This window comes from Phalacrocorax aristotelis, chromosome 1 (genome assembly GCF_949628215.1).
Source record: "Phalacrocorax aristotelis chromosome 1, bGulAri2.1, whole genome shotgun sequence".
In the NCBI taxonomy this organism is placed as follows: domain Eukaryota; kingdom Metazoa; phylum Chordata; class Aves; order Suliformes; family Phalacrocoracidae; genus Phalacrocorax; species Phalacrocorax aristotelis.
This window is the reverse complement of record NC_134276.1, coordinates 177227444-177299532: the sequence shown is the minus strand read 5'-3', so window position 1 is coordinate 177299532 and position 72089 is coordinate 177227444.

Here is a 72089-nt window from a genome sequence, read left to right as displayed (position 1 = left end):
GCATGTTCCTCCAGTGCTACCTGACCTATAGAATTGCATTTCTTCTTTTCATTAGTGGCTAAAAGAATAATTAGGATAGCAGAAGGGCATTTGCAGCATTAACAGGACATTCCATTATTTTTAATCACAGGAGCAAACAGAAGATGGACCCAGGGTGAGGAAGGCTCTACTGGAAATACTTTTCACAGGAGCCAAGATGCCTCTTCCTCAGAAGGAGATTTCAATTTGCAGAAAAGAACACACACATAGAGGACAATGGTCTGATACGTATCTGAGCTGGATGGGACTGCAAATACATTCCTCTACTATCTATAGTCTGTGTTGTATAAGACTTAATGAGCTTCATCTCAAAGCCCTTGAGAGAAAAGATGTGTCTGTCCATGGCCCCAAGCACTACTTCTTAGCTCTCATCAGAATTCAAACACCATCTTTCTCAATATGCCATGGCCCAAATATAGACCTAGTATGTGACAAGGACCTGAGATCAACGAAAAAAAAAAGAAGGGCAGGCATTTTAATGCTTTTTTTAACTCTGCCTCTTTAGTCTTGGATTCTGTTTCACATTCCTTACTACAACAACAACAATAATAATACTGAGTGTAGTGGGAATCATACATGTGTGGGTCACTGAGTAGCCCAGGCCTGCATACAGAATAATGCTCTTCAGAAGAAGGGACATTGAAAATACAGGTTTCTGAAAGGTTAACAGCTGCTCGGTTGTCCCCGCTTGTATTTGTGGAATAACAGAAAATAAAACTTGTTTTTAAAAAAGAGAAAGAACATAATGCAAGAAAAAATAAATAACAGTCAAAATAGGTCTGTCTTACAAAGGTTTCTAAGTGAGACCATTTTGTCCTATGGTCTGAGGAACAGCATTTACACTTCTCAGCCAGGAGCACTTCTCTTTACTACAAAGAAGATAGTTTTGTTATCCCAGAAGTTTTTGATTCATCTTTCCTGGATTTGAAACTTGTATATAAAACAACTGTGGTAACTCTGACAGGTATGACACAAAAACCTTCAGTTAATATCTATATTCCCAAGAGTTTGCCAAGAAATATATATCTATTTCTACTCAGAGAGTTCCACCTTCCTGAGTATTTCCAACCATGCAGCTATTGAACAAAGACACACATACATTTTTGACATGGCAGCAACCAAATTGATTTATTACGCATAACTGCAAATCTTTACGGTTGAAATACCTTCATCCAAGTTAATTGTCTTTGGCTTCCTTTATGATTTAGGGAGAAAAACAGGTATTTATTTCATCCATACTGTTGACCTATTTTATTTTTATTCTAGGATGAGTCACAACTTAGAAATGTCTATTTCCCTCCACCAACTACAAAAGGAGCACAAGATATATATGGGCCCATGGCAGCACCCTAACCATCCTATTAGCATATTATTATCCTCTCATGGTGTTTTCCTATACTCCTTTTTCAAAGGCTGCAGAACACCTGTCTTTTTTATTATTTATTAGTCCTCCAAGTGTTTTGTTGTCCACCTACTGAAACTAAGATTTTAAATGTTTTTCTTCCAAGACAGATGAAAAAATATTAAAGAGCACAGAGTAAGAGCTGATTTCTACAGAGCTCCATTAGAAATCCTCCCATGTGATGATGAATCTTCATTGCCAATGGCATTTGGAGACCTATCTGTCAGCCAGTTGTTAATACATTGCAAGTGTGTCATGTTGATTTTGTGTCACTTTTTTTTTTTAATCGAAATGTCAGACAGCACTAAGTCAAAACCAATAAAGGATTATATTACATTGGCACTAATACTTTTGTCAATAGATATCAAATTAGTTTGGCAAAATCTATTTTCCATAAACTGTTTTAATAGAAATGGATTATATTATGGTCCTATCATAGTTTAAGGATTTGAATCCTCTATCATCATTTTATATTTTTTTCCTGGAGAAGTTATAACAGGAACAGCTTGGGTCATTGTCATAAACAGGTTAGAATAAATGACAACCCGCAGTGGATCTGGAGTTCATTTAAGAATCTCTGAGATTAGAGCTTTTGACCTACTTGATTATCTCTCACACACTGCACTCACTTGATCTCACAGCATTTTGCTAGGTATTGAATTCCTTTTCTATCAGGGAGGTTGCTGCTGGTCTGCAAAGGTTAGGAAGAAAATCAAGCAGGTTCCCACCATGCTGCTGCTCACATTTACCACTACCAGAGATTATTGGCCAAGGTCCCTGCATGTCACCCAGCATTTGCCTCCATGCACCTATCCCATCTCAGGATCGTTCCCCATTTCCAGGATCTTTACCACCTCCTTTCTAGGGCCCCTTCTCTCCAAGATCATTTTTTTCTGGGAACCCTTCTTTTTACCACTGCTTCTTCTTTGCAGCGTCCTAAAACTGGGGTTTTTCTCCAGTCTAAATAGTCTATGTGTCTAATAGTCTAGGCACAATGTGTGACCAGCCCCAAAACTAGCTGGTTCTATTTTGTGCCTCTTTATTAACTGGATGATTTGGGACATGCCACTTTTGTTTAGTCCAAGTATCATCAGAACTTACAACTAGCCTGTACCAGTTGCAGTGGCCAAGTAACAGACTTCTGCCTGAGAGTTGAAAAGTTCAATTTTGGACACAGACACACATATTTGATTACCTGCCACACATCAGTGTTCACAGTGTAAGCCATTTTTTTTTCACTTATGACATTCTTGTTTTGTTTTTTTTTTTCAATAAATATTGGTCCTGACTACTTTCAGGCTTCTAACACTTGTCTACTCTTTCATTACATTAATTAATTAATATTAGTGGCCCAGACAGATCTTCAGTCAGTTATTTAGGAATGCTAGATATCTGTATTTTCACGTACAAATGAACCCAAATATAGTAACCTTGGTTCAACACCCTTTTTAGTAAATTTTGGAGTAGAAAATACTGCATAGCTGTGAAGTAATATGAAATTTTCTTCCCCCCACTCCACACCTTAAAAACAGAGCAGAAGCATTTGGTGACTGTTTCTCCTTTTTCCTATTATTTTTCAAATTCCAAATTCCAGCATTCCGCCATTGTTAAGTTTCTATAATATTTAAGATTGCTGTCTATTAGTGAGTATCCTTCATGATCTTCCTGTAGGAACAGTTTACAGTTCATAGCTTCTGATTGTAAGTGCTACTCTACATTTGTTCATTTTATCATTTCTTTCAGCACAGCTGACAATGACCACAAGCAGAGGTTATCTCTTTTCGCATTACTACCACATTTGCTGGTCACTGTTACTGGCTGTGGGAGTACTGAATAGGCCAAGAATCTGTTCTTTCTAAAACATCTCTTTACCTGCCAGAAGAGTTTAACCTTACCTACAGACTCCTGTGCTAACCTTCCATATTCAACTTCCACTCTCCCTTGTTACCATCCTCCATTCCCTCACCCAGAAAAAGACAATTTAATGCTCAGATTTCTAATACTGTGGAGGGTGGATCCTGGGAGCACAACCACACAGTCTTTGCAGAGAAAGAGACAGAAGGATCTCCTGTTAGACCTGTTCAAAACCACAACCCCCCTCACTGTAACCTTGCTGGAGAGCAAAGAAACAGTCTTAGCACAGAAGTCCCCAAGACCCACTACTGCCAAAACCAGAACTTGCAGCTACACGTTAGCAAAACTCTCCTGTTGCTACTCATTATTCACATCATAGCTTTGATTGTGAGTCCGAATCTCACCTGCATGTTTTTAGCAATAACTGGAAGGCATTTGTACCATCAGTAGACTCTCTTTATTATCACAAATCTTCAAGGAAAAATGTTATGAAGTGGTGGATAATTGCCAATGCTGTCGGACCTTGAATGGGTCTGACACAGTGACATGAGGAGGTCCTACCTGCATGTCTTGGGTTTTCTTCAGTTATCCAGGGAAAGCACCCCACTTGCCCATGCTCTCCTCATTGTTACAGCAGGTTTCACTCATGTGACATGGTCTGAGCTTGATTTATTTTCCTCGTGCAGCTGCAGCGATCAAACCCTAGACAGCACCAGGTGCACCTGGTATATCTACCTTTTTCCCAGCTCGACCCTCCTTTTCATTCTTGTACCTCCTTTTCTCTGCCCAAGCCTCTTTCCAAATAAACAACCTGCCTCAATTATGTTTTCCCCACTGGTCTCAACTTTGCTACCTCCATATCCACATTAAGTATTTCTGATATTACTGTTACCTGGATGATCCCTGAAATGTATCACTGTTTCAGTTAACCAGGAACCGTTTGGCCTTGGAAGTTTCTACTCCCCTCCAGTTATCTGTCGAGTCTGGCCATCTCATATAACTCCTCCTTGGCAACCTATAAAATCCAGCCAGTGCTTATGGGACAATCTTCTCTTAGCTTCTCACACAGGCATCCAGCACATTCAGCAATTTCTCACATCTGGTAGTTTTTCACTGAACATCTCATTCTGTTAGTTGACCTTCAGGCCAGCACCTAGTCAGTGGCCTAGACATGGGACTGTAACCCTAAGAAAAGACAAAATTAAAAAGAAAATAACTTTTTTTTTCAGAAACAAGGCAATAAAAGCTATGTTAATAAGCATTTAACTCTTGCTAAACAACTGAGAGTTAAGACACTGCCACAGGGCAGTGATGGCCTACAGAGGTAGATCTCACCTACTCTGGTTGCATCATAGGCACAATACCTTATATAAGTACCTTGGTTGATAGAAAAATAAAACTGAAGCCTAATGAGACTCCAAAGACTTATATGTGACTGGCTTTGCGCCTCAGTAGCAACTGGGCAAACAGAACAGATGGATTGGTTTGGGAAGAAGTTATGAGACCCACAGTGATAGTAAAGGAAAGAGGATTTAGTAGCAAGGTGCAATACAAAATAAGGTTGCATATAGAATGATTATGTAAAGAACCAAAATTATATTTTGCTTACTGAAAACTTAAAAATACTTATGTGAGGAATGAAGGTTTTAAACTAAATTACACTATTTCTCTACCTGATCATTATAGGATTGGAAATCTCAGAGGATTTTCAGAGTAGACTCCAAGGATAATTTACTTTCAACAGAGATACTAGGTATTAAATACTTACGAATAAGCGTTACAATGTCCCTAGAGCCTTTGCTGTGAATCAGCTGAAAACTTTGTCTTATAAAACAAAAATTAGCTTTGAAAAAACAAGAAAAGATTCTTCTTTTTTAAGCAGGAAAACATTCTATAATTAAAATTATTTCATTTCTGAAAGGATATTTACTTTATGTATGACCATTAGCACCACACAAATCAATCTCAGAAAAGTCAAGCAAAGCAGATAAAGCCAGGTATGTACAGAGCAGAGGAAGGAAGCTCTGTGAAAGACAAAAGGCTGAAAAAATATTTACACGTTTACAATAGTTAAGTGATGGGTAGCTAAGTGATGTTGCTAATTTCATGTGATCTTACAAAAGTCTTTTACATAACATAGACCTGGTCTATCAGACAATCCTAAACTGGACACCCAGCAGCCAGTCAGCTCCTGAGGTTTGCTTAGGTGTATAGACTGTAATGGGAGCTTGCTCATGTGTAGGCACCTAGACATAGTTACTGATGTTTAGATGTGTTAGGGAGGACTTCTTGTTGCCTACATACAACCACTGGAAATGAAGTGGGATATTGGACACTAGGAAACCTTCACAGTCCTGTGCGGGCAGCTGAAAACCATGTGGGATACCTGAGGACATCTCAGCACAAGATACCTTATGCTAGGACAACTGAATCCTACCTCTGCTATCCCAAACTGTTTGTTTAGGTACTGATTTGTAATAAACAAGATAAAGTTGCATTACCTAGAAGTAAAATCTAAGTGCCTTTGGCCTTAATTGCATAACAAATCTAGGGACATAATTTCAGATTTTGTCTCCCCTCAAATTAAATCTTAAGTCAAACACTGTCACATTTCCATATCAGAGGAAAAAATCAAGAGGAAATTAGTCCTGTGAGTCAAAAAAAAGGAAAAGATCAGCTACATGCAGGGCAAGGATCTAACAGTGTAGGCTATTGTGCAATTTGATAAAGCAGGAGTTCATTATCAATTACAATCTATTTATTAGTGAAACAGACAGGAAAATCATGAAGGGAAAGCCGTAACAGAGATATTTTTCTCCTTAGCAGAATCCTGAATGTGCTTTTCACTGGCGGAAGGTTATAGTTAACTGGTAGCTAATAACTTGTAATATCAGTAGGGACAGATGTTTTCTAAAATGTAAATAAAATTCATCTGAGAAGGCATCATCAACAGGAATTTGTCTTTCCTGAATTAAGCATATTTCTGATTTTGCTTTCTGTAATTATGCTATTTGCTATTAACTGCCCCAGCATTAAGGCAGAATTCACCATATGCATGTCAGTTTCCTATGAAACAACATAAAAGCCTTTCTTTAAAAAATAATTTATTTCATTTGGCAGCTTGATGTATAATAGTAGGGAAAAATATTGTTGACTTTGAATTTTAATTCTTTGGGTTTCCTCTTCTCTCTCCTTGGTAATAACTCTTTGATGTCCAGTGGAAAAAGAGTTATATTTAAATAAATTCCACAGCAGAATTTATTTTGTCATTTATAGTAAATTTAACAACTTTTTTCCTCAAGGGGTTCACCCTTTGAGCTAATCTCACATCTTTTAATTTCTTTCCTTATTCTTTATTTGGCCCCAGAAGTACAATTTGTTGCAGGTTTTTTTGCTGGGAAATACTTCACAGCTGGCCCTCTAACTGATGCAGAATTGATTTAGAAATTTTTATTAACATTTGTGCAATTCTAGGTTTTTCTTTTGCAGTAATAACAACAAAAAGACCATTTAATGGAGGCAGCGTGAAATCTCTGGTTGCTTTATCTGTTCGTCTCAGAAAAAAAGTCTTACTGATATCAGATAAGGATGTGAAATCTTTGTAATCATGAGTCATCTCTTGAGATAAAAGCATATTACTTAGGCTTCGTGGTTAGGTACAAACAGTAAAGACCTCCATTTTATCAGGTGCAGGCAGGTGGCTCATCAAAAAAGCAAACCAGTTGTGCCAATAGGTTTAGGAGTGACTTTCAGGCTGAATCTGTATCCCACTTGTGAGTACTGGCCAGAACCCAGTGAACTCTGACCAGGGAAGGGGAAAGCCTTGAGTCCACGTTGCCCAGCAGAACCAGTGCACGCAGACCTGCCATATCAACAGTCCTAAAACCTTGGGCTTGTCCAGCAGCCTCCTGCTACCCTGTCTGAAAGGATTAATGTCACCATCTGCAAAGGATGCAGGTTTAGAGTTCAAAGAATGAAACTTTGTGAGAGGATCACTCTGGAGAGTTGAGTTATTAGTGTCTCTGTTGAAGAAGCTACTCCTCAACCAACATCATATTTCCTTATTAACTGAACTGTTTACTCCTCTGCCCCAAAGCAAGTCTTCCTTTATTTAATGACCATGTAGAACTAGCTGTCCAGACTACATCTGAGGAAACTATACTGTGAATATTTGGGCTACTGCCTTTGATCCTTATTTCTTTTCATGTCCCTGCCAGTCATTTCTTCTCAATGTACTTCTCTGCTTCCTTGGCCTTCAAACATTCAAATGTTTTTCATGAGAATATGATCCATTCTTTTTCTACTTCTTGATTAGCCATTCAGTTTGAGGCGCTCTTACCTGTGCAGAAATACTTATTTCAGGATTGTTTAATGGAATTTTGGTGGCAGTGTTAGATTCTGCTGATTATTTATACAATTGAAAGATGGATGGTTTCATAGAGTGTTGCCATCATACACAGGTTTAAAACGTCTGCAGCTATCTTTGGGATCTACTGCCACTCTCATCCATGCTCTGGCAGGAAAACAAACTATCGAATTCATCTTCCTGATTCTTGCTTCTGCTGCTGCCACTATAGCAAATAAAAATTAATAGCTTCAAAATCCCTGGGCCTGGTTTAGTCTAACATTACCATTAAATTATCATGCTTTGCTGTTAGCTTTTTAATTTTTACCTCTGGGGATTTTATGTTATTATGACATTCATTCTGTTCCCATATATGAATAAATCATCCATGTCAGTCCTCTCAACACAGATGTCATACCTCCATGTCACTTTAAGTGCAAGCCCCTAAGAGAAAAAAAATAAGGTCACCTTTATCAGAACTGCCTGGCTCAACCCTTTTACAGAAAAGGAACAAAATGCTAGGAAGAATTTAAACTTCAGTCCTATCAGCTCATGCTGTAACCTGTGTCACAGGTCAAAGGACTGTGTTGCCCCCAGAGAAGCTGTATGGAGGCAGTCAGGAAAGACATTATTAGAGAGCTAATTCACCATCATCATCAAACGTAGGACTACTCTGGCCCTGGTCTACTGCAGACTGCCTTGCACTGTGGATCAACACAGGTAAGAGCCTAAGGTTTACCTATCTGGGAACAGAAATAAATCACATCCTGGAAGAGACCCTAGCACACTATGTGTGTGTTCACTGGATTTGTATCACGCTAAATCTCTTTTCTCAAGTTGGCAATGCTGAGAGCATAAATGGCACATGCAGGATACCAAACTTGGATTGCAATTTTTTAGCACAGTATGATTATTGCTTCATATGAGTTAGCACCCTCTCCTTTGTGTGGGGTAATTTGTATTCCACCAGTAGTAAACTGGCACATTCCTCTGCTGGAACTATTTTAAGGTACACCATACGTTTTTTACAAGGTCATGCCTACATAATTTGCAAAATGTTCATATTTTTATCTCAAAAAGTGATTTGTTATTCACTTGGATGAAAATATTTTTAGTTTCACTGCATTGTGGCAATGGATAAGCTGTACTGTTTTATTCTTTTTTTTCAAAGTAAGATAGCACTTTGCTTTATGAGCTGAATGGAAGTGTATTATTTGCCAAATTTGTGAAATATAATGCAGGCTGCTAACTGTGTCCTGTTTACCACAGATAATAACAGAGGGATCAGTCCACTTTCTGCTGAAGTACTGATACATAACAACCTGCTTCTGGGTTAATAATGGATAATCATGACAAACACATACCCAACAGAGATCTTCTGCATAGTAGCTAAGTCTACCCCTAACTGGAAAAGCAGTCTCAGGAGCATGGTATGTTCCCAGTTTGCTTCCTTCCTGTCCAAATGAAGGATTTGCAAGATGTTGCATAGTGCTAGAGGTTGACCTAGGAGCTTCTTCTAACACCAGTGTGCCACATACTTTGGATACTGCGCTTGAGCCACGTCTGGAACTGTGCTTCCATCTCACTGTTTGGATGGCAATCTTTTCATGATGGTTGATTTTCGGATAGTCTCAGAAGACTATTTGCATGTGGCCACTTTTCATGGATACCTGCTAAACTATAGTTTGATAGTTTACCACAAGATCTTCACTGAAATGAAATTGTAGGCTTTCAGTGACAGCTGAATATAGCTCCAGACATAGTAACTCAAAAAAAGATCTAGGAGAGCTATAACTGAAGCAAAGAACTGCACAGAAGAGGGTTAAAAGAGTGATTCAGCCTATAGGATATCTTCCATCTGAGAGGAGCTCAAGTAAGTTGATAATTTGGTTTAAAAAAAAAGAATAAGGAAACATAGGGAAAGATACATGATAAGACTATCAGAGCATCAATGCTATGGAGATGGTGAACAGGGAGCATCTGCTCACTGTTTCTCACAACACTAGGAAACATCCAGTCAAAGGAAGAAACAGTAGACTTAGAGCAACAAGAGGAAGTTGTTTTTCACATGGCATGACTAAATGAGTTTTTTGTCCCATGGTATGACTAAATGCTGGAACTTGTTGCCAGACAGTACCATGGAGGCCATTTAAAAAAATCCAGATGTGAGAATCTACTGATGTTTATTAAACACAAGGATGTGGCGCTTAACTTCATCACAGTAAGATCCTCACCCATGAACTGCTGGAAGCAGGGAAGGTATATACAAGGACATAAGGATTTCTCATGTTCCATCCCCGTTCTTGAAGTCTTTCCTAAGCACCTGCTTGTGGACATTGTTGAAGAGAGGACATTGAGTGAGATGGACCTAAGTTCTGATCCAATATAAAGTTACTTTGTCATTCAATGTGTACGTAAATCAATAATTGTAGTTAGATCATCTCCATCCATATAGCAGTCAGGATATTGTTTCTGATGGCTCAAGTTAGTAACCTACAGAAGTAATACTCAGCCAATATAGGACCTGGTATATCTGAAGAAGAAACATGACATGAAGTTGGGCTTGGCAGCCATCTGAACTGCTACTCTATCAAGTGAATAAACCATATCCTGCACTAATGGGGAAAAGCCTCTTCACAATTTTAATCATTTTCTCAGCATGAAAATTACCTGAAATATACATCTTCCACAAGTGTACAAATTTTTTCAGTTCATATTTGAAGCAGTGCTGGCAACAACCATTGACAAACTGGAGCAAGTTCTGTGGAGGGTCACCAAGGTAGTCAGGGCTAGAAGCTGCCCTTTGAGGAGACTCTGAGGGATCAGGACTTGCTCAGCTTGGAGAAGTGATGACTTCAGAGGGGTCTACTAGAAGCTGCCCAGCACTTCATGGGAGGTTAGTGAGAAGATGGAGCCAGGCTCTTACTGACGTGTTTGGTGAGGGAACAAGAGACAGTATTCATAAACTGAAACAGGGGAGGGTCCAACTGGATGTAAGGAAAAAAATTTTCCCATGAGCAAAGTCAAACAGTGGAGCGGATTGCCCAGAGAGCAACCTACAGTGGAGCAGCCTGTGGCATCCCCATTCTTGAAATTTTTTAAGACCCACCTGGAAAAAGTACTGAGCCACATAGTCTGAATTCAATGTTGACCCTACTTTGCATAGGTAGTTGAACACGTGTTCACCCAGTTCCGGTCCAAAGTTTTTCCATTCCAGGAGACCAAATGCCAAAAAGTACTGTAACTTTTATTGCTACACTATAATGTTTTCTTTAACAAAAAAGAATTTTCGTTAAAGAAAAAAAATGGTTATGAAATGTGTATTTAAATTACAAGAATACAGAAGCTGAAATGCAAAAAGTTTTTTAGGAAGCCTTAATACAGCTTAAGAGGTTCAGAAACGTCAAGTTCTAAAAGTTTCATATCTACAGTACTTCCACCTATTTAGGCTCAAATCTCATCACCACTAATTTACACAGATGACATTTCAAATGTAAGACCATATTGTAGATGAACTTGGCCTGCTGACTTTAGAGGGTTACAGCTGAGTTTCTTAAAGTATATATAGATTTTTTCTGAAGTGCTGCAGTGAATTAATACCCTCTACTGATCTCATTCTCAGATCCCTAATTTACAGTCTTCTGGAGAGAGCTAACTCCCTAACTTAACTGATACAAATATATAACTACAAATGAATTATTGTACAGAATTTATCGCATGTTACTTTGGGTTAGAGTAGATGACTTCACAGCTCTCATTTATTCACCATTACAGGCTTACAGCTTTTCTAAGGGACAGATCCTAAGCCTAATCCAAAGACCAATCAAACAAGCTGGTCATCTGCTAGATCCTGATTCCCCGTAGTCAGACAGACTGGCAACCCACTTGAAGTGCACCATATGTCTTAACCAGATTATAATCATGAATTTGTTTTTCATTAAAAAACCAAAACATGGAAGCAATGATGGAGGGAAAAGGACATGGACAATGGTAGCTCCAATTCTCTTGTAATGCCTAAACTAGTGCACTCAAGAACAATTGTGGTTCCATATAATAGACATTCTTTCATCATGTATTTGTTGCTTATTTGGAGTACTTGAAACTTATCTCTGCCTGCTTCATTTCCTTTAAAAGCGTGAGTTTATGAAGGTTGTTTAAGTACCCCCCAAAACATAGTATAAAACCTAAGTCCTCCCACTCTCCGGTCCATTTAGTCATAAATCACATTTGTGGGCTGTGAATTCAGTGCACAAGCTGATTAGTGTGGTATTAATGAGGTGTTTAGGTATTACTTGTGTTGCAAAATATGTGATTACTGAAATTCTGTAACAAGCTAAAGGAATTGTCTGAACTGCAAAGAATCAGCTAGTTTAGCCAGCATGATGGATGTACGGAGTCTAATGAAAGAAATACCCACTGTACATTTGCATTAGAGACTATGCATCAGTCAGAACCGGGCTGCCTCATCATGAAAACAAATTTGACAGTGTTCTCTTTGCATTGCTACTGACACACATAACAACAGAATAACTTTTCTGATTGAGATAGAAGGAGAGGAATGAAATCACTTGATACTGGGATGCAATGCTCTCTCCAAATTGCATATCAGGAACAGAGAGCACTAGGGTACCAGCAGCTACCCATCTGTATCCTTAGTTATTTATTGAGCAGTAGTATAAATAAGAATTTTAATCAAAAGAAACAACCAGTTCTCAGTGGTAATACTGTGACAAAGAAATTCTTGCTGGAAGCTCTCTTCATCCAAATATCTGAGTGATGCCTTGAAAAAGGATCCTGAAGGGAAGTTGGAGGACAGAGTTATCATCTCAGGTCAGAACTGACAGGCATTTCATTACAGTTTTTCTTCCTCTCTTTTTTCTTTTTTTTTTTAATTTAATCACTTATTTCTCCCCCTCCCTCCCCACCCCCCACCCCCCTTTTCTTTTTGTTTTCTTTTTGTTTTCTCTTCTTTTCTGTTTTCTGTGTTTCCAATTCTGCAATCAATTACCTAGCCTGTGTTTCATTGGGATAAATGTCATTTGTCTCTCAAAGTTTGTTCAATAATTAGCCTGGTCTCAATATGAACTGACCAGTAAGTAACACTCTTGTTCTGACAGAAAAGGAGAATCTGATCCTAGTGTAGTCTGTTGTATTTTCAGGCTACGTCTAGATGAACAGGTCATAGCAGAAATGGCTTCAGTATTGTTCCCTCATCATCTCAATCTATTTAATGTTGCTTTGCTGCTCTGGAACTTGGTTTGATTTCAGTCAAAACCCAGGAGAGAAAATGTACAGGCATTGCGTAGCGCAACTCTTTCAGAAGCTGCTGCATACAGCACATGGGAAGAAGCCATGGGGAGATCCTGAGACTCTGCAGATCATCTGGGCAGCATGAACCCACCAGCTGGTCATGGGCTAAAGTGCCTACATCCATGTTGGGTTTTGATATTCTCAAGTTTTTCATGAAGCTGCCAGAACCAGACAGTCCTGCAGACAGAGAGACCCAGAAAGCCACAGGACTCTACAAAAGTAAGCACGAAAGATATGCGTGTTGAAGGACACACATTTGAAAGTGACTATGAAGAGTCACAGCTGTAGTTATTCCTGACTTGTTACACTAGTCAGTTTTGTCTGTGTGAGGCTGAAGCTGTGATAGTAGTAAATATTAATAACATTAATGTCTTTTGACCACATTGTATTGGTTTTGTCTGGGATAGAGTTAATTTTCTTCACAGTCTCTTGTATGGTGCAAAGTTTTGGATTTGTGACCAAATCAGTGTTGATAACAGAGGGATGTTTTGGTTAGTGCTGAGCAGTGCTTACACAGATTCAAGGCCTTTTCTGCTTCTCACCCCACCCCACCAGCAAGTAGGCTGGGGTGCACAAGAACTTGGGAGGGGACACAGCTGGGACAGCTGATCCCAACTGACCAAAGAGATATTCCACACCATGTAATATTGGGCTTAGCAAGAAAAGGTGGGGGAAAGAAGGAGGAAGGGGTGACATTTGGTGTTACGGCATCTGTTTTCCCAAGTGACCATTGGGTGTGATGGAGCCCAACTTTCCTGGAGATGGCTGAACACCTGCCTGCCAAAGGGGAGTAGTGAATTAATGCCTTGGTTTACTTTTCTTGTGTGTGCAGCTTTTGCTTTCCTATGAGTTCTCTCAGTTTTATTCTTGTGTTTCTCCTCTCCATCCCACTGGATGTGAGCGAGTAACAGGCTGTGTGGGGTTGAGCTGCCTACTGGGGCTAAACCACAAGAGACATCTACTTCTGGCCTTTTCCGGTTCTTCACAGCACTACAGGGAGACAAATCTGGGCCAGGTAGAAGTTATCATCTTCATCGGGAAGAATCTAATTAACATTACCAGGGAACAAGAAGCATTTTGAAACACCCAGAAATATATTAAAAAAATACTACCAGTAAAAGCTTTCATCATCATTAAAATTATCTATTTGAGAAGATATTAGGACTGAAAATTTTATTTCCTTTCAAGGATCATACATAAATTGTCAACATTTTTCATTTATCCTTAAATTTATCCTCCATCTCAAATTTTTTTCTTATTGCAAAGGTATTATTCATACAGGGAAAGAAGGCCTGTTATTGTAGGGTTAAGTCACATTTTCTGCCTGTTTTAACACATGTTATATTCCCAAATGCCTGGTGACAACACACATAATTACTTTTTAATTTTTTTCAAGCACCTCTCATCTGTGAGTACAGAATAGCCTAAAACACATCCTTTCATAAATATTACATGGAAGAGCTCCTGACTACTAAGATAAAAAGCTACTTATTTCAGCACACCCCACTGAAAAGAGAAGTTGTCATTTTTATAATAGAACCCAAAGCCTGTTTATTTGTTTCAGCTGGTGCCTGTATGGATCAAAGATGTCAGTGGTAATCTGGGATTCATGGGGTTGCACTGGAAGTATTTGACAAAATCTGCTATGGTGATCGCATATGAAAGTGTAGTAGTAGATTTTCCAGGACACTCTATGCAATGCAGCTCACATGCAGACTATACTTTACATGAGCATGGATCCACACTGCCACAGATGAGCACGTGGAGGTGAGAGCTACCAGCCTCTGTCCCCCTGTCTGAGTCTGCAACTTAGAAGGAAAGAGAAGTCAAAAGCCAGTTTAAAGATGAGATCTGCACTTGTGCAACTGATCTTGCAGCCTCCAGTTCTGACTCAGCAGTCCTGCCACAGACTGCCTGCTTGTGTTAAATATTCCGGGGCCTCAGGTACCAGCTGTTTCACCAGTTTTTATTCCCTTCCTGCATTCCTTCAACCTGGCCAGCTCTGCTTTCCCCTCCTGGCCCTGCAGGATCTTGCTGCGAGGACTGAGCCAGGGACAGCGTGGCTGCACTCAGAAGGTCCCTGTGCTCCTCTGCCCTCTCAGAAACTATACGTAGTGTGCATCATCTTCATGGGATTTCCCAGTTAGCAACCCAGGCTCAGGTGTCAAATTTTTAGGAAACAAACCCAAGGTCTTTTTTTCTTTTTATTTTCCCCCTTATTCTGTGATATACAATCATGAGAGGAAAGCAGCTTCACGACATGCAAATTCTAATCTCCAGATGCCTATGATTCAAACCCAGAGGAAAATACATCTGCTCAAGGCCTTGTAGTTTTGGGGATTCTCTTTGAAAAAATTTCAAATACATTACCTTAGAGCATATTTGTACTTCCTCCCCCATGCCCCCACAATGTAAACTTAAAAGAAAGAAAGCAAGAAAAAAATATTAAACCACCTAGCCTTTTCTCCATACCATTTTCACTTGTCTTCTGAGTAGCCAAATGTACTGCAGAGTTACACACCTTTTGAACAGCTTTTCTTCTGTTCAGGTTTATTTATTTTGTTTTGCTCTGCCATAGGCCATTCTGTCATCCTTAATTTCAGAAAATAACTCTCTTATTCCTCTAGATCAAAGCAGAGACACTCCTTGGAAAAGCTGGTGCACTGGTTGTCTTTGTGATCTGTCCTTGTGGTCTGGAGCTGGCAGCATCTGCAGCGACTATGCCTCTAGCTTTCAAGTCCACAAAGCCAGCCTCATCCCGAAGGGCCTGATGCCAATCTCTCCATCCTATAGGAGGTCTGATGGGTCTGTGCCATCGACAGTCTTAGTGTGCCTGAAACAAAGTTTGTCAGCAAGTACTGATGTACCAGCTGTATGGGTCCTTGCAAAGAGCTGTAGCTCATTAGCAGCAGCCCTGTGGGGAGAGCAGCCAAATACCTGACTCATTTTGCAGCCTGTCGTGCACAGACCAGCAGGATTAGAACAGCAGCTCTTCAGTACCACTCAAAGCTATCTGAACTTCTCAGACCTGATCTAAACACCAGGAAGGGAGTACAAATCTCCATGCCGATGCCAGCAGGATGGGGATTAGACCTCTTCTGTCTATTAAAGCATTCTGGGAAATACAGTCTTTATAAATAAGCTTTACCATAGATGGTGATTTCAACTGAAGATAGGTTTCAGTGTTGTTGGACATATAAAGATTTATTAAATGCAAAATGATTTATCTGACAAGCACAGAGATGGGAGTGTGGAGCAACTTCTTAGTATGCTATGATATTCTCAGAGGAAGCATACCATTCTGTAGTCATATGATGCGGAAACATCTGTTGAGCAAAACCAGAGATAGCATTCAGCAAATTATATAGCTAGCTTAGGTTATGGAAATTAAAACCAGTGCATGAGAAATTGTTGTAATGTTCTCTTGATGTGAAGCCAACAAGTACCTACTTGTACATGCTACATGTACATTCTCTGGCTGGAAGTGTGATTCTTTACCCAACTCAGCCCTTCCAGGCAAATGTAGCTACACTTGAGGGTAACGCTGAAGATTGGGATTTGAAAAGTCAGATCCCTCACCACACTACTTTTGGCTACCAGAAGTGACTAGGCATAGGAAAAAGGAAATGATGGATGAGTTGACACTTGTACACTCAACAAAGAAGATAAAAGATGAAATTCTGGCTGATCTCAGCAAAAAAAAATTATCTGCAGTGTGACCCTCACCATGTCCTTCTGCTTGGGCAATCATTTATACCCAATAACATTTTAGGAGCTGATTCTTATACTAATTTCATTGAATGAATCTCAACTGCCTCTGACAGAAGCAAGATTTGAAGTATTTGCTCTTATTCCTGAAGAGGCAGATAGTACCACTAACTGGCTCAGCAGAGGACTCTGCTTGGCATGTAGTTCTACTGTATTTGGTAGAAGCAAACAGATTCATCATAATCCATTCTCATTTTCATTTTTATTTTTCTGTACCATAGGGTAAACTAAATGGGGATAATGTTCCAATTCTTCTATTTCATTTCAAGGATTTTGATTGCCATGTGGAAGAGAAATGCCTGATTATTCTAAATATTTAAAGAATTTTCTACTGTGAACAACTTTGCATACCTTGCAATTAAAATTCATAATTCCTGAGTTAAGATTATTTAACTGTTTGACTAATGTTCGTGCTTTTTTCACACAAATGTTAGAACTTGCCCATATGTGTCATTTTTGCAACAGAGAAGATAGGTTCAATATCTGCATAAGTTCAACATTGGGACAATAGGAGTATTTATTGTGTACATAACCAGGTGTCAAAAATGATGCAATAAGTAATTTTTTACTGCCACCTTGTGGTGCTGCAGGCTTTTGATAACAAAAATGACATGAGAGAATCAAAGCCTTATGCAAACTAAACAAAACCAAAAGGCTATAAAATGATACTGATAATTTTTCTCTTTTTTCCTTTTTCTTTCCTCATGTCATCTGTGATGGTGCTTATTTAAGTTTTACTCCCAACTTCTGACCTTCATAATTTATCTCTTTGTTGTCATTTGTAGATAGGATCACCATACACAAGCTGCAAACTAAGAAAAATCTGTCCTGTACCCATGAACACTATAAGAACAAGCTTTTTTAAAAGATTGGAAAAGATCTCAATGTTGAGCTTTGTTTTTTATGATTGTTTTTAAACCTGGTGGCCTGTGCCAGTTCCTCAGTGCTTCTAGAAACTAAAATTTATCTTTTCATATGCTTTGTATATTTTGTATGGGTCCTTTTCTTGTTTTGCCTATGTTGAAGATACTTTTAGTTGTCAGTGCAGCAATCCTAAATGTCTGAGTAACATGACACTCACAGAAGCAGCTTCCAGTAGGCTTACTACGCACTTGAAGGTAAGCACTTGCAGACTATAATGTACTTATCTGGAATACGACAGACTTTGAAAATCTCCCTAGATGCATTAAGTGATGTTGCAAGCCTCTTCATGTTATTTGCTTGCATTCATTGCTTTTATTTTGTTCTCCTGTAGTGCTTGTGGAGAGAATCTTCCCATACCTCTACTGTGATGCCTGTCTTGAGGTTGACATTATAGAGATTTCTCAGTTTCTTGTTCCTGAAAAACATTGGGTTACACAGCTAGTGCTTCTGATGTCTGGGTTTTGTTAAATCCCTCCTTACAAGAAGAATTCCTGCTGAAGCAGTGCTTCAAGGCTGAACCTATAGAGTATGCCTTCTGGCAGGGCTCTTTTGAGAATCATGACCACACCCATAACCCCATCCAACACTGTAGCTGATCATCAATTGGCTGACAGGCCACATCCAAAGGATGGTGGTAAACAGCTCTTTTTCAAACTGGCAACCTGTCACAAGTGGAGTCCCCCAGGGATCGATATTGGGCCCAATGTTATTCAACAGCTTCATAAGTGATCTGGATAACGGCATCAAGTGTAGCCTGATGAAGTTTGCTGATGACACCAAGCTGAGTGGGGAAGCAGACACTCCAGAAGGGAGAGCTGCTCTGCAGGGAGATCTGGATAGGCTGGAAGAGAACCTTATGAAGTTCAACAAGGACAAGTGTAAGGTCTTGCACCTGAGAAAACATAATCAGGGAGTGCAGCACAGACAAAAAGGGCATCACCAGCAGAGACAAAGAAGTCATCATCCCACTCTACTCAGCGCTTGTCAGGCCACACCTGGAGTACTGTGTACAGTTCTGGTCCCCACTATACAAAAAGGATGTGGACAGGCTGGAAGGGGTCCAGAGAAGGGCCACCAAGATGATCAAAGGACTGGGAAGCCTGCCATGAGAGGATAGGCTGGGAGAACTGGGTTTGTTCAGCCTTGAGAAAAGGAGGCTCAGAGGGGATCTCATCACCATGTACCAGTACTTAAGGGGTAGCTACAAAGAAGATGGAGACTCCCTTTTTACAAGGAGTCCCATGGAGAGGACAAGGGGGAATGGACACAAGTTGTTCTGGGGGAGATTCTGATTGGACATGAGAGGGAAATTTTTCACAGTGAGAACAGTCAGCCATTGGAATAATCTCCCCAGGGAAGTGGTTGACTCATCCACATTGGTCACTTTCAGGAGTCGTCTAGATAGGGCGCTGGGCCATCTTGTCTAGACTGTGCTCTTCCTAGAAAGGTTGGAATAGATGATCCGTGAGGTTCCTTCCAACCTGTGATTCTGTGATTCTGATCAGTTCTTGAAATCGGGTAAACCAGCTACATCATGTCCCATGGCAGGAAAACGTGCTACAGGTAGGCTAACTCCTCACTTCTGTTTTTTTTCCTGTAACATCACTTAGTTTCAAAATCATTGCAAATGCATGATGGTTTTGCAGCTTGCAATGTCTGTTGAGCATGCAGTAAATGTTATCTTAAACCTTTTGGATTAAATCTATGTGAAATGGCTATGCTAACCGTGGAGGACTAGACTTGAGAAGCATGTTGATTTATTTCAGCAAACTAAATCACTCATGGAAAGAAAAAAGAGAGGGGGAGGCTGACCAGTAGAAACTGATAAAAATGACAGTCCTATTTATTTAGATGGATAGGAATGAGGCGTTAATCTGCCCCTCTTACTCTAAGAACAGTGTGAGAGTTTTGTCTCAGTTGTGGTAGCAGGAATAGGCAACAATCCAGCATAAAATTACTTCCCCCATCTCATACAAATAGACCCCCAAAGAGTCTGCTTCTCTTCAGGAACTGCTCTAGCCCCAAGGTGTGTGGAGGATGGTTTTACTGCAGCATTTAGACTGGCTCCCTGCTTGGGGATTGCATAACTCTCATCATGCCCTTTCACTTCATACTCTTCATTTACTTCTGCATAATCTATCAGTTCCTCGGGATGAGGGCTACTGCAGAGATAAAACCCCAGTGTCTCTGCTGGGAAACTTGGCACAACTGCTCAGCTCTCCTGGAAGATTTGTGCATGGCTTTTATAACATCTTTCAGTCTGTTTGCTGTCTCCTCCTTTCCCATGAGCTATCAAGGGGTCATGTCTTCCAGCAAGATGCCTGCCACATGAAGGGACAGAGTGGCTGCCTTTTTAATGTGTTCATGAGTATAAACCCACAGACATTGTCCTGATCATAGAGAATGGAAATTCTTTTATGTTTTTGTTTCCCTGTGCTTTTTCTGTTGTTCCTTCAGTACCTTTTTCTTGTTTTCACAGATTTCAGTGCTTCACCAGCTCCCTACATTTGGGAGTTAAGGGTCTGTAAGAAAAGGTCAGAGCATTTAGAGGTTGATGACCGGCCAGGAAGGACTTGAACTGTGATTTTGAGATACTTCTAGAAAGAAGTCTTTAGAAATCTTTGAATAAATGTTTTTAGATAGCATGGGACTGGAGAGGATCTAGGATAGAAGCAGAGGACATCAGTTCAAGGTAATATATCCAGTGGATTTAGAGAAGGAAGGAAAAATGGAGGTGGGGCAACTGAAGGAAAAAATGAGATGAGTTATTTTTACTAGATTTTTTTTATAACCTCTCTTCCTCTGAACATCTCACTTACAAAAGCTAGCAACTATGAGGCCACCCTATAGGTCAAAAATATCTCTCAGTGCTTCCTGTGTATAAGAAGAGCTAAAAAGTGGTATACAATAAAGGGTTTTTTTTTTGGTGGGGGGGGGGTGAGTGGGGGTTGTCTTTATTATTTTTTTTTTGAGGAGTTCCATCAGCTGGAGTAGTGTACCCTGAAGAATCTGGAGGTAAGGTTAATCAGACCTAATATCAGGAACCAGCCCAGTAGAAGATCTTCCAATTTATTTTAATTTTTGTACCGAAAAGAAGCAAAATATATACATACCAGCAGAAAACTCTATCTTTCCCCGCCCTAAAAAAAATGGATGAGCTCAAAGGTTTAAGAAACAATCTCATGTCTGAGTAGAGATCTATACTAGCATAATTTAAAGTAACATAACCCAATTATTATCACAGCTGATGATATTTCCAAAGACATGTTATCAGTTGAAAGGGAAGAAATAGTGCAAGATCTGGGAGAATTACTGTGATTGCAAATATAGAGGAAAAGTAAAGACAATAAGAGAAAAGCTCAGGAAAAGCATTTTAATCAGACACTAGGGAGCTGAAAACACTATTAAAGGAACACAGCAAATAATTACATCCATAAGACAAAAGAAAGCATCTCTAGAAGTTCAAATATGTTTGTGCTGCCAAAAAGCACTATTACAGCCTCACTCTACTGCCTCAGCTATTGGCAAATGCAGCATTACAAGTAACAACAAAGTGCCGACAGTGTGAAAAATCTGACTATGGCACTATGCAGAACACTGAAACCTTCTTCAACAAGAGGAAAAGCGTGACAGTGACCCCCCACATCTGTCTTTTTGGTTAATGGGAAAAGTGGTGGTGTGTGAACCAACACAGAAGACCATATCAGTGACTATGAAAGTGTTTGTTAAACAGAGATTTAAAAAGTGGTAGGAATGAGTTCACCACAGTTCAAGGCAGCTTTCAGTCATACACAGACAGCTCACTGGAATTTCAAAAATAACTGTTTTCACTGCAATTTCTAACCAGAAAATTTGGTGGTTTAGGAAAAATGATTAATCCATTGTGCTTCTTCAGAGCTACACACAGGGCACCAGTTAGCAGGAAGCTGAGGAAATTCATGCTGGTTTTCCTTGATCCTCTGGGCACCCAGGAGCTTGTTCCTGATGGCTGGGGTCAGCCAGACCAAGCTCCTGCTGTAGGGCTGTTGTCTGTCTGTAACCCATCCCTTATAGTACCTTGCAGCCATGTGGGTCAGGCTGTCACTACATCTCATAGTGCTGAGCAGAACTGAGCCTACACTGTTTGCATGGCTGAATGGGCTCTCCACCTCACACTTCTTTCAGAGCTGATGCTCATTTAACACTTAGCACGGGGTCCAAACTTCTGTCTTGTCTGCCTGACTTTCACTGCTCTATGACACCAGCAGTTTTCATCAAGACATAGCCAATGATAAAATTCAGTAGCTTTTACTTTTTTCTACCAAACCATCTTCACACACAGATTGAAACTGCTCTCCCTGTCCCTTTGGGTTTACTGGACCCAAGCTGTGTCGTGTAGGCGATACAGTAGTTTAATTTAGAAATATAAATCTATTGCAATAGAATTGAATTTACATGACAGTCAAATATTGTCAGAAAGGAGGAAAGCAGAGGGAAGTAGCAACATAAAGGCTATGAAAATAATTCTCTAATCTGCAAAGAAGTGGCAGAATTTGTTTGTTACCTCAGCAACATCTGACACTCAGGTAAGGAAAATAACAGCAGTGGTGGAGCCCACCTGAAACAAGAATATATTTGTATTAATTACTGTGCAGTTATGTCACAAGCTTCTGTAGAGAACTGACAACCCAAGCAGGCAAAAGGAAAGATGGATGGGAAAGAACTTTTGTTTTCTTGTGTCATCACTCTGATTATGTCAAGATATTCTAGACAAATGCAGCAATTCTAGGTGGTTTTTGCCCTAGTAAAACCTTCCTAAAAATTTCACAGAGGAACAACCCAAGAGCCAACTGGAGTTCAAGCCAGACTGCAGAACTGGAACTGCTATAGTAGCATTGACAGATAGATTTCCCCTCAACCAAACATTTGTTCTCAGCCTCTCTATTGCATTTGATATGGTCAGCCATAAAATATTGCTGTTGGGTGAGAGGGTAAAGACAACCATTCCAAGTACTGTGCCAAAATTTACTGAGGCTGTCCAACAGGGCAGCATAAAGTTTCTTTGGCTGTGAATACACATTTGTACTCAGTCCACTGTGCAAGTCCTTACCCTAATCTGTCTCAGCATGGCACCCATAAGTTAATCTTTCTACTGTTCTTGTCTTGTGTTGCCAGACTGTCTCATTCTGGTGAAAGATATACTGTACCCAGTGACATTTTGCAACAGGACTAAGTCAGTATAATATACTTAAGAATGAAACCCTCAGAGTTTAGAAAATTTTAAGTGGTACAAAACAATTTGGCACCTTTCTGCTTTACCTACAGGTGCCTCTTGCAGTATCTATAGGTGCCTCCATGGGTAGCCTTGGTTCTTTCAAGACGCAGCACTTCCCAGTGTGCACACTTGCGATGCCCTTATCTACCCCACTGGACAAAATCAAATGGTTCCTTTCCTGGGAAGAACAAGCTGGAAGCTGTGCACTGAGGTGCCATGTGGAGCATCCTGTCATTAATGGGGAAATATGGTAACAAAACATGTCGACCCTTCATACTGAAGTCCTCCAGCACTTAGGAACTTCTGCAGAAGAACATACTATTTTGGAAACAGCTAGAGTTCCACACATTCACACACATCAAGAGAGTTAAAGGCCAAGAAGGTGAAAACAGCTCTGCTCCTGCTTTTGGATTTTTCCTTGCAACAGTGCTGTTTCTGACACAGCTGTATGACCAGAAATCTGTACCTATACTGGAGTGATACAGATTTCTAGAAAACTTAGTTTCAACAGAAGTCTCCAGCAAATAATTCCACTATTATCAGTCTTCATCAACTAGAAGGTAGAAATCAAATTGCTTCAAATTGTGGAGAAAGACCCCTTTCTATTTAGTCAGGGGTGCATCCTGGGTTTGCTCTGATATGAACCATTTAGTAAATTCCTGTAAGGAGGGAACACAGATCTGCATTTGAAGGCATACATTCCACAGGTGTGGATTGGCAGTGTCTGGCAAAGCCAGACAGCTGATCCATATACTGGAAATCAATGACATTTTTAAAACAAAACAGGTTTTTTAATAGTAAGGGATATGAATTGTGTTTCCAGCGTAGCCCAATAGATATGCCCATACAATGGCAAACTGGTGCAAATCTAAGAGAACCATGAACAGGTCAGAATTGTTCTCTTCTCTCACTGGGTTATCATTTAATTGTGATTCAAATGCAAGCTCCTAATCCTCATCTTTAAAGCATCAAATACCCAGGTAATACCTCAGGCTCTGAAAGAGACCACCATTCAGAATGACATTCCTTAGTATAACTGAACTTTCTGCAATAATGGTGATAAACTCATAGTCAGGATAAACAGCTTTCTCAGTGTGAGTTTGAGACTTGGAAATGTACTCTCAGGGGCAAACTTCACAACTTTGCTATAAGCACAAGGCACTTCTTTGACTTTATTCCTTCTAAAATAAACCTACAGAAATATACACATAAAAAATGCAAAGCAAACACTCCACTAACATACTTCTCACTCCTCAAAGGACAAGAAACAGATGTATAATTACTTTTTTAGTGTCTTACTAGCAGCTGTTCCAAAACTATGATGATAAGAACAGTATACAAACCACTCCAATATATAAAGATGTGAAGCACTTTGTTCAAAGTCAGACAAGGGTTGCATAGTTTAACTGCAAAAATAGCATACGTATTCTGTACCCACTGGACCTTACCATCTTCTTCTAGTACAGACTCTTAATCATACAAGATATTCTTCTGACTAATAGAAGATCTGAGATTTCCCTGTAATCTCAAACGTACCATTTAAGAAATAGTTCTAATGAGACAGATTCTTGCTTCAAAGGATTTGGGGCCAAAGGTGATTCTGATATAACACAGGGTAAATATGTCAGTGAAAATGAAAATACATGTGTTTCCATCAGTAGGGGGTCAAGAATATCTCAAAAGCTAAAAATCTCTCCTACATTTAGAAAGCTAGATCACTTCAGCAAAAAAAAATATATATAAAATATGTGAATAATGTTGTTTGATACCACATATTGCCATGGTGCAAATAGTTAGTCTAATTTGTTTTGCTAACTCTGCTGAAATGAAGTGACAAATATATCTCCTGATATATTGACACAGGCCAATAATCAGTTGTGAATTTCACTGTGATTGTTATGCATCAGTTTATGCGCTGTTTAATTTCAGAAACATTGTAGAATGAATGAGAGTAATTTTATCCAATTAAATGATCATGAGGAATAAGGAGTGATTAAGAGTAATCTGATCTGTCTTCTCAAATGCACTGCATTTGAGTATGCATCCAGATACATAAAAATTCTGAGGTAGGAAGAAATGGTTTATATACTAATTTATTTTTACATTAGAAAGGAGACAAAATTAATTAATCTGTAATTGTATCTATGGCACCAAACATGCTTTTTCAAGGGAAACTGTATCTTTCCTTCGTAGCTTTATTGTCTTACGTGTTTTTTCAGTGCAAGTTTTGTGAGCTGTGCTGAATTATAGGTCACACATCTTAAATTTTCTGTCCCAAAACTTAGCAATTCAAGCTGACAAGAGACTGAGATTCAGATGCTTGCTTGCACCTGAGGCACAGTGCAGGAAAACAGTTGAGCATATTCTTCCGTGTATTCCCATGACAAAGCACTTAAAAGAGGTGCTTAGCTCCCTAGAGATGCATAAAGAAACTAAATTCAAGATCTTTAAGCACCTGTATGAAGTCTAGTCACTCCAGACTCCCTATCTAGTCAACGGCAAGCATGGCTTTTCTAGAGGGTCAGTTGCAGCTTCTGAGATTAAATTGCTCTCTAGAGAAACTATCGTGGTTGCTGTTGACTGCATACAGAAACTAAAATGGTTGTGCTTCACGCTTAGTCATATGAAGATGGGTCAGATGGTCTGTGCCTTTGGGCCAGACCTCAGAAAAGGATCTGACTACCTCAAATGGAAACATGCAGCAGGTGTAAGCAACCTCTGTATTGAGCAACACATAGAAGACATTGATTTAAAAATATCTAGACAGAAGTGCTAGTATTTTTTTTTTCCAAATAAGGAAAAAAGTCGTTCAACACAAAGCAGAAAACAAGCAATAACATATCTAACTGTCAAAGTGCATTAGGTGTGATATTATCTGGACTCTTTGGTAGCTCTTTTGGTGATGTTCTTCAATAGAAGTTGGGCAGCTGTGCATTTTCAAAAATTTTCCATTACCATAGATGTTTCGAAATACCTTTATAAATCTGGATGTAAACATTCTGTAGAATGTAGGCTGAAGTGAAACATGAGGTTTTCTTAGTAGAAGAAGCAGCTACCAGATATAATTTGCAAAGTTTACACATTTTAATCACTGTTCATAATGGAGTTATCTGGATTGTATTGGCTGGTATCAATCACTACAAGCTGGTGCAACAAGTGGGACAGTACCCTGTAAATAGTTTTCTACCTGGACAATACAGTATGAAGATAAAGGAGCCTGGTATGCCTCCTTCACACTTCTTGGGATGTATTCAGAGAAAGACGCTTCCCAGCTGATAAGAAATAGCTGTTTGTCAAGCTGTTTTCACTGCCAAATTTGTTTATTAGATTCACAGCACAGAGAAGGCTCTGGCCCTGTTTTTATATGCAGTCTACCTGTTCTGCTGAAAAGAATAGCTAAAAGATGAGCAGGTTCATGGTTTACATCAGTACTGTGAAACTTGCGGAAGCCTGAGATTTCTCCTTGAATAAAGGAGTTAAATGTCTGTATAGATGAAGAACACTTACAGGAGACTTAAAGCATCAGATAGGATCTTATCTGACACCTGATAACACCAGTGTGTTTCCTCACCCTTTTCAGTAACAATAGTGGTTTACATTTCTTAAATTCCCATTCTCAAGATAGGCTCTGCTCAAATGATTCATCCTTATTCTAGTATCTGGGACATTTTAGGGAAAAAAAATTAATGTTTCTTCTTAATCCATGTAAGATTATCCTAAAATCTATGTTAGGAGTCTTACCAGGTGATCCTTAAGGGTGCACCTGACAGTGGTGTAAAGCTAATACAATATCAGTGAGTCACTTTTAATAACACTGAGGTTTCTGACTTAAATCTTCATTTTCAGTAGAAGCCCAGGATAAAATAGCGTAAGCCTTCTCTCTTTTCTGTGTTATAGAGAACTGTAAGTGAAACAAGAAGCAATTTAGAGTCTACTGAGTCAAAGTAAAATTCCCTTAGCTAAAGTTCATTTTAACCTTTTGGGACATGTTCAAGAGTTTTGATACTGGTAAGATACATCTTCTATCATTTGTGGTATGAACTACTTGTGGAAACTTCTTCTCTCTGCACAGTCCTTCTTCTGTTAATGTCCTGGCATCATGACAACGTATTCCCAAATACCCTTTACATTTCCCTCTGGATTTCCTTTTTCTCTAAAAAATAGGCTCTTGCCATAGGGAGGAATTGAAACTGTAATATGAATATTCCCAAAATGAACATATATACATGTGTTGACACAGCTAGAGGGTCTTGCCTCTGATCTGCCTTCTCCATTCTGCAGATAGTCCTCTGGGGAGCTCAGGGGAGGGAGGATTGCATCCACTCTCATCCTCAACCCGTGCATGTAGCTTACTCTATCACAAAATCGCCTGTGCCTTCCTTTTCAGACAGTCAAGCATTCAGGAGCAGCATTTCAGAATGACTCAGTACATTTTCCCAGGTGGTTTCTGGCTACTTGCTTATCTCTCCTCTCTTTCTTCCTGCACACTAATCCTCTTTCCTGAGGTCATTAGTAAGTCCCATGCAGACACCTCTCTTTCAAAAGAACGCAAGCTGACTGATTTAATCTGCACCAACATTTCAAAGAACCAGCATAAAGGTGCTGCCCAGAGGTTCTGAAATATTTAATACTCAAATATGTATTTTGTGGTGAGCCTTTCGAATGAATTCCAGTAGACATTGCTCCCAGGATCAACTCAGAGACCTACAGGAGAAAATAAACTTGAGAATGAAAACATAAAAATGTGCAACTAAAGAAAGTCCTGCCTTTCTGAGTGAAAATGTCCTCACAATGCTAAAAGTTACAGCCTTGCAGAGTGCAGCACTCAGTATCTTTAAAATGTTTCTTTGCCAGTCGAGACTGAAGGGGAAAAGGAAGCACAAAGACAAAACTGCAGGACTTTATTGTCCTTGAGATATATTGCAGGAAGAGAGGATGATTATGAATCTAAGATGATTAAATACTAATGGCACAAACTTCACAAGTGATGAAACAGCCAAATAAATTACCAGCGCTTTAAACCAGACACATTTAGATTAACAGTACTTCTGTGAGACAGTTTGATAAATGTCTCGAATTTAGCAGTGCTGCATTGTCCCCATTTCAGGGACCTTTGACTTTGGTCACCTGCTTATTAATTGGACTGGTTTGCGTCTATGCATTTTTAGATGTCATCTCCATTTTCTGGATAACACTCTTTGTAAAAATACGGGGTCTTATTCTATAGCACAGGATTTCCCTGAAAGTGAGAGTTATAACTTGCTGTTTCAACATGTCAGTATCAAGAGTATTCAATTTATGAAAGCCAGATCTGCTTTGATATTTTCCAGGTTGAACACAAGTGTTTAGTTTGTCTAGACTTCAGGTCAAGCATTTTGAATTCCTCAACACTTGATTGTTCTATTATGACAAAACTGAATTCTTGTTTACTCTGAGTGGTAACACATTCCATAGAGAACACCATTGACTTCAGCACGATTACTTACAATGCAAGGCACTATTTATTTTAGCTATCCTATCCCGATGAGCAAAAATGAGTATCATTTGGCACTAAATTACAGTTGTCCTTGCAAAGCAGAAACGCTCAGAGCAAGAGGCATCGAGCCATGAGATAGTGCTCCAAGGACACCCATGCAACACACAAACACTGTCTGCTGGACAGGATTTGAAGCCCCAAACTGTACATTTGTATGCTGGGCAGACCAGGTTCATCTATGCCAAAGAGTATGGAGCAATTTGCCAACAAGAATTTTTTGTAATTTTTTCAGTATTTACCATTTACTGAATAGGTCACCAGCACTTGCTACCTCACCCTCTCTCCACAAACCAGTCTATAATTAGACAAAGTTTAGAATTTGCTCAGAAATTTCAAATTGAAAGAGAAATTTGATTGTAAATGTTGTTCAACTAATTTTGCTAGAAAATGGTTTTCAGGATTCCTCTTTCCCTACAGAGAAAGAGATCTGAGATCTGAAGCTCTACTATCAGACCTTATTAGATGCTCATTCCAGATCTCTAAAATTTTCACTGGCAGAAGTTCTAGCTCTGCCCCTAGCACATCTCATCCCAAGAACCATCACACCACAATTCTTTTTGGCATTTTTCAGAAAACATATGTTTTAGAAATTTTCTAAAAATGAAGCAACTATTTCTCTGCTTTTTAACTGATTTCACGTTATTGCCTTACTAGCCAACATACTGTTTAATAAAGGCTTCCTTTGTAAGGAAATTTATTTGATAGTGTTGTAAGAAATATTTGTAGGTTTTGCTGAGCACAAGTAAAAGCAAGATTTCTGGGGTTTTTGTTAAGAACCCTTGCAGCAATGCATCTAAATAGAACTGCTAGAATCGTTTAGCTTGTTTTCTTCTTGTTTTATATATGCAGATAATATTTCAAAGACTGAAAGCATCATGACATTCCAAATCACCACATAATACCTATGTTATAGATACTGGAGTAATGAATGGAATATTTTTCAAAGGTATTAGATAGCCTGCTGTTTGCTTTGACAACACAGTTAGCCTGAGCGTTGTATAAAAACTGAGCTTTGCTTACCATAGCCCTAATGTGAAAAAATCCAGCACATGCCTTTGAACAGTCCCTAGAATAAATCTTGTATATGAAGGGCTTCCTGAATCTGATGCCCTAGTATATAAGCAAAACTGGAACACATGCCTGTGTTGGTGACCCCTTCATCTATTCAACACCACCTCCTTCTAACCCTCTTCAAGTCTTAGTCTATACTCTGAATCAACGGTTGGGTAGATATCCCAACCAAGTGAACCTTTGATCTGCATTTTTTCTTTTTTACTGTTTCTTCAATTGAGGTTAAATAGAAAATTAAGCAGGTTCACAGAAATGTATATTATGCTTCCAATTTTGAGTTGGTTGGGGTTTTTTTTCATGTAATTGGTGATTTCAATTTCAGTTCTGACCACAACTTTGATTTTGTCTTTACACTGCTGTACTGCATGTCAATGTTTATGTATCCTGACAGATCATCCCTATCTCCATCAACTGTGGGATATTGTACTGCATAGTCTAACTAACATTTAATTTCCATGGAAAAAAACTTAGTAAAATGGTGAATCTGTGTTGCTGTCAGAAAGAAATTGATGGCCATTCATGCTTTTAGAAGAGAAAAGGGTAAAGCTAATCAGATAGCACCAGCTGCATAATTCTATCAACTGATTCTTAAACTCTGTGCCTTGAACTAAGCATCTTTATTAGATGTGAATGTTCATTCTTAATTTCAAAAATTTTAGATTTCACCACAGTTTTTCATTCTTTCTCTCAATATTTAGGTTTCTGTCTATTCTGAATATGAAGAACTTTAACATGTGAGGTTTTGATTACATTGTCTCTCCTTACTGTCAGCAGTTAAAATCTCTTCCCTGCATACATATTTTTTATCATCCTTTAAACTTTCTTGGATAAACAAGAAACAACTTATTGGAATAAGTTGGTTTACAACATTCAAAACTCTTGTAGTTCTTTGTTTTTCCTTTCAGCATTTTTTAAGCAGCTTTTTGAAGAATGAAAACAAAGTCTCCAGCACAGCATTCTGATAATGGTATGTCTAATGCTATTTTCAGACATGGCAATGTTTCTCTATTTTTCTTGATACTCCTTAAGAATTATTTTGTTCTTCTAAGTGTCACTTCAGAGTCAGCTATTTTCCTACCCTAGTGCCTAAATTCTCTTGACTCACAGCTTTCTAGGATCCAACCCCTCCTCCTGTTACCATAAGAACTATGTTTTGCTCCTAGCTGAATAACATTGCATTTGGAAGAATTCAAATGCATATTGGGAGGTTCCAAGTGGCAGTTCAGAGGCTATATTTTGTTTCAGATTGACAGCAAGATGCCTGCTGGAGCTAGTGAGCCTGAGCAGATTGCAGTGGGATAGTTCAGCTATTGCCAAGCTCCAATGTGCAGCCTGGAGTCTGAGAAACCTGCTCCAGCCTCTGAGACCTGGGATATTGTTAGCAGGCAGCTGAAAATTAGCCTGCCTACAGCTATGCAGGATATAATAGGATGAAACATGTTACTAATTGCTTAAAAGGCTAGTAACACCAATTAGGGATTTCCCAAGAACTACTGAGAAAAAGCAAGGGAATGCAATATAACACATCCCCTTTCAGTCACCTCCTGGCCATGCCCCTAGCTTGATAAGAGTGACAATATTTTCCAACACATTCCTTTTCCTCCATCACCAGACTGATTTTTGAGTTCAATCAGCAATTTCTTAGTTGCAACAACAGCAGAAATGTGTGTGGAAAACATCAAGTGACTATGCTGCAGAGCAGTAACAAAACAAACTAGGGATTGCACAATGTCAGTGTAAATACCCACAAAGGTCTGTCACCAGTCTTCTCGGGGCACATCAGTATGTAGCAGTACAGACATGGCAGAGCACAGCCCAGTGCTCTGACTCAGCTCATTTATGATGTGAACATACATTTGATGTATTTTAGAGCTAATTTAAGAGCAAAATTCTTCCTCAGATCCTTGTTGAAAGGTGGGTCTGGGTGTCCCAGGATGGGTTCAAACGCAGGTACTGATGGAAGGAAAAACTCTTCTTTAACATCTAGCTAAAGTGAATGTCCATGGCAATCACAGAATCACACAGAATCACAGAATGGTAGGGGTTGGAAGGGAACTCTGGAGATCATCTTGTCCAACCCCCCTTCTTGAGCAGGGACACCCAGAGCAGAGGGGGACAGGATTGTGTCCACTGTGAAGAAAATTGACAGTAAATTCACTACAACAAAAATTTCATCAATATCATGCGGAAAGATCTGTGAAAGTGTTTCATTTACTACTAACAGTGACTGAGATAGTGATATCCTGTACCTGTAATTAGAAAGTTTCAGTCAGGACAGGACAAGTATGGACAAGAAGATAAATCCTACAAAACTCCAGCACTTAATATTTGATCAGCCTGTACAGGTCGTTATGCTCCGCACCTGCAATATCTCTCCTCCGCTGGCAGATGAATTTACTGAACATGTGATGGATGACTATAATAAATGGAAAACTGTTACTTCCAAAATACAGCCTGTGAGGTGCAATTATCAACCTTTGCAAAAAGTTTGTGCTTCATTTACGTTACAGTAGATAATTAGACTTTTATTCCAACACGATATGGAAAATCCTGCTTAAGCAGACAGGTGTGTAGCACTCTCATGAGAGAATCATAACTGGTCTGAGATCATGCTTGAACTTCCTATTTTCCAAGGAATATTCACATCATTTTACTTGTAGTACAACATCACACTGCAAGAGGACATTTCTTCCATTCAGTCTTTCAAGTAGATTAACAACAATGTAATATTCTTTTTAACAAAATTGGAGTCTTTAAAATGTTTTTTAACTGTTTTGTACATCACTTTGTATTTCAGTAATGTGGATAACATGGCTTTAAATAATCTACTGTATTGTAAGTGCCCATTAAGCTGCATCATCAGTGTGATATGTTGTTTCTGGCACTTTAATGTTTAGGCATGTTTTACTGTTGTGTTATATTTGCTTTTTAATGGAAGCTTTCACAGAGTTACCAACTTTACTAAACAGATATTTCTTTTTATTGTCAGAGAAGACATAAATCTGAAAAAGTCTGCTATGATAAAAGGCAAATATCAAAGAGATGAACCTTGTGGTTTGACCTCTCTGTATCTTGCAGATAGTTCAATAGAACTGTAGCCACATTAACATTTTATTAAGAGATGCTGGAGTTGTTCCATAGAAATTATATTAAGCTACCTTTTGTTTAATATATTATTTACAGATTTTCCCTATTTCTCTAAAATATAATGTACAACTGTTTGATAAATAGTCTGGGTGATGAGTTTTCAAGAAATCTCTCCATTTCTTTCACATATTTGCAATCCATTATTTATATTGAAAGAATTATTATTTTACTCATATTTATCCTGTTCTCTCACTGAAAGATGGAGATTTCAAGCAGGAAATGAGATACATTTAATGAACACATTTAGCTCATAGGTCATAGTCAGGTCTTGCTGTTATTTTTACAAACAAGAAAAATATCCAGAGTTACACAATGTTTAAAATATTGTAAAAGCCCAGTTATAATTATTAGAATTCAAGAAGAGGATAAATGTGGTTTTAAAGGACTACTCTCTCTCATGGTGCCAGTTACCTATGGCTTTCTCTGGGATATGCAGAGCTAGAAACTAGGATGAAATGGATCTGGTGAAAGTTCTTGTGATTTTGCCATTGTTGTCCTCCTTGTCATATTTTTATAGGGGATATGACTTCACTGCTCATTCATCTGATCTTTAGATAAAGCTGCAATGACTTTAGAACTTTCTTATTAAATCATTGGCATCTGCTCACTGGGTGATGTCCCACATGCAGCTGATATAGAAGCTGCAGAAACTTGCAGAATCTTCTGTGAATATCAAAGAGTTATCAAAATCCACTGCTGAGTTAGGTGACCCATTAATCAATCCCAGGAAATCAGTGTATCATTTTTATTTATGGAAATAGTCTTATTTTTACCTAGTCCAGGAAACATATCTGAAACAGTGACAACTACGTTTCTTGTGGATCAATATTTTTATAAAGAAATTATAAATGTAGTAAATTTTTGTTTGAAGAGACCATATGTTAGCAAAAGTAAGAATGTATGTAGCTGAAATTTTTAGCAAGGATAGTTCCACGCAATTCCCTAGACATAGCTAGATTCTCACTGATCTGTATGCAATACTGTTTCATCTGACTTCAAATGGGAATGGCAAGCATTTCAAGTAAGGAATAAAAGGTTAGCTCACCTCCTTTATAGCTTTCATAACCATTCAGTTGGGTGACCTAAAAAAAGTTCAAGTGCAGATTATGTGGGGTAGAGCAAGAAAGGAAGAGGTAAAACATCCTAGTAGTCACAGTTACATGACACCGTCCAATAAGTCCTACAGCTGGATCCAGCTTTGAATATTATAGAATCTTCAGTAAACAAGAAAACAAATAAAAACCATTCTCTTAATCAGAATTTATGTCCCCATACAATACCTCCTACAGAACCACCAAAAGACTTTTATCACTTCTTTCCCCAGCTTTCCAAATTACTCCTGCTACATCAAGCTCATGTTCCCTTACCATAAAATTTTGCACTTAACAGCTGCAAACACTTCAAGCAAACTGAAAAACTTTTGACTAGGAAGGAACTGTACAACACGTGGTAGGTCTCAGATTTCTCTTCTACTAGTTTCTGTTACAGGCAGAATTTGCATGAGAAGAGATTTGTTTGTTTTGTGAATATCACACAAATAATTATTGCTGAAAGGCTGGCGTTTCTCACAGTTCAATGATGTCCTAGCTATTCTTCCAGCACATAGATGCAGTGAGTTTGGGAGCAGGCTGGAATCTGAACCCAGATCTGGATCTGAGGCATCTCTCTTGGCCGCATCTACAGTTACTGTCTCTCCATCAGAGGACTATGAATAATGGACAGCCATCCCCAAATCCAGCAAACTGGCACGTACAATCATTTTGAAATAATGAAGTGTTAACTGGAGTTTTTTTAAGCCTGTGCCTGCCAAAGAGGCAGATCCTCTCTGTGATTTTTCTGACCATTTGTCTCTAATCTAACCTTCTGATGCGTATATATCACTCTGACAGATCCAACACGCAATACGTGGCTTATATAAAGCACAGAGTTCAACTGACTTTGGTTACTGCCATATTTGGATAAAAATTATTTAATTTACCTTCCTGTATTTTTCAAACAACTTTGTATTTTCCCTGAACAGTATTCCGTCATCCCAGCTGGGAAGCAGGGACCTGGATGGTATGAATGGAAGTCACAAGCTCAATTAAGAGAATTCCATCTGGGAAATCATACTATTTAGGATTACAAAGCTAAATACTTCTGGTTGGCACATCCAGAACATTTTTTAATACACATGGATTGCTTACACCAGCATCTTATGGCCAGAAGCTGACAGTCCTTAATTAAGTAGAGTATCCCTCTGCCTCCAGAAGTGAATTTGCCTGAATGGTGGCTGTGAAAGATTGTTTAAGAGAAAAGTTGTTATAGTCACTTTCCAGGCAGCACAACAGAGTAGTAAAGAGACTAATTTCATTAAGACTTCTGAAACTGTGTAAGTTATTAGCCCATTTAGGAAGACTCAAATGTCCTGAAATCTAATCCCTTGCTAGAACATATGCATAGTAGAAAAATTTGTTTTCTTCCAACCATGAAGTGCCACTAAATAACACTGTATTGTCAAATCAGAGAAACTCTGGGGACAAGGTCTGGGTTTTTAGACTCCTTCTCCATAGATCTTTTTCATGAAAGTATTTATTCCCTGCACAAGCAACTGTCTACCCAAATGTCCCCTGGGCTTGCAGTGCTCACCTATAAGCTCAGATTATTTAGCCTTCTCTTCAGCATCACTCAGTAATTTCACACAAGCAATAAGGGAATTTCCCCATCCAGAAGCAACCATCATTCTCCAGGTCTTTCTGTGGCCCTTGTTGCTGTGTAAGCAAAGCCAGGCCGATACCTCATCAGAGTGGAGGCAGGAAAGAGACAACAAAGCCAGGCCAGAAAGGGATAGGAGTGCTCTGCTGTCCTCTGCACCCAGAGGAGAAAACTCAAGCCTTCTGCAAACCTTGAGGCAAAAGATTTCCCTGCAGACTGAACTGGGTGGTGATTAGTTGTTCAGTGTTCTTTCCCCCCAGCTCAGATGGCATTTTATCAATGGCTGTCTAGCAGTCCTGCATCTCTAGGTATAAAAAGGAAGTGCAAAGCACTGAAAGGAGTGAGTGATAGACATGCTGCTGCAGTGATTAATGTGCTCATCCAAACCGGAGGCTCCCCACCCAATTAATCACTCTCCAGTATTTTGGAAGTCATTAAATTCTATACCATTTTTAACGTATTTTTACCATTAGTCAGGCTTTCCACTGAAGTGTGATATCACCAATTCTGAGTTTCTTTCCTGCCTCATTTTATTTCTTCACTGCCTGCTCAAATACATTTCATTATGACTACTGCTGTGCCAGGTGGGTAATTTCATTCTCTCACTATGACCTCTCTAAGGATGCACTCTAGCAAATGCTAAATATGTGGAGGACATTTTCTCCTTCATTTCAGTTGTAGTTACTGGGAGTTACTTACTCCTGCACAAGAGGTCCAGCCCCAATGTGCTGAAGGCTACGTCCATCCAGCTGTTGCTGGGAGAGAAGGAGTTAGTGACCAGCACCTTGCTATTCTGCAAGGGCAATAGTAAGGTACTTTATGCATTAGAGGAAACAGAGGTCTATGGTTTGATCCTGAAAGAATTCCAGCAAAAAAGTATTAATGTCCTTTTCTCTATCTGACTGTGAAGGAGACCATATGAAAGAGGTAGACTGAAGGACACCACAAAACACCTTAGTGGGCAAAAGAGTTGTTATAATAAAACTTGATAACCTGACCTACTAATTTTCAGCTTTCCAGAGGACTTTAGACAGCTTTTCCCTAATATCACTTTTCCTTTTCTAAGTTTCTGCATTTGGCAAGCTTTCTACAAAAAAAAAAGTCTTCAGCTTGGTTACCCTTGTTAATGATGTCAGGCACGGCATTTTGCAATCGGAGGCTCTTTGTGCTAGAAAAGGTTTTCAGCAGATTTGATAAGAAACACCAGGCAATGAGCTCTATTTTGAGAAGGAAAATGATCGATCATTACCTCTGCACAAAGAGAAACAGAAGGTTACTTATTTAAGTGAAAGCTATGAATAAAATAGGTACAGCACTTTAGCTGAGCAACCTTCTAGAAATGGGAGAAAACAAAATACAGTACAGGGCCATAAAAAGGGGATTTAGCAGGAAGCAACCAGGGCAAACATCACCTAGTAGTGGTGACAAGGTTTCACAAGCCTTGGTCCTTAGTCTGCAGGTGAGATAAAATGGGGAAGACTCCTACCTCATCCACTGCACAGAATCCCACCAGCTTCATGTAAAGTTTAAATTAATATACATATGGGTATGCACACAAATGCATACATGCAAATGTATATAGTGAGTACTTCCACGATTCATGTAATGCACCTGTAACTGGAATGCAAGGCAGAAGGAAAAGCACACTACTGCTGTTGCTGATTCATGTTTTGCTCTTGTCTTTCACTAATGTAAATGACTGAAGAAGCTTAGACCTGTGATCTTACTCTCATCGCATTCTGAACAATAACATTTTCACTGTCTTCAGCATCAGAGAACCTGTCATTTCAAGCACAAAGAAGTAAATTCAAACAGCAGTATCTTGCCCTTGGGATGCATAATTGTTCAAATGACTAGGTTATAAAGATTAAGTTAATGCTTTATAAAAGTATGTTGTGATTTAGATTCAAAATTCCAAGCAAAATTTCTTATAGCTTAATGTTAGTCTTTTTTCTCTTATGTTGAAGGTAAATTGTTCATTCATTTTTTGTGTCAAGGAGTTAACCTCTGTACGGGGCTATCTTCAGCACAGCCAGCTGGAACTCATCCCAAAATTTGGACTACTCATTACCTATCACTTAACAAGCTCACCAACAGGCACAGTAGTTCCACAGTGCAGGTAACAACTATTTAATATGCAAAATAGTAAACTATAGATAAAGGTAGAAAGTGCTTTGATTATTAGATGCTTAGTTGTCTTCAAGATTAAGTACCATGAAAACAGCAACAACTCCCTGATGAATCTCCAGAGAATTCTGGTAACAGTAATTACAAAACCAAACAAAACCAAAACAACAAAAAATACCCACCCACAAAAAAATTAATGCTGCCATTATTCAAGTGGGAGACGGGAGGCCTCATCCAAAATCTCATGGAAGGTTTGAACCCAGATGTTCAAAGAACATGAATTTGATGTGGAAGTGGTTCAAAAATGGATAAGTAGAAAGTTTACCATACAAAAGCTCACAGAAAAAGCTTTGGCTTCTACTCAAATCTAGCAGTATAAAGGCTGAGAGATAACCCGATTGATGTCTGCATCTAGTCTAGGGGAGTAAAGGGAGAAGAGCAGGAAAGTGAAGGTCTCTTAAGAACAAATACAAATGCATTGATTATTAACACCTTTTGGCAGGAATTAGAAAGTTTCTGAACACCCAAGTACTGATGTTTCAAACCCACCTTTCAACAGGACCTAGGGCAGAAAAAAACCCCACCAGTTTTAATATAGACCCTGAGAAACTAATGAACAGGATTAACATTGCCATCCTAATTTCTCGGGGTCTGGACTAGATGGTGAAGGCCAAATCTTTCAGGTTTGTAAAAGTGAAAAACAGCCTTTCCTTTTTTTGCACTACTCCTCACATTTCAGGCACATAAAGGTGCAATTCAGACCTTTAGTTCTTAGGGCAATATTTGTAACGCTTCATCTTATTTGTCCAAGTGTGGTTTCCATACACATAGTCATGTTTTCAGAGAGACTGATTATATCAAGTTCACTTGAAGCAGCTGCTTGGTAGCTGGGACACAGGCTTACCTTGCATTAAGCCCTAGTTAAATAGCAATGTGGTAGCAGATTTGAGTAGGTCACAGCCTACCCATGCTGTACCTACCTTGTGGCTACTATAGCGAGCTGTTTAGAATATGCTGGTTCATTTTGTAAAAATAGTTCCTTTTTTCATGCTAGAGAGGTTTTTAGTGAAAGTGGTTTACTCTGTCTCTGAAGAAAATGAACTTAATTGCTGTGAAATGCTATGCAATCCATACAAATGTAGTGTCCGGACTGGTTTATATACAAATGCAAAATAGTGGATAATAACTAGCAGGAAAGAACGAAGCAGGAAGTCAGTAAAATTGAAATAAAGAGAGATACAGCTGTGGAATCCATTCAAATTAAATTGCTTCATTTGGACCTGTTATTTACATTATTTTATGTGTACAAGCACTTAGAACTAATGACCTGCAGTTTTCTTCCAGGACTGAGCAGCAGCCACCATGAGAGGAGGGCTTTCATATCCGTCAGTGTCCTACCATAAGACTGTTTAGATTCACCAAAGACTGCTCTGAATAGAAGAAACCCCCAGAAAGAAATGGATTTCTGCTGCTGTTATTATCCAAATTTCTATGCATTTTTAGTAATCCTATGTTTATATCCATCATACCTTTCCATGAGAGGAAAAGGTACAAAATTACCTCTCCTAGCACCTTCATTTTCAGACGGCTTGGACAGGGAAGCATCTGAGAGCAGATGATCCTCACAAGAATACCTCTTGATGATAATTTGGCAGGACATTGCTGGAAACAAGACCGTATTATACATGTACTTGAAAATACTTGGTATGTCACTAAGATATCCTGAAGAATTTCTTGGTGCAAAGGAAGCATCCAAAACAATTATACGAGGAAAAGTGCATGCATCCTTAAGAATATAGAGACTGTCCAAGTGCCTCCACTAAAATACAATTCACTGCTGCCACAAGTGGTGTAATTACAGTTGCAGGCCTGGTCAGTAATCGTTCCTTGGAGCTCAGGGTATCCTGGGTTGTCCAAACCTGTTGACTTTGCAGAGCTTTAGTACAATACTGCCAAAGCTGCTAGACATGCACAGGATTGGAGTGTGTAGTTCCTAAAATCACTTTTGTGATTATGACGCTGTTGTGCTAATAATCAGCACAGCACTTGGGGAAAAAAAGGAAAAATCAAAACCTACCAAACAAAACTCCACAACTTTAAAAATATAGCTTAAAAATATCACAGTAATGTATTTCAGTTTGAAGGGAACTTGAAAAGGTCATATACAGAGATATGGTAGTTCATGGCCATAAGAAGTTTTAAACACTTCCATATTTTACCCATGGTTCCCAGCCTCAGTCATGTAGTCACTTGTAGGTTAAAACTAGGGTGAAAATAACTTCTTTTAAAAGTACACAGCTAAGGTTTGGATGGAAAAGCCAGCCTCTGGCTACCTCAAGCTGATGCTTCCTTTTGAAGTCATTGCAAATTTTCTGTTGACTTGAACAGAAGATGAATAAGACTCCTCAGCACTGAAAAAAGGCATAGATTAAAACAAAAATAATTGTATGACTTGTGTGACAACCTTATATTAAAATGAGTCCCGTCTGAGTAGCAGGACGCTGAGGTACTACTGAGGCAGTACTGTTTCTGTCTTAGAAGTGGCTGGACTGGCTTTGTCTATTTCCTAAGTTACATTCACTTGGACTCCTTCCTTCAGTGATTACCTATAGATTTATCAAGCCTATAGGTATAGAGACAAACCGCACCATTACTATTTACATAACTAACTGAAGACCTGACTTCGATTTTCAGCTGAAGCTTCTTGGAAGAGTCAAAAATCTATATCAGTTCATCACATCTTGGGTTCCTGTAGGACACAAGAAAAGGTTATGCTATCAGATATAGTCAAACATACGAAGCAAAGTGTCCCAGTCCTTGCCAAGAAAATGTAAACCTGCTGGAAATACAAATAGGGACTTGGTTTTTTTCTTCCCAAAATTCTAATGTTTCCCCCAAACTTCTGCCTGTACTTTAACATGGCAGAAGGAACAAGGCTGACTTCATCTCCCTACAGAACCTTTGGGTTGCCCTATATCCTGCTGTTCGAGTCTGTTCCTGGCCACTCTAGTGGGAAGGGTCATGAAGCCCCTCACCAGACAGCACTCTTGAAACTATACATAATGATACACTCTATGCCCTGGTAATAACAACAAACAAATATATTGTGATTTCAGAAGAGTTATTTTAAAGGTTGAAAAAGTAACAATATAATTACAGCTAAAATATATTGAAATACTAAGAAATGCAAACAGTTAAGGTTATCACTGCAATAAGGTGCAATAAGAAGACTTCCAGGCTCTATTTTTTCAGAATATTTAGCACTTTTTTATGGCTTAGACCTTAGCTGCTGTGACTGCTATATTAGCTATGGGCACTGAACACTTTTCCTCTCTCACCACAGCTGCGTGAGGGCAGGCAAACAGAAACAAGGAACAAGGTAGAAAGCACCTGTGAAAAAAGGGTCATGTCCAATATCTGAGTGCATCAGGTAGGACTTCATCTAATTTCCCAGGAAGTCATGTAGTACATCTATCTTCTTTGAAACCATTTTGAGAAAGACTTTGCTATTTTTTCTGAAACATTCTGTAATCAGCGGTTATAAGGAATCATTGAGGGGCTTAAGAAATTGTATACTTCATCCCTAGAGCTCCCAGGATCAACTGTACCTAGGTCTATAGCTAGGTCTACCACCAATATCTTTAACAGTTCAACAGGTTATAGGGCATTAAAGAGTCCTAGAAAAAAAGTTCATCAGATTTATCTTGTCTGAAAATATCCGGTTTAAGGACATAAAATCACTAAACTACAGATAAAAATAGGATGAAGGGGTTCAACAGAGATCTGATACCTAGACCTAGACCTACATACTAGGATCTAGTATAACCTCTTGCTCAGAAGAGGACTCAGAGTTAGATCAGATTGCTCATGACTTTGCCCTTACAGTTTAAAATCCCTGAAGACACAGATTAGACAGTCACTCTGGGCAACCTCTTATGGTGAATTATTTTTTCCTATGTGCAACTAGAGTTTATCATAGTTAATATTCTGACCCCTGGGGCTTATCCTCTCACTGTGCCTCCTGAGGAGAATCTAGCTCAACCTTCTCTATAAGACTGTAGTTAGATCCCCTCTTATCCTTTTCTTCTCCAGGTTAAAGACACCCAGTTCCCACTCAGATGTCCTTTACTCCAACTCTCTAACCATTTTCAAGGCCCTCCACTGGGTCAATATCGCTTCCACACTCAGATGTTGAGATCGTTCCCTTTTACAATGGGTCGGTATGATAATCACTTGATTGCATGTTAAAAAGGCATGAAACAGATCAGCCCTCTTAACATCATCTATTTATATCTATCCTCCTTTAATAAGCAGTTGAGAATATTTTCTGTTTTGGTTTTCCTCTTAATGCCAATATGCTTCTACACCATTTCTTGTTGCAGCTGGTGTTTCTTCTAAGTGAATCATTTTATTAGCTGATTTTTGTGAGTTTGCCTTTATATGCTTTTGTGCTTATCCTTAATGTCCAATCCAGTTTCCACTTCTAAGATATTGTTTTTAAATCATTGACTTCAGCTGAATTATTCTCTTACTGCATTTCCTAAGTTTCCTCCATGTTCAGAAAGAATTTTTACCTTTGTCAGTATGAATTTAGAGGGCTGCCAGGTTGTTTAAACTGCTTTCTTCTCTTCAGCTTCCCAAAATATCTTGCCAAGCAATAAGCTGAGTTAATTGCAGTTCATCTACTTGAAAGCTGTGGTTTTATTAAGTTATTCTGCATTCCTACTATAAGGAGCGTGAGTGAATAAAAATACGCTGATGCTCACACTTACCCTGGAAAAATATGAAGTCTATCCATTAAAAGAAATAAAACCACCTTAATTTAAAAAAATAGGTAATCAAGTCAAAGCTGAAAGTGAGTCTTACTTACCACACTCACTGTCATCTTGGTCCTTTACTTGTACAGATAAGCAAAAAGAGGCTGCAACCTGTGATTAAGGCAGCCTAAAAAGACAAGTAAAAGGTAGGCATTGAAGATTTACTCTTCTCAGCAGAGAAAACTGAGGCACAGAGTTATAGAAGTAATCTGCACAAATAATGTGGACTATTTCTTGCAATAAAGTCAACACAGTACTGACAATCAGGAATTCCCTGAATTGTATTCTCAGATACTTATTCAATATCTTCGGTTGTTTGGGGAAATCACTTTTGCTCAGTTGAATGGGAATTTCACACAAAAATATATTTAAAGTCCCTGGTGTCAAAATACCAAAAATCAGGTAGGCATCTATTTGGAAAGCACTGAGAGGATTTGAAAGGGCAGAAGAAGACAATGGTTAGATTATGTAAACAAGAAAATGCCAACAATAATATATTTAGATTGTTCATGTGTACGTGGATTAAAAATATCTCTGTATTACTTACAGAAATAGTCACTGTTATTAGCTGTGACGGATTCCTTCTAAAATTACTTCATCTGTCTATAAAAAAAATTATTATTGACTAAAGAAAACCAAGAAGTTAATAGGAAATCATGCTATTAATAAAGAAAATGCAAATAGTTTAGAACAGAAACGAAATATTCTAATAAAAATGTACTTAAAGCATAAAAGATTCAAGGCTGAAATTTAGTAAATAGACTTACTATAAGAATAAGCTTCAGGTTTGGAATTAGAATGATCTGAAAACACTGAACACATTAAACATGACCTTTAAGCTTCAATTTCGTGTGTGGGAGTGTGAGGTTAATGAAATAGCTGAAAGATCATATTTGTAAGAAATCTGCCTGCTGATGGAAGTAATGTTAGTCTAGCCAATGCTGTTAACATTCTCCACAGTCAGTGGACTCTAAGGTCTGACATGTTATTTATTTGATGAAGTGTTTTATTCTTGAGCCCCATTTTTTTGTATTTCCTTTGTTTTCTTCATGCTTCCCATGATTTCAAGTGCAAAACTAAAAAGGTGACCTTTGGCTAGGCCCAAACTGTACATCCAAAACCTGGAGAGCATTTGGACTGAGAATAACTTGGTGATAACCCCCTACATCATTCAGTCTGTTTTTGTTTGCACCTGAACTGCAGGACAAGTATTAAACTTGTTATATCTGTGTACATGAAAAAATTAATTTATCCTTTCTTTCATCACTCAGTGTGTCACACACATTACTTTTACTCTCTAGTTTTTATATTTATTTCTTCCTGGCAAATAAACCTTTAGTTTCCAAGTCCAACAAGTAATTTGCTTTACTAGTGAAGCTGTATGGCTAAATAACATCCCCAAAAAAGGAAGAGGGGTGAAATAATAAAGCCATACAAAAAAAAAAAAACCTTGTAAAGATTGATATGGAAGTTGATGATTCAGGCTGGGTTTCACAATATTTCCTCAACATCATTCACTTATATTTTTTATTGCTTCTGACAGGAGGACAAGTTGGCCAGGGATTTGAAGAGGGTCCAGTTAGGTCTTTTCCTTACAGCAGATGCTCCCAAATTGCCAAAAGGGGGTGGAAGACAGATTCCTCTGTGCTCACTGCATCCCTCCTGGACAGATCCTTTACTGAGCAGTGACTTGTTGTGCACAATCCCACTTGAGCCCTGCAAAAGTCATCCCATCCCAACTGAGGCCTGGGAGTGCATTGGTTCTTTTTGTCTAACAGACCTCCAGGCTCTGCAGCGCATCGTCCTCCAAGCTTGCTGGTTTGTGTGTTTGCTTCTTTTCCATACTGCCTCCTGCATCTCGTTCACTGCCTTCCCCTCCCTATACTCTGCCTCTTACCATACCTCACTTATCCCAAACTGGACAGCATCTTGCCCTTTCTGCCCCACTCAGAGAGCAGCAAGCACACACGAACCAGGAGTCTCCTTCTCCATCACCCAGGAGCCCTCTCCTGTGGGAACATATGCTGTGATGCACAATATTTCACATGCAAACAAGCACATCAAGCATCACTATCTGAGTCATCATAGAAAAGCAAGCAAGTAGCACTAAGCATTTTACTGATTTGGGGAGTTTTACTGATTTAACCAAGTGTCACATTTTCTATAGAAACAAAGATGGTTGGTGGCAGAAGGTGAGAAAGACGTACTCTATATATGAGTACCTTCTTGTTATTTAGCAACTAAACACTGTAAAGTTCTCACTTCCCTTTCTTTTTCTGTCTTCTGTCTTATTGTTGTCTTGTATATTATAAAATCTTTTTAGCAGGAAAATTTCAATATGCCATTCACCCCCCGGTGCATTTTTACACACAAAGAAATACATTAAAAGAACATTAAAGATGGGCCAAAGACTTAAGACTGTCAGCATTAGTATTGCTTGTGCATTTTTAATTTGGTCTCTCGTGTATACACGCTATGATGCAGCTGTTAATATTTTCCTCAGTCAATTCGCAGGGTGGACAGAGCTTACCAAATGAGAAGCTATATGATATCTCATTTGTCCTCATTTATGGCACATAATTAAACTTTGGGCTTTATGCAAAAATATCCATTTTCTCATAGTCATTTCTAGAATATTCATCATTACAGCGATTCTCTTGCACAGACATTCACAGGCTTAGTGTTTGTAAGACAAAAAGACTACTATGGGATTTTTCCACAGGGTGATGAAAACCTGGGGGATCAAACCTCTTAAAGAGTAGACTCAGCTGCTGCCTGGATAACGAAAGGAGTCTGGCACCTTCAGCTGGATTGGATGAGACACTGTATGGCTCTTCTGATGAATTCTTATACCCTACATGGCCACTCCCATAAATGTATGACAATGCTATTGATTATCTTCAACCACATACAAAACATCTCCATCCTATATGACCACTAGAGCAGCTGCAGGGACAGTTTCTCCTGCCATCTATAGGTAACTTATCTATGTTTGAGTTTGGCTTGCATCAGTTCTGCAGCAGAAACTGCCTGGGGGAGTCTCTGTGATAGGCAGACTCTCAACCTAGGATATTCATCAGCACACTGAAGAACACAAGTCATGCCCATCAGCTGGAATTAAGCACAGCAAGAGCAGAGTGGGGAAAATACCCGGGATCATCCAAAATTCCCACCTCTAGAGCTCCTGTGACAATTCTATTCCACCTTCTATTGTGAAGGTGGTTACTAGTTTACCTGGTATCAGGGTAGCCTATTTTCTCATTCCAGTCCATTGTCTCAGATATGCAGAGACAAGCTGGGGATTATACAGCAAATTAATTGTTTCAGGTTGCTGGATGTGCACAAAGCACAGCCCTGATACTCAGGTCACAACTTACAAATATTAGTTGCTTTCTCTTCTGCATTAGAAAGCAGGTGTGTTTTGGTGGGCAAAGTCCACCATTAGAAAGCAGGTGTGTTCTGGTGGGCAGTCTCATTCCTGCTGCCCCATCTCCTGCAGGCTATCCTTGTCCCAAGGCAGTCCTTGATTTAGCTCTTTCACCTCATTCTTCTTATATACTCTCTTGCTCTGACCCCTTCTCTTTGGGTTGCCCTAATCTGTGTGTCTAAGGTGTTCATACCAGTCCACATTTATTTGCATTACCACTTCAAATCTGTTTTTCAGGGATCCTCATTGCAGCCCCCAGCTTCCTTTTGTTCAAGTTTTCTTTCTAGTTTCTCCCCAGGGTCACCACCCAACCTCCCCACATTTATGTGGTTCACCTGAGACTGGGGAAGGGGCATTTTACCCCTTCCTCTGCCTCAGGCTAGCCTCTTTGTCCATCAGTGCATGGTATTTTACTTTTTCCTTAGCTCTTCATTGGATTTTAGTCTCCTACCTCCCAATTCCACTTCTCATTTTCATCTGTTGTTCCTAGTCTGTTTGTCCTTGGAACTCCAGCACTTAAGCTCCTGACATGGACTATTATTCCAAAGCTCCTTATCCTAATACACTCCCTTTACCATCTCAGACATTTCCAGCATTCTTCTGTTTTTTTAGTCAAATCTCTCTCTCTTTCCTACTGAGGAGGCCAGGAGCAGCAGAAGCACAGCATGTTCGTGGAGGAGAGGTCCCCACACCCTCCCAGGAGATCCAAGCAGCAGCAACAGGTTGGTCAGGCTCAGCCCATGCAGACCCGCAAAAAAACCCTAATGTTAACATTTTATAAACAAAAGTAAACATTCTGGCCTGAGCAGCTGGTAAGGAAAATTCAGCCTTCACAGTCTAAGTCTGGCAAAGTTAAAAGAAAATGAAAACAGGGACCTGTAATAGGAAATGTCAAGAAATGTAAATTACGGGCAGTCCTACTGATGCCTCCTGTATGAAAGAAACAACAGCAAATTGGCCTAGATTTCCACTCAGTTTTGCTTTATGGTTTTTTATTGTTTTTTCTTATGCCCAAAACTCATAGATGCAGCAAAACTCACTGTGTACAGCTATCTGTATGCTTCTATCGAGAAAGAGGGACTGTGGCAGTGAACTTGGGCAGGAGCTGATGCTATAAAATAACACTAACTATTGGATACAGTAGAAATACAGAAAAAACAGTTGTACAAAAAGCTGCATGGAAGTCTAAAAGAAGGTAGGTAAAATACTACCTTTTCTTTCTATTCTCTCTCCATGCATGCTGTGCTGTTGCCTTAAGACAGAGTCACTCCTTTCTCCAGACAGGCCTATTGCCTCTTAGTACAATTCATTGCCTATGAAATGCAGGTGCTATTTCTAAAACAGTAGGAACTTTAATTCTGCTGTGGGTTTTATAACAGCTTGTAACAAGGATAAATTCAAATGACTGTTTTGTCATCTATTCTTATCTTTCTCTTTTTTTTTTTTTTTTCTGGTCATGATGGCAGTTTTCCACCTTTAAGACAGGCTTTGCTGCTACCACAGCCATTGAGCTAAATTTGCTAAGATGACCATCCAGGCATAAATATCCTCCCTTTCTTGTTCATATTTTCCAGATATTTCCTTCCAGATCTTTCCTTCTCTAATCCTCCTGCACTGGTTTTTAATTTCTTTTCTTCCTCAAGCACCCCCAGATGACAAAATATTGTTGCCTTCTTATAACATCTTTGAAATCTCTTTCCATTCATTTCCACTGCAGTCCCGCTGGTGCCCACTCTCTCTGCTCACATGATACTTTCAATCAGTGAGCAAATTCTCCAGCTGTGCTGTTTAGCATGAAGCGAAACAAGCTGATTAGTAACAGCAGCAACAGGAGTAATTAAAAAAGAAACAAGAAAGAATTAAAAAAAAAAACCTCCCTGAACACAGAGTGTTCCCTTAACACTTAACCCTTCTTCCTTTTAGGAAGAAAATCAACATTTTTAAACTAAATGTTTGCCTACCGACTTCCAGTGAATCCAAAACTCAGCTCCTAGGTGCAAAGCACTGGGAAAGTATAACTCTTACTGGATCTACTACATCCAAACAGCTGACAGATATGTGATGCTACCATTAATGTATAAAGATATATACCTTTTCTATATTTCTGTAGCCTTAAGACCATGGCTTATTGCATGATATATATTGAGTAATCAATCATTATTTATAAAGCCGTTTTCATGCATAGCACATCTTAAAGGACTGTAGAATAAAACAGATAAAAATATTAGTGACAGATAAAACAGAACTAACTATATTAAACAAATGTTTCCAGAAGAGTGAAGCTCATATAAATTATGAAAACAACATTTGTTCACACAGAGAGAGATCATAAACTTTAATTTAAATGCATGAGCAGATGTGGCTGACCTAAAGACATTGGGAACAACAACAACCAGAAAAGCCAGTCTCCAAAATGTGGGGTATGAGTGCAGAAATTATAGGCATTTTCAGTGAGCCTGACTGAATTCCCTCAATTTGAAACCAAAGCCAACCAAACCCAAATATTTTCATTGACTAATGAAAATATTTCTATGAAAAACAGTGAGATCTGGACTGGGTGCTAAATGAAGTGGGCTGTCAGGAGAAATTATATAAAATCTCATCCAGAATATATACATAGAAGACCTTGTAAAAACTATTCATTCTTTCCAGATGCTAAAGATTTAATGTCTGAATTCCTTATGATCCCATATTTTTTCTGAAGATGCTCTGCACCATGCTAACTACGTACTCGTGCCATACTTTCTGAAAGGAAAAGGAGTGACAGAATGCAGTGAGACGTAAAATTCAATATGCCCTTCAGGTGCAGGGTCCTCTTATTTCAGAAAATAAAGGTAGATTTGCAAGAATGAATTGAAATGGGCAGGAGCAGTGAGGAAACCTGAGGTCCTAGTTGCTGAAATCTTGATTTTTGCAACGTTTTTAACCAGGAAATGTTTATATTAAGAAACATGAACAGTGCTTAGACAGGTGCAGCTACCTTCCAGCTGAGTGCTCTAGTCAGAGCTTTTGACCTTCTTTCTCCCTGGTCTCCTTTTGTCTCTCTGTACTTGCGTATTTTGCACTGCTTTGTATTCAGCATCAAGCACCAAACACAAGAAAGCCTGACTACCTTTTAACTATCACCCCCTTGTTGAGTTTTGAACAGAGCTCAAATACCTGCAGTCCAAGTATTTCCCCAAACCAGACCTCCTCCTCTCTCACCAGTAGATACATCTACACTAATAAACGAAACAGATCTGGGATGCAGACTTGAGCATTTGGATATAACTATCCATACCAGTTAGCTGCCAGCATGTTCTCTGGCACCTTTTTGACCAAGCCAAGATTTCTCAGGGTCAGGGCTAAGATGGTCCAGATGTGGTTTCCAATAGCCAAAATAAGACACCACCTTTTTTGTTTTTCTGCAGGGAAAAAAAAAAAAAAAAGAATAAGAATGAAAAGAAAGAAGTTAGCCAAATAAATGCATGTTGTGACATGCCACTTGATTTTCTGGGCAAATGGTTGTTGTGGGCTGTTTTACTTGGTAGTACAGACATAGACAAAATCCCTCCATTATCGCAGTCAGTTTAACAGAAATAGACCCTGGTTTCCTAAGCCTGTTTCTCAATTCCAGTTTCACAGAGATACTGAATCTTACACAAGTCCACAGCAAGACGGGATTTTACATATACCTATCTTTCTGGGGCTTCCTATTCGGAATTACAGTTCAGGCATTTAATTTCTCTTATTTAGCGTGTAGGACACCTGGGCACTTACTCCCATATTTTGAACCCCGCTCCCAAAAGAGATGGGTGACAAACCTTCAGGTTTTATATTGCCAAGCTTTCTGAAATGCCCACATCCCTTTTTAATTCTCAGCCAATGTATGCTGCTAGCTAAGCCTGAGTACTCGTAGCTTTGCTTCATTTCTCATCTGCTGTCATTCCTCCTCTTCTAGGTTAATTCCTTCCACCTCTCATTTCACATGCTAGTAGCAGCAGAATATCATCAGGCAGACATCACTGGGTATTTGTTTTTATCTCTTCACTTTGGTTGGTTGCTGTTAACAGAATCCTCTCAGGGTAATTTGAGAAGTGTCCTTTTACATCACCTTTATGCTATCATACTCTGGAAATGAACTGTAAGAGAGTAATAAATAAATTCAGACAAGCTTTTTTCTTTTTTTTTTTTTTTCCCCAGCAGATTGTGTAACTGCTTGTTTGGCTTGGGGTAATATATACTAAACACCCCAAGAAATACTTACATAACAGAAAAAAGAAGGACATATTCTAAAATTGTCTGTTAAGGACAGGGAAAATGTGGAGCTGCCTTGGCCTACTTAGCGAGTGTTCTACATGTGGGAGCTGAGAAATGACAGGAGCAGGAGGTTAGATATGACAGCCCTACCCCTATCCTGAGCTGACTACCCAGTAAGATCAGCCTGAGTTGCCAGGTTTTTTTGTTAACAAGACCCCTGCTTGTTAATGCTGAGCTACTGGCTGTGCTTTGAAGGGTATGTATTGGTACTCAGCCAAATTAAATCACACTTTCTTTCCTTGCACCAAGTCTTCTTGCTCTACAGATCACCTTGCAAAGGACACCTGTCACTTTCAGCACTTGCCTGTCTTCTGTTTGTGCCAACTGCTAGGTTTGTCTGTGAGGAGTTCAAGTTTCCTTCAGAGTCCCACAGGACCCCACCTAGACATTGGTGATTCCTTATTTGCAACTGTGGTTGCAAAAACTGCAGTCTCATTACCAAATGTTTAACCTTTTAAACCAGTTCCAGTAACAGTAATGTGTGGAACTTTCCATTGATCTCAGAACACTTCATAAAGAAGGTCGTCAGGCATTTGTTCTGTTTCTTTACAGACACTTGCCCAAGGTCACCTAGAAGGACAGTGGCAGAACTGGGAAAAAGTGCAGATCTCCAGACCATCTTCTAGGCATTCCACAGGAAAGGAAGAAATTAAGAAAAGCTGAGAGATCTTTAATCTCTGCCTGAAAAGTCACTCTGAGGCATGCAAAAAGAAGTAGTATTTTAATAATGCCAGGGAAGGGTAAAGGCTCTAATTATAAATGATGCTTCTTTCAGAACCACAGAGCTCTGACGAAGGCCTGTTACTATACAGCCGTTGAAAATATTTCAGGTTTATGAGCTAGAGCTGAGACTACTTGCTGTTCAGAATAACATTTATTTTTCAGCTAAAATATTTTGCAGGCACATAGGTAAAAATCTATGCAGAAACTTTATCTCTTCATACTTTGATGATACGTAAAGAACATTAGAGATACTTTATGACTTCGGTTAGATGCAGTCCAGAATGGCAATAGGTCCCTTAAGCATATAACATTAATGCAAATTGTACAGTCTTTTCTGGAAATGTATCCTGTGGACTAGAGCCAGATAACTGAAACCTTGTATAGAGCATAGAGCTCCAGTCAAAGGCCTTGCCACCCAAATGTGCCCTTTCTTCCTTAAAATAGTAATCTCTCCCAGCCATGAATATGTTATCTCCAGTGTATTGCTAATTATCGGAAACAAAGTTCCTGGGTTGAGGAAGTGGGGTGGGACTGAGGGGGTGAAAAAGCCCATGAATAAAAATGGGGACTCTGGACCATCTGTTGTTAAAAGGGAGGACGGATAAATTGAGGTTTATGCAGGATAATTTTAAGCCCCATCTCTAAAATGTGCTTGATGCTTTGTATTGTTAAGAAAAGACTTGTCCTCCTGCATATAGTTAACGTCCTTAATTTATTTTGGGGGTTACACTGATTCAGAATTGCTAAGCAAGTCACAGTCAGCAGATGATGGAAATTGCATCTGTCCATGCTGTCCTCAAAACAGTGAAGTTGCTGCTCCATTTTTCCCACATCATTATAAAATACCTGGGCTGTAATTAGGACTTGGGCTGGAGGAGCTCCCAAATGACTGAGAAAAAAGATATATTTCATAATTTTTCATGTAATGCTAGGTGTCATTTTACTGCTCTCATTATGCACATACACAAGAAATCTTGGAACATAGAAATGCATGAATACTAAAATACTCTAGTCCATTCTTGGTTTTATTTCCAAGTAATAGGGTTACTTTTTCTACATTTTTTTGATTCATGGATTTTTTTTCATCATTTCAAAACAATGAAGTAATACATTCCTTTCTTCATTTGTGATTTTTGGAGCAATGGTAGCCTCCTATCACTTTACTGTACTGTCTACTGTGTATTCTGGGGACATGTAGGGACCACTACAGACACACAAAATCTCAAAATACCTCAGGGATGCTCTCTATACACCCAATATAGTCCTATGTATTGCTCAGATATTTCCTCCAACAGGGAAGTCTGAATAACACAGGCTAAAAATGGCAGCTCCAAATTGTTCAATAAAGATGTTCATCCGTGTTAAAGGAAAACAATCTCAGTCTCTGAAGATTTGAAACCCACTCTGAGCCACCAGAAGGATGACAAAGAGACTCGTTAGAGAGAGAAATGATTTTGCATACTGACTCTACCAGCACAGTGCATTAACATGCAAGTTGCTTTACATGATAAAAAACAGGAAAGATTTCTGCTTAAATTTAATTATCCTACAAACCAAGTGGTAATATTTGCATCAGAATTCCTATGAAAAGTTAGTGTTTCTGAAATAAGAACCTTATGAATGATACTTAAATTAATTTCAAGTGTATATATATATATATAGGTATATATATATACTGTGCACATTTTCATACATGCATGCACGTGTATGTGCTCTGTGATTCACAGGGTTGAAAATTGCCAAGAAAATTCTAGTCACTAAACTAGAATTGACCAAATGCATGCAACGTTTTTTTGAGTGCCAAGTAAGACTAATTACAATACTCAGCTGGTCTCCAACAAATGAATGGTCTTAACTGTTTGTTTTTCAGCTGCCAGATGGAGTGAGGCGGAATAGTCTGTGCCATGCATCCAGGGACCAGAAAAATCTGTAAAAATTCAGATTTGTGTTTGATTGTTTCTGACAAGAACATTTTGTACCTCCAAACCATGTACCTTTGTAATTCCAGCTTTCAGCTAAAGAAACAATTGTTCATTTCCCCAGCACTCTCCTAAGGTAAGGCTGCATTTTACCCATTTTCCAAAAGGATGCACTGGACCAGAGAATTTAACTGATTGAATTATAGGTCACCCTACCTTGTATTTAGTTCGTGGTACCTAAGAGTCTCTGAGCTTTGCCTTAACTCTCAAATAGTCCTGTTGGTTTTCACTGCTACCAGGAAGGGCAATACAGTGTGAATGAGGTACTGACGGCTCCATGAGGGATTTGAGAACGGCTCACGGTTCGGGAAGGGCTCACCGGGCTACCTACTGCGCTTTGATCAGAAAATAGCAGGTCCCAAAAGAATTTATAAAAGGCTGTTTTGAAATTAGTGTTCTTAAGTTTGGAAGGAAGTGCGGGGTTTAAATAAGCCCAGCTGGCAGCACTGCTGAAGTGCCTTTTACGTCTGGCTGGCACCAGGGAGCCCTATCGTGATCCCCTGACGCAGCTGGACACCAGCTCTCTTTGCATGGGGGTGATGGCACCACATGGGGACTAAAGTGCAAATGAAGTTATTGCAGTCTGACCCTTTTGCTTGTATAATTAGGGTGATCAGAGGGGAACAATACATTTGAAGTTGCAACTGCTGCTCCAGCCCCATCCAGCTGATAGTTTGACACATCCATGAAAACAGCATGTGTCCTGAAATTTGAAGACTAATAAGCAATCCCAGGAAACTCTTCAGAACAAGCTGTGTACGTCTGTGTGTATGTGTGTGTATCCACTTTTAATTTGCATTTAAATAATTCTGCTTGTTATTTACTGATGTTTCCAATCCCTTTCCCCTCGTTCCACGTACCAGCAGGAGGTTGTTATGTAAGAGAATTCAAAAAATCTGGTTTTCACAGCTGGAGGCTGAGACGTACACAAAATTTTTCTTCTTATGTCCTTATCGCTAGATAAGTACATCTGTAAAATTTACACAACCAACAAACATGAAGGATTTAATACACCAAGTATTTCACTGTGCTGCAGAACTGTATTGCTATGAGAATGAATGAATAATAATTATTCTGATATAGGTAGATCCAGAGAGCATCCTAATTTCTTTGCATAATAGGACCAAATATCTCTGAGCAATTCAAACAGAAAAATAAAACCCATGATGTTAAGGATCCCTGAGTAGATTTGGGGTCTCTAAGTTTTCGGTGTTTCAAGCACAGACTTAAGGGCAAAGGTTAGTTGGCTTTATACTTAAACTGAGAGGAAAGGCTGAAAGACTTGTCAAAAGAGTTCTCATACGTATTTTACATTTTTTCTATGACATCCAGTGTCGATATTTTAGCTCCAGATGACTGATATTATTTCTCCTAGTGTAATATAAACTTTCTTTCCATTGAGTGTCAGTCAGGATGTACACTTACCATATATAGACTACCTGAAAACCTAGCTCAAAACCACCCCAAACCAAACAAATTTCTGAGGGTTTTCTTCTCCCTTCACTTGTGAATAAGCAGTTTATAATGTCTGCTTTCAGCAGTTTTTTGAGGTGAGAGAAATTTCTATACCTATGAACTCTGAGCATCCCATACCTACAGGTTTCCTTTTGCTCTCCCTGTCCCACCCCGTGTGTTAAGATCACAAAACGGATTATGCTAAGCTTGACTGAAATTTGTTTCTTTCTGCCATCTGGTGGGTATTATTTGTAAATGCGCAATAGCAAGGAAAGTATTTCATCCACTGTTGGTTGCATCGTCAGGATTTTTTCGCAAAACAGTAATGCCTCTGGAAGGACTAAGCTACCTAATATAAACATTTATGTATGCCTCACTTTAATAGCATGCTACAGTTTTATTTCCCATGAGAACAGAGGAGAAAAAACCATTAATTTTTCTCCTTGAAAACCCAACTTTAAAGCAGGGTGAAAAATTATTTTGTAGTTTGAAGACAATTCTGTATTTTGAGAGCTGTTACATTTACTTTATGGGCTCTTCTCCAGTGAACAAGCCTTATAATAAATAAAAAATAGCTGATTATTTCAGGAGGACTTTGCAACAGAAGTCATCAAAAGGGTAAAATTGCTCCTTTGGTAAAAGCAAAATTCATTTGTTTTTCTTAGTTGCTTCAGAAACTTCCATGTAGTAAAGTGTCAGACAACGAAGCAAATGAGTACTTTATAATAAAGTATCTTAAATGTATCTTATTTAAATATTTCATTTAAAGTCACTAATACTGATAAAGAAATAGTTATTCTTTAGGCCACAGGTTGTTGGTTTTTTTTTGTCTACTGCCATATTTACATTCATATATATGGATAATACGACTTGCTCCACTTAAACTAATCACACGCTATTTGTTCATCTCTAGTGCTCCCTACAAAACTACCATTCCATTAGTTTTCATTGATGGAAGTTATTTTTCTTGGCCATAAACCCCATTAAACTTATTTTCTAATGAGAAGGGAAAGGATCAAAATTACTTGCTTACATTACAAGAAAATGTCTTCAGGATTTTAATTTTTCCTGGGGAATTTTCCCCTTGTTTGTCACTTGGGTGACAGTCCCAAGTAACATTGATACAGAAATTCAGGTTTATCCTATAAGTAAAGTGATACCAAATCAATTTACATTATGGTACTGCCAATTTTAAAATTAAAGAGAGATGAGAGAACTTAGAATGCAGGTCTCACTGAACATACTTATTTTCCCATAAAATTTATAATTTTCAACTGAAGTTAGATGAAAACATCTCTATTCAGAATATAAGTCCACTGTGGATAAAACCCTGGGTTCTCTCTACATGTCATGAGTCTATTGTAAGAAAAAGTTGCATTTAGTTAGGATTTAACTTTGGCTTTCAGAGCTTAGATAAGCGTTACACTGAAAGTCTCTAATTTCTGTGCAGTCATGTCTGCTTAACAATTAACCAAGAATCACTTTACCAACTGTGTCTAATTTAGCTTTTGTGCTTAATTTCTAGGATTAAATTAAAAACAGATGGTCCTTGAGTGGTAAAATGATCATAAATTAGTCTTACATATAGAAGTTAACATGGCAAAATATTAAAATGAAACTGAACTACATTTTTTTGCTCTGCCTTGTTTTTTATAAAAGTTTGCATGATGATGAGTGTAATCAAGCAATCTTGCACTATGGATCTGGAGCTCTAAAACTCTATCTGTCCAGAGAGTCACCCTCTACAATGTAGGGTACTTTTCCACAGAATTACACAGAAAGATTTTCTGTTCTTAATTGCAAAATCCATTATATAAGACAAGATGAATATTAAGATTTAGAGATGTGCTCAAGCTCACAATGCAGTCTGGGTGCACAGGCCCTATGAGTTCAATGAGATTTTGGCACTCCTTTTTGTTTCTGCACCCTACGTGCTGTCATGTTCTCATCTCCCTCAGCTCTACATATAGTCAGCAAAAAGCTGCTTATTTCAGCATGCAAGAACAATCAGACCCCGAGAATTTAATTTAAGGAAAAGCTGTTTTATTTCTATCCCTTTTTTTCCTAGAAAGTCTCTTAGAGGGGAAGGATCTCTTGTCAGAGTTTCCTCCTGAGTTTGGCATGAGATAGAGATATCTCCTTATTCTACATGTAGGTCTTATGAACAGGAGTTGGGACTTACACAGACAAGAAGATGACATGTTTTTATGAACAAGTGGGACTTGTGTAAATATGAAGGCATCGACATAACATAGACAGAAAACCTTCTGCTCATTTAAACCATGTTAAAGGCATAACCTAGCCTAAGTGAGACACAATAAATAAATAAATACTTTATAGGATGGGTAGGAAAGAGGGCTTGAAGGATTAGGTCAGCAGGATGAAAGTTCTGTCAACATTTTGTAACAGGTGGGCAGTGCATTGATATTTCTTTTCTGAGGAACGTCAAACACCTTCAAGTGTTTCTAGTTTAGCTCTTCTATTTGGAAAGGCTGAGAAGTACCTTCTACCTCCTTCATCTCACCAGTCCTTCCTCTCCTCCCCTGATACAGTAACCAGCAAACCATTCTTCAACAAAGCTGCTCCTGCAAGCACAAAGAAAAGTATACACACAAATGAAGTCAACACGATTGGAGCTGATTTATTGCTGTCCGCAAGGCATTTGTTCAGAGGACTCCTGCTGACTGTGGGGTTAATAAAATAGCATTAGGCCATGGGAATTGTGTCAGAATTAACCCTTTGACCCCAAGTTCTGTTTGTCCTCCTGCCTGACCCACACAATAAAATGTTTTCCTAAAAAAAAGTTATCCCATTTTTATGTGTGAAAATCAAATGGCACTGCTGAACCTTATACCGGTACCTCAGCCCTGTGGCAGGAGAAAACATATGCCACAGCACACAGAATCGGGGGCATTAATGCATGCTTACCCTTGATTACCCCAGATTTTTATGTCAATCTACACGTACCCCTCCTGTCCTCGTGTGTCTGAGTTCTGAGCCACCTGGCCCAGCTGTTTGATCGCCATCACCTGGCTCCTTCACCACAGCTGGAGTAATGCTACTTGCCTGGGCTCTGTTTTGCAGAAGGGTGATTACCTCCTTCCCTTCCTCTGCCCAGCAAAACACCAGAGAAATGGGTGCAGAGCACACTTGTTCTTTGTAGAGGGTCATTGTCCCATCAATGCCCCACTCTCTAGGCTGCAGCCTCCCCCTGACATCCTACAGGGCAAAGCCTTGTCCATCTACTGAAATGAGATGGTCTTGGGAGTAGGAAGCTTCCAGTGGAGATTGTAAGGAAAGAGTATCCTGCCACAGTTCACGGATACCTCAACAACATCTTGTCTAATAGTGTCGCCTTGTTCAGTCATATCAAGACTCTTCTTTGGTATTAGTACTGTGCACCAACAGTCTGTAGGATGGTGAGGTCTTTACAGCAAACAGGAGCACGTGAATATGAGTAAAAGCAAGAAAATCTTGCAAATAGTAAGTAGAGGCAATATGTTTTCCTTCATATTCCTGGATTTTCTATATTTCAGAAAAAGAGGGAAAAGAGTAAAATTGTCCTTTTGTCACAGCACATCTTCCACCATCCACAGCAGGCTTCTGTTGCACTGATTTCTGCATTTGCGTCTTCTACCACTACAAATCTAGGAATTTTGATAATTGACTGGAATACACAATAACGTTTGTGCTGGCACAGTCAGCACAAGAAGCCTCACGGGCACATAGTGTTGTCTTCTCTAGTCTGTCTTATGCATCTTTGCCCCCATTTCCCTTTACATCTGGCTTTACATAATTTGAAGCCAGAGGGCCCAGCACTAACATAAGCATGTCACAGCCTACTGTGTTGGCTTTGTTCAGCATGTCCCATACACCAGACCAGGGAAATGGGAAGCTGACCCTGGCCTTCTGAGACCGGGGTCCCAACTCTACTGAGAGGAAGCTCAAATTTACAGAAAAACAAGGGCAGGCATGTAAGAAAGTGGAAAGCCTACAAAACTGTTACAAATATAGATTTCTCTCCAAAATCAGCAGTCAGTAAGTTTGCCTGTCCTGGGAATAATATTTTTAAAGCAGAGCATGGATTACACACGGGCTTTGAGCACGCTTTGTATTCCTGTAATACATCTGAACTTGCTTTCATATTTACCAAAGCAGGATGCAGCACTGCATATAGTACTTCATATTACCATGCATATACTATAACTATAGCTAAAGCTTGCTACTGAAAATTTAGGTTTTTGACAGCTTTTAGTAATCATAAACCCCTGGTGTACTTGAATTATACCCTATTAGTCCTGAAGGGATCTTTATGATTAACTGCTGTGATGAAGAAGAATCACATTAATTAAAAAAAAAAAAGAAAAAGAAAAAAAAAGACTACCATCTAATTGTGGAAACCTTCCTAAGTTAGGGATAAATCCACAGAGGCAGATTAAAAGAAACAAGTGCCACATCCTTCTGGTGAACCTGGTTTGAACATACACATTTCGTTTTTCTATGGTTTCATATATTTTTTTCTGTGGACTCTTTGTTTGTTTTGTTTTGTTTTGTTTTGGGGGGGTATGGTTGTTCTTGTTTGGGTTTTCTTTTATTTCTTGTGTGCGTCTGGCCTGCCTATATCTGTCTGTATGTTATGGTCCAAAGACTACAAGTTTGAGGGAGGTGCATCAATTCAGCTTGCTCAAAAGCTCCTTTGAGATGTGCTGTGTTGTCAGAGGTGAGCTCTCATAAGAGGAGACTCCACTGAAATGTTAGCAGGACCTAATCCCTCTAGCTAGATTGAAAACAGCAGAAGAAAAGTAGCTATCTCCTTGGAAAGTCAGGAAGCATAGAATAAAAAGACAGAGTGTTTTTCAGATTACACAAGCCTTTCACTTAGTGACGAAATTCTAGGGTCTCCAAGAAACATGCAGCATGTGTGAAGTACAAACTAGTGCCTTGTAAGCACCCTTAAGCAGACCTTGCTGGAAAAGAGAAATCCTGCTTTTGGAAAGCATTCAAGGACTGGGATTTTTTTTAGAGGCATCAGAACGATACTTTAAAGGTACTAAAATTAAGTGCAAATCAGTTAGGAAATGGGAAGAAAATTCCAAACATTTAAAAACTCTAGGGCAAAGACCAACAAAATGAATTGCTTACCTGCAGTGAGTGGTAGTGTTGAATACATTCTTAAGACACACTATGAAATATTTAGAGCATTATAAGCAAGGAACATAATGTGATTTCACAGGGGAAAAAGATACTGTCACGTTTGTATATGTTGCCTTGAAAGTTATGCAACTTTACAAGACATAGATTGTTTTTGTTTAGTTCTGCTAAGGTATTACCACTAACAAGGAATTATGAATCCGAGTTTTATTTGTTATAATGTCACTGACACAGTACAGTCTGCCAAAGGGCAGATGACAGCAGGCAGCTTTTGACAAACCAGTGTTTTAGTCATATAGGAAATTTTAATTTTTAACCATCTAATTTTAGGCAACTTATTCAGGTACTGAGTGGCATTAGACAAGCTAGAATAGCTTGGTACATATTCTAACACCTAGCTTGAAAGGAACTGAGACAGCCTCTTTGCTTGAGCAGGCACTGACAAGATGGGGTAAAAGAGCTGAGACCCATAGCAGAGCACTGTTGGGACTGAAGGACCTACTGGCACCAGACGGCAGGTAGGCTTGCATCTCAGAAGGTTGCCTTTCCCAGGAAAAGCACAAGAGGCTCCATGAGGAAGCATGCAACCACATGTGTGTCCCTGTCAGCTGGCCATGTTTGAGTAGGTTGGGAAGAGAGGGGTGGCATATTTTTCAGAGGTTTTGGCTGGAAGCTCTTGGTGGTCAAAGAGAAGCCAGGACAGAAACATGCAGACCCTGGTAAAGTCCTCACCTCCAAATGATCTCTAACTACATGCCCTTCACAAAGTACCTTTGCTTTCCCATGTACCTTAGTTAATTTAGGACGGCAAATGCTCTAAAGGATGCAGCTCCCAAACCTCTTCACAGCAGATATTTCCAGGAGAAAGAAACCAGGCCATGGGTCTTCTGCATGACTGAAGAACTGTGCTGCAGGCTGTCAGCATCCTTCCCAGCACCAGAAGTGTTTCATTTCCTTCCAAACAACCTCACCACCACAGCAGGAGTGGTGATGCATCCCCCAGTTCTGCCTTGTCTACCCACAGAAATGCAGCTCACTCTTTGGCATTTCTCAGCTACCTGCAGAAGAAAAGTGATAGATTTGAACCTCATCTGTGAGAGATGGACCCAGACCTCAAGCCTTAGGCTATTGGAAGGAAAGAACAGGCCTCGCTGCTGCAGCATGTGAGAGAAATCTTGCTCATCAGGAAACTGGGTGTACAACTTCAGCTGGGATTTGTGTTCAGGTCTGCAGCAGTAGTCCTGGCTCAGGTGCCCATGCGCTGGAGACACGGAGATTTTCAGAAACCCCTGTGCTCGATGCTTAGCTCTGTCTGCACCCCTTCTCAGCATGCAGTTTTAGCTTGACAGCCTAAAGAGTGTGGCTTCTGAGGCCATCCATGCAGTTTATGCAAAGTACAAGCTTATATAATTCTACTTACATATGCAATTTTTATGCATACACACAAGTCAGTACCCAGTTTCCATCCCATCAACCTCTTACTAAAATATAAAACCAAATAAAACCAGCCCCTCTCCAATTCTTCTGGGCACTTCCTGATTTCCACTTCTAAATCTGACAGCAAAACAGGTGGTTTCCTGAAGTTTCCTGAAAACTTTCCACAAGTTTCCTGAAAACAGGACATTGGTATTGTTATATTTCACAAGCTAAGGGAAAAGCTACCGACCCAGCTCTCCATAGAGTATCAGCTAACAAGAACACTGATGGAAGTCTCGAACAGTAAGAATGTCTAAACTGAACTTTGTGTCCTATTAGATATCAAGGACCCATCTAGAAGTCAGGAAGACACTGGGATGTAGGTGCTGCTGTTTTCTCTGCTAACAGAGCAGCTGGTTTGAGGTGCAAGGCAAGCCCTGCTCACTCTGCAGGAAGGCCTTTGGCCTGCCTGGGTCTTGGATCACATGCCAGAGCTCAACCTGACCCTCACTAGTAAATCTTGCACTGGAGAACATATTGCCAAGGGACTACTGATGGTTCCAGACATGAAGACATAACTGTATTCACTCTTCAGCAGGAAAAAGAATCACTATCGCCTTTATCTACAACATAAATGACATAGAGCAATTCAGAAGAATTGAATGTTTGAAAGCCTGAATCATGTAAGGACAGTCTTAATGAAAACTCTGTGTATCAATATTTTATACTTGAAATGTGTGAACAGTAAATGACTCTCAATTAATGAATCTTCATAAATATTAGATTATTCTAAATGAATTCATCATGCAATGCATCTATCATTTGTGCACAGCTAAAAGGTGAAGTGCTTCTCAAGCTCCTCTTCATCTGCCAAAATTAGACTTTGATTTTGTTCTGACTTCTCTGACTCACACATCCTTCCTTCTCCTGCAGTTCTCACTAAAAAAACTCCTTGTCAAACCTCACTAACAACACTAAAAACACACACAACAGAGAGCAACCATTGCAGAATAACAAATATTGCAAATTTGTCCTTTGATGAACAATCAGAAAAAGAAGCAAGTATCACGCATTAAGTATACAAATATTCAGACAAAAGTGCTTTTTCATTTTTTTTCCTGGGGAAAACGTAAGTTTAATTAGCAAATTTAGTATTTTTTTGTAATTCGCCAGAAAACCTGCTTACTATATATTTTCTTCACACTCTTTCATGGGAATACCCAAATAACAGATCTTTGCTAAAAAGCAAGGATACTGTTGTACTTTTCCACAAATTATACAGAAAAGCCTTTACCTGCTGTTTTGAAATAAAATGTTTTTGACTGTAAAGCACAAAGCTTAAGTGCTTTTCTATCTGAAAATAAGTCTTATTTTGGTGCATAAAAATTTCAGATCTTGATCCAAATAACAGATGTCTACATTTGTTGTAAAAGCTTGGGTAAGTTTCTTTTGACCTCTGGATATCAGAAAATTTATGAAAGAGTGACTACATCACAGCTGGTTCAACTCCCATTAAGTCTGTGGAAAGAAATAAGCTTTTCTGGGACATAATCACAGGTCTGATGAATCGCTTTTCTGTTTCTTTCCATTGACTGTAAAGGTTGGCTAGTGTGAATATGATAGGCTCAGGTATAAATATCTACATTGGAAGCAGCAAAAATATATAAAATTAAAAATTCTGGATCCAGCTCTTTTCTAGCTCCTGCCTACCTCTGGATCATGTTGACTGAGAGGTCATCTGAACACAAGAAAATACTTTTTTACTATGAGTGGTCAAACACTGGCACAGGTTGCCCAGAGAAGTTGTGGAGTCTACATCCTTGGAGATAATCAAAACCTGACTAGACTCGGTCCTGGGCAACCTGCTCTAGCTGACCTTGCTTGGACAGAGGGGTTAGGCTAGGTCACCCCAAGAAGCTCCTTCCAACTTAAACCATTTTGTGATTCTGTGATCCTCTTCCAAGAGTACCCATATGGAAAAGAGTCTCTGGATGTAGCAAGTTGGAAGTGCTCCATAATGCATTAAGACCAGCCCCGGGTGCCTGGGAAGGACTGCGTGTGCTTGAGAAGCATTTTTGCTGGGGAAGCAGGCAGTGAGTACTGCTGTGCTGCAGAGGCAGGCTGAGAGTTCAGTGAGAAAAGGGGGTGTTTCTCTCTGCAGCATGAATGTGGCAAGCCTGAGGGATGCTGCGTGGTGCAGGGATTTGTGCCGGGGAGATTCTGCTGCGTTGCTCATACTTGTTACTCGTGGAAGAGCACTGAATTGTGAGTGCTCTACAACAGCAGGAGTAAAGGAGTACACCTGGCAACAAGCTTGCACATGGATCTGGAAGTCTTTTGGGGACCATCAGCAAAGGGAGTTGTCCTTGTCTACAACCCACTGGAAGAATATAGGATCTATGCTGTCTACACCTGTGAGCTCAGACTGTGTATTTAAGTTAAATTGTATAATGACATTTTTGTATAATTGAAGGGGAAGGGGAGAAGTATGGCCTTCTAAAAATAGGCATGCTCCAGATGGAGAGAAGGGCAGGGCAGGAGCTGCAGCTGGTCTAGCTTCTGTCACTGCACCTGGGTCTCTCCAAAATCCTTTTTCATCATTTTCTCTTTGAAAATCCCTTGAGAGGAGCCCACAGGATGAGGCCATCCCAGAAAGGAGACATGGGTCTGTGAAGAGGCATTGCATGACATGCATGAATGGTCCACAGCTGCATTCATGAGATTTAGGCAAGGATTGCCTGGATCAGAGGGTTGGGCTCTGTAACCTGAACAGCAAAGCCAGCCCAGCTGGCTTCACTGGGTTCTTTATCCACTGAGTGGTGGGACAAGCTGGGTCATGGGAGTAGGACCAGAACAGCTATACAACTTTTTCCTTTCAAATCTGGACTTACATGCAGAAGAATTGCTCTTGCTATGCTTGCTCATCCTTTCTTCTATCATGCTGCAAGCTTTGGGAGGTAGAGGGGGGATGTATTGTTGCTCCTGAGTGCCAATTCACTGAGTGCAAATGAATCAGAAGGGAACTGTGTGAGATGCCTTATAAACAGAGATGAATAAAGTCAGAAACAGCTCATCTGACAAAGTATACACACATACCATCAAAACACTCATGGGTGAATGAATAATACAATCTGTTGACATCTTAAAAGTGGTGTGTTGGGTGTATGTCTCTAATGCTTGCAAAAAGCCATTCTGTGGGGCTATCAATGGGAAAAAGAGATCAAGAAAGTGGAAGTGAGCTTGTATATGAGAAAGACTCTGTAACTTCAGAACAAGACATTCAATACTTTTACATAAATGCTACACTGTTCAATACTTCACCCATATTGAGAGAGAAATATTTCCATGTTGCTGTCTGATGCTAAATGTGTTGTTCACAATAGATGTAAGAAGCAAATAATTCAATGGAGTGCTTGTGGGTTACACAGAAGTTTGCTTTCTGTGTCATCTTCCCTAATAAAAATGTGACTAGAAAGCTAATTCAGTTACATGAGCACTCAATAAACCTTAGTAAGAGCAAAACAAAAGTGTTGTGACTGTTATTCTATTACATTAAAGTCACATCTGATTCCTTTACTAATGTTCTTTTAGGAGTCACTTGCTTCTATCATTTGGAAAGGTCACAATTCATATGCCAAATGGTTCTGTACTGTTCCAAGTCTAGTTTCAAACATGATTAATAGCTTAGTGACCTCTGGGAGCTGTTGTCTTCATAATACGTGGCTTGTTAGAACATTTTCTACGTGAGGTACAATTAAATAAACAGCAAAGTCAGCAAACCCTTGAGTTGCTCACCTAACTTTAGCCACCTAAGTTAGTCATCAGAACTCTCTGTATAGTTGATCGAGCTCTCTTGGGTAGTTCCTGAAGGTGATTCAGCTCATCCTGAAATAAGCAACAGAGGTGAGATGAATTGTCCTTTGGAGGTACTCATCTCTCTCCATCAGTTAAAGAGAGAGCTGACCTAACTGCCTTAGGTTATCTTGGATGATTAGCTTTAAGATCGGTCGTCACTTTTAGCTGTACATCTGATCAATGGGATACCATGATTTGTATGCGTAACAGCTTTTAGAGAGCCTATCCTTACTTCATAAGTAACAAATGTTCCAAGTTATGGGCAGACCATATATGCATACATATATATATATATAAAAAATATTCACATTTACATTCTATAGAATCATAGAATCATAGAATGGTTTGGGTTGGAAGGGACCTTAAAGATCATGTAGTCCCAATCCCCATGCCATGGGCAGGGACACCTTCCACTAGATCAGATTGCTCAAAGCCCCATCCAGCCTGGCCTTGAACAATTCCAGGGATGGGGCATCCACAACTTCTCTGGGCAACCTGTTCCGGTGCCTCACCACCCTCATGGTGAAGAATTTCTTCCTTATATTTATACGTATATTTAAAGGATAGGTCAAGATATAGTGCCGTATACCTCTTTGGGTATTCTGCTATTCTTTGCTTTCGTTTCTTTGAGACTGGATAATGATCTTCTTCAATCGGTTTTAATTATATCAGCTGTCAAGTTTTCCTTCTGATAACCTGAAGATAAGATCATTCTGGTCTTAAATTTCAGAAATTTACAGGGAGAGTGAACAGGATTAACATTTCCACAGTTCCTAATTCCTGAAAAGCACCTTGATATTCCAAGTGAATTGAAAGTCATGCTACCAGGCTGAGTAACAGAGACAGGGAGAGAAAAGTGAAATATTTTATTACCATGACTGGCAATTCACAGTGATTTACCTTTAAATCTTATTTGTCTAGTTCTTAGTAAGTAGTGTTATTGTGCATACAGAAAAAAAAGCTTAGTGAGAATGGTCATGGCCAATAATTGCACAAGCTTGGGCTCACTAACTCACAGCAAACTAAAAGGACATGTTACAGCAGATGTTAGCTGTGTAACAGTTTTGTTTATGGCACAGCACCACTTTCTTCACTGAGAGCACTTCACCCATTTCCTACTGACTCTCTACTAATGCTGCTGCCACCATGGAGTAATCTGTTTTTATTTATTTGTATTAGCAAAGGTTGGAATCGTGAGCCAGGGCCTAAAACATAAAAGGAAAATGCAGCCCCTCACTGGTAAGTACACAGAGGTGGGAACCCTTAAGACATCTCTTCAAATGCTCTATCTGCATGACCAAAGAGTGAGACACCCAGGTTGGAAGAAACATAGCTGCACAACCCTAATATATAGGAATGTCTCTTAGGGTATGGGAGACTGTGTGCCCATATATATACACACACACAGACATTTGGAGGAGTATGGTGAGAACAGAGAAGGTATAAAGTCAGGGAGCCCTGAACTGCAAGAAAGCCAGGAAAAATAAATTGCAGTGACCACATTCAGTAAGAGTAATTAACATCACTGTTTTAAGTAGAAACATTCATCCTTCAAAAATAATACATCAGATAACTAGACTGGACTGAAACTTTTTATTTTTAAGTTCATTTCACTAAACATCTCTCATTAAAAGTACTCCCTAAAGCCACAAAAACTCTCTAAAGAATGTATACAGACAATAAGAAGATCTGGGGGGAAACAATAATGACTTCACCTATGGAATCTTTTTTCAAGTCTGATATTTAGTCAAATTTAACACAAACCATTTCTTGTCAGTTGACTTCTCAATGACAAAATCGTCATTCTAAGTTACACTGGAGAGCTGGTATCTTGCTGCAGATGCAGATTCCCCTGTAATTAATATCTGTTATACATGCATTGAGTTCCTCTCAGAAATACGTAACAGGAATTCTGACACAATGTGGGTGACTTCACCATGGCCCCCATGTTCTGTTTGTGAGTGACAGAAGTTGTATACAGGGACCAGAACATTTTCCACAACAGATGAGGATGAAAGTGCAAATAAATATGCAAAATTAATACAATTTATTATGATAACTTTGCTTTGTCATCAATTAATGTTAGGGGTTATTTTCAGTTTGGTGCTTGGAGGGTAGTGGATCATACACTTACAATTTGTTTATGGTTTTTTTTTATTTACTGATTCTGTAAAATGAACTATTGGGTCAATTAAGTACACTCTTAGGAAATCTCAGTTTTCCCCCATCAACCCCAGCCATGATAAACATCATCCTTGGGCCTTAACCTTGTCCCCTTGGGAACATAGCTCTAAGAATCTCCATTTAGCTTTTTGATTATACCTGAGTTAATTTTATATTTTCTCAGGAAGGCATATCTAAATGTTAGCAGTTGGGGATTTACTTTGCACCCAGTCTTTAGCAAGTGGCTGTTATTGTGAACCACTAATGAAGTCCTGGTACTTTGCATTCTTTGCAACAGTGTGATTAAAGGCTAGTTACAAAGTATTGTCTTTTTTTTTTTTTTTTTTTGTAGAATCCCATAAATTCTGTATTATATGCAACAGTTTAAAGACTGTTTAAGACTGTAAGACCTTATTCCTGTTAACACAACAGTTTTATACACACGAGCACCACGTGCATCCGTGCACACAAATTTGTAAATATATTAATATGAAAACAGATTAATTTTATAAGCACGACAAATGCTTTACAGAACTTTAAGCCAGAGCCAAGTGGCTGTGTTTTGGTGATGGCTCATTTCACAGCTCCTCCCAGAGATGGATTGGGGAGCTGATGCAGGGTTCAGTGGTTCAGCAAAAAATTAATCACTTTGTGGAGGCAACAGAAAGCCACACTAGTTCTGAAGCAACCCTGTTGTAGCGGCAGACAGGCAGACAGGCAGGCTGCCCCAGACTCCAGATAACCAAGGGGTGGACTGGGCAGCAACTGCACTTCAAGCCCTTAAATTTCTCAGGAAAATCGCTTTATCCTTTAATACGTAAGATAAAAATACCCTCTTTTGCCAAGTTCTTGCATACATATTTTACAATGAAATACGAGGAATTACTACAACAATTTCCTGTGCATAACTATTATTTGTTGCTCCCATTATTAGTATCTCACAAATGATAGCTATATACCCATAAGGAATTAAATGGCCTTAAAATAACTGATTATTAATATAGGAGAAGTCAGGTTAAACAGAAAATATTTCTATTAATTGAGGAGCTATGTGATTTTTTTTAGCAATGTTGAAGCAACTTCTTTATTAAACTGAAGAAAACAGAATCAGTGCTCTGAAGATTTTTTAAAAATAACACCTTGTATTAGAATTACTTTTATTATGCATATAACTAAAAATACTGTAATACTTCTTTTAAGAACTAACAAAAAATTTGGTTCATTTGAAATTAAACTTCTATTAAATTCTGACACAATTAGTGAGATACATCATAACATTAAATAAATAAATTAAAAATGAGACTTTTAGAAAATCATTCTCTGTGAGTATGACCATGGAATTGCTGCATATGCTGCACATTTTATCATATATATTCCTTAGCTGTAGATGCTGTTAAGATCATCCTAACTGATACTAAACAGGTAAAAAGCTGTTCAGCATCCACAACAGGTCCATAAGTGAATTGAACATGGTCTTTTCTCCAGGATATCACAACGAAGGCTGTAAGTCAATGAATCAAAAGGAACTCAGTTTTGTCATGTTGTGTTCCTTCATAAATTTTATCTTTTGATCAAAACATTTTAGTAGCCATTTTATTGATCTACTCCAGTATTCCACAACATGGTTTAAAACCTATTTTTGTCAATGTCAAGGTGAAATAATGACAATACAAGGGGAGACACAAACATTTTTGCAAAAGCAACAAATCTGGGGCTTTTCTGCAAATGTGGACACTTTTTGCATATTCTTGTACTTGTTCCAGTAGTCATAGGGTTTTTTGTCATGGGTTTTGTTGAGGGGAGTTTGTTCATTTGTTTTCTGACACACTGTTTCTTTATTAGAGTCTGTGATGGTGTGTTGAAACATAGTTTTATTTTCAGCATCCAGAAATTACTTCTTTTGGTCAAAAATTTGCAACACAAGAAAAAAAAACAGCATCCACCCTACAAAACCGTTACTGGAAATAACCTGCAGGTCACTAAAGGACTCAGGCAGTATATCATCCATGCACCCATCTTCAAAATGAGTAGCAGCGAATGATGTACACACTTCTCGTTTCCATTAGCAATGGCACCACTTATTGTTCAGCGGACTTCGGTGTAGTGGCTTCATGCTAGGATCTCCACAGAAAACATTCAGCAGATAATTTAGACACATGCAGTGCTTTCAAGAAGGAAAATTTAAATCATTTTAGTAAGGGATTTCAGGAGCATGTCATCCTCCTTGTAGTCACGTGAGTACTGGTGATGCATTGTAAAACAGAGTATAGACATGAAGCCCTACCAGCAACAAGCACTTCTTGAGACGTGACTGTGAGGATGCATGAGGAGATTATATTCAAGCTGGGCCTTAGCAAGAAAGAGAAGTAATGCTCTGAGAAACCAAGGTCTTGGGTAGCAGTTACTGCATCTACTTCCTTTCATGACTAATTCAGGGTATGATTCATCTCATCTAACTTTACTCATTTGAATGTTAGAACCTTGCTTCCCTCCATAGCTTTTGTAAAACATTATGAATCCACAGACGTTAATTTACCATTCCTGTCTTATATCATAAGGTACCTGGGTGTGCCTCTATTCCTTCTCACCAACAGAGGAAACATCTGACACAACTAGCTTACAGTAGATGACAGATGCTTGGCAAGATGAATCTCCCCTCTGCATCTGCCTCTTCCCTAAGGTTAACAGGCATCAGCCCTAGAGGAGTGCATTGGTTGGCATCCACAAAACACTCCTGATTCAGCTGCTGTTAAGTTTACCTGAAGTGATGATATTCCCTACTTTCCTAGTTGCAGAAACAATCCAGGAAAAAAACCCTGTGCAGGAAGTGGCTTCATACTCCGAATTCATAAGATTTTACAAAGTACTTAACCACAGGCAAGCAACAGAAACCTGAGTTCATGCAGACTTTTACAATACATCTCATTTCTGGCATGTCTTACTGGTGAGCTGAAGGATCCCAGAAGTCAGTGCATTAGATACTATAAATGCCTTTCCTAACAACTAAACTCTCCCCCGTGTAAAACACTGAGAATACAAGGGACAAATTCCGCACTGCAAAATCCACTTGCATAGCTGCAATTAATCATACCAGCATCCCTTCATGAATATCAGCCTAAACACTCAAATTTCCATATACTTAAGTAGATCTTATTCGCCCTCTTCCTGCTGTGCCATCTGCATTTAACTAGACCTTCTCATTGGTGGCACCACTATGAAATAATTGATATTCCTATTAGAGGATCTTTACTTCCTTAATTTTCTCCCTGAGGATAGTTATCTAGACATAAACCCATTTGCTTTTTCAATATATCTCTGTCCAGGTTTTCGATTACAGCAGACTTGGGAATTTTTGGCAAACAACTTTGGAAGGTTATTTGCAATTAGCCTTCATAATGTAGCTAATTCTATCAATGAAGTCAAATTCACCTTCCTGGCCCTCAAGTGACTTTGAAGAAAAATTCCTGATAAAATTCATATTAACTTTTTAAATGTTCGGTCTAGTCTATTGCTCCCATTGTGATGTTAGGCACCTCTCCAAACTTTTGTTTTTAATCTTATTTTTTTAATATTCATTTCTATGGATATTAGTCCTATGAGTAATTTCAGAAGAAGAAATAATGGAACTATGATTACCAAAAACACAATGAAAAACAAGTCATTATGCGAAACTTAATAGGTTTTTCTGGTGTCTACGTCACCCTACTGGAGCAAAGAATAAGTTCATTAGGACTATGTCTACATTAAGAGGTAGTGAGGATCAATAGGAAAAGAGCTAATGTGAAATAAGTGGTGCTGAGTATTGGATTTCGAACAGCTGTACATATTTCAGCTCTTATATGTAAGTGGAAACACCTATTACTTCTTACCAAAAATGTATTTTCATTTACATACAGACAATGAAGTAGATATAGACATAAACATAGACATAGGCATAGATGTACATATAGATATAGATACGGAAATATCCATGTTTCAGCTCTGTGTTTTACTCCTGTGGTGATCGCATTGCTCACATTCTTAAGTAAAATATTTATAGCATGTGACTGGTTGTGCCACCACAGTGTTATAAAACACTTGTATTCTGTTCTTTGTTGTGGTACTTTAATACACTTCTGTTTGCATTCAAGTAAAGCTAATATGAATTATAACCTGATTAGTCAGCTTTTAATTTGCAGATTTATAGCCTCTGTTTTGGCTACAAACTCTAGGATGTAAACCAAAGCCCAGTAAACAAAAATGATCAAGAAAGTCACTACAGAAGAAACCTTTTGATTTAAACTAGTTTATTAACGTGCATGTGTGCTTCGCAGGAGTACTGAAGTCCATAAAGCACAGATTAGTCATACCCAATGCAGAGATCATTGTATTATATTGATTTCATGGTCATTGCCCCGTTTCTTGGTTTTGCACCCTGTGCTTGTATGGAGAGGGTGTTGTGGAACTCTTATACCAGCACTTCTCTGGCCTTCAGGAAACTTTTTCACCTAAGCAGGCATATGCCAGGCTATACATAGATATGGATGTGCCCCAGGAGCTTTGACAAATCATGGTCCCTTAACATGATCCACAGAGAACCATGGCCTTCCTGAAATAGGAAGTCAGGTTCCCCCGCTGCAAAACAAAGATGCTGACATTTCAAACTCTGTAGTCTTTTCCAACCTTTCATCTGACATAAGTCCAAAGATAAGACTGACAAACACTGAGCACTTCTTTATAACAGCAGTGAGTGTTTCTTGATTGGAGATATAAATCAGATACATGGAAAATGCTAGAAAGATAGTTCTTCATTATCCTGTTTGCCCAGGCACAACTTTGTTTTGAGTGCTCCTCACAAGAGATACAATAACTGATGCAAGGATTGCCTTGGTGCTTAAAAGAGTGAAAAAGCCACCATCTGTCAGAATAAGCCCTGACAGTTTTCAATATTTGTGTGAAGGAAAAATCCAGTGCAAGTAAAAACATGTGGACAGAGCAGCCAGCAAGCCTTTAACTTGAATATATATCATTCTTCCTTCCTTTGTTTTGCCTGACTATTGCCTTGATGTCAGTCAATTCCTTTTAAAATATCCGGGTAAATATTATAGCAACAGTAAGCTCAAACACAGTGTGAAATATACGGATGTTAAAAATCACCTAATAATCTATTCACATATCAGGTTTAAAAATGTTCAGAGGAAAGAAATATTTTGCTCATGTTCAGATATCTATCTATGTGTCTCAGTCACTCTATATGACTTATTTTCAATCAAACAGTGAGATGTCTAAAGTCAGCAGTTCCAAATAGCCTTAATTTGATTTTTTTCTTCTAGCTCAGCAAAGACCTTTAATTT